We start from the raw sequence: 72,089 nt of genomic DNA, 5'->3' as shown, positions 1-72,089 counted from the left end.
GAGACAGAGTAGAGAGCAGGACAGATCTACTGAAATAGATCTACTGAGGAGAGCAATGGGCAAGACAAGAGAGGTCAGCTGTGCCATGTGGGTCATCTCCCTGGCTGGGGATCGAACTCATGCTGCAGTGGCTGCCCGATAGTTTCATAATGCTGAGACATATCCCCTTCACTCCCTCTCAGGGAGGCCCACATAGGTTATGCTTAAATGTCTTTAATCTTATTAGGATACCAAAATGCTTGTAAAATCATTGTACATGGGGCCTCCCCTGGTGGCACAGTGGTTGGGCGCTGGGCTGCGAAGCTGCCTGCAGCCTCTGCAGTGCCGGTTCGATCCCCGGCCGCCAGCGAGGGTCCCACATGGCGCGACAGACCTCTCCTGCCATGCCCGCTGCTCCCCTCAGCAGTGTATTTCGTCAGTCTGTCTGTTCTGTTCTGTTCCCTGCTTTGGCTCTGGTGGATTCTCTCACCCACCCCCACCCCCACGCTTCTGACTGTACCCAGTGCTTGTATAAATAAATAAATAAATCTTAAAAAAAAAATCATTGTACATGACTTCCAGAACTTAGACTAGTACTGGGAGATGATAGTATTGACTAAATGTCAACAAGGTGTATGGATGTGTAACAGTAGTGGTACAGTAGGAGCTGAGAGCTTGCCACAAAGCCACTAGTAAAAGTACAGATACTGGTCACATTGTAAAAAAAAAAAAAAGGACATCTGGTCTCTCAATTTTCTTCTAGAAGGAAGTAGTCTGAGAAAATTCAGATTCAAATATAGCCACTATTTTTAATGATAAGGGGAAATGTTTTCAACCAAGAACACGGAGGATACAATCACAAGTTATCAGCAGTACTGTTATTTCTGGGAAGATAAGAATATCCACCGGTTTCTCTTATCCAACAGGGTCATTATTTGGCCAATTTTAATTCTTTCTTATCCAGTATAACACTTTGATTCAGCAAGGCCACTGTCCCTTCCCTTTTGGTTATAATTGCATACCTCATGCAGTCACTTCTCAATTTGCTGAGGAGAGCAATGAGATTGTCTGTAGTTACCACTCTCATAGACCACAGACCAAACGAAGATGGTAAAGACAGGTGAAGAAAGAATTGACCCACCATTGGCTCCCTGGCACTCTAAGTGGATGACAGATAGCAAGCAGATCAATTAGAAGGCAGCTTCTTGTCTGGTGTGGACCAGCTGACCCTTAATACCCATAACAAAGTCTAGCAGATGATTAGTTTCTGAAGGAAAAAAGAAAGGGAAGGTGGGATTGTTCATGTGATTTGTGCTAAGTCCTGATCTTATCTTGGTTAACAGTCTCCTATCCTTTCCTTTAGAACAGAGATCTAACTGCAGTTTTTTCCATGCCTGTGGTATGCATGAAACAAAAAGACAAATAGCAAAACTCATCCAGTAATATCAAATGATATAATAGTTGTGTTACATCATAGCTTGGGTTACAATTTCTTAAACTTCACCAAATTTAGTCCCATTCCTTGGAAGTAAACAAGAACAAGAAATATGTCCCCATGTACTGATCTTTCCACACACGCCTCAATGGAAGCCAAAGGAGGTGTGGGGAGGGGAAGAGGTCAGGTCATCGCAGAGAAAACTCTAAGCTTGTGTCCAGTGATGCACATATTGGCCCCTGCTGGACTGGCTTCTGGCTTGGCTGGCACTGCTGGCTGGCTGGCTGTGCTGGCAGAGCAAGTCAGCAATTACTAGAGCTGACCACATGTTTTGGGTTTGTTTCTTTGTTTTGTTTTGGGAGAGAGAGAGAGAGAGAGGTAGAGAGAGAGAGAGATGGAGAGAGAGAGAGAGAGAGAGAAAGCTGGAGGGGAGAGAAATTTGCAGTGGTAAGTGTTTTCTGCTGTAAAAGTCAAGAGAAAACACAAGAGTTTGATTCTGGCAGAAGCAAACTGGCAAAGTGGCTAAAGAATTAACCCCCTGGAATGCCAAGAGAAATCCCCCAGGATGTGAAATTTGTTACACTTATCTCTGGAGACTTCCTTATTCCTATTCCTGAGGTTTTTCCTATTCCATTCTGACCCTAGGAGCTCTCCTTTGCCTTGTGACTCAATATGACACCACATTCTAAAGCAGAGATTCTTGAACAAATATTTCATTCTATTTTATTTTATCATACATGAAAAATTTGTAAGTAGTATCTTTACAAAGTTCTTTCATATAATAACATCTTAATTGATCATGGTATTTTCTGGCCAGAGATATTTGTATTGTCTCTTTTCCACAGTGGAAAATTGAGTTTCAGAGAGGTTCATATATGTGCTCAAAGTGATTTAACCAAAGTAGAATCCAGGTCTACCAAATACAAAACTATTTCCCTTTCCACTGAGCCAAGCAGCTTGTTCATTGAAGGAATTACTTTTGTATTTAGGTAAAATATAACTTATTTAAGACAAAAGTTGTAAATTAATTATTAAACAAGTCCTTCTATAGTTGTATCACTAACATGAACAAATAGAGCAATTACATTTTTAATATCATATTCACACTGTTTTCTTGAAATATTTAGTATTAAATGATATGGTAATATAGCCACCAAATAAATAAAATATGTTATGAAAAATATAGTGTGTGGTTTCCTTGTTTCTTTTTGAAAAAAAAGTTCTCTGTCCCATAAATATCCTAGCACTATAACATCTATACAAGATTATTGAATTATTGAATTATTCAAGATTATTGATTATTGAATTATTAAGCTGAACTTCCTAAAAAACCTATGAAATTATTTCAAAAACAATTTCATATTAATCAATTGCCCTTTTTTTAATATGTTTGCCTTTCAGTAATCATTTTCATTTGATATAATTTACAATCTTCATATATGACCATCTTCTGTTGTCTTACTAGGAAATAAAGTAGGTCAAATAGATTTCCAATTTTTTTAAGCATTTACCAGTCTATGTTTGATATCATGAATTTCTAAAATTAGGACTTTTAATTTTACAAGTTGAGGTTTTCTCCACACAAAAGCACACGAGAAAATTCTACCTACCTTTACTCAACAAATGGCTTCTGAGCTTCAATTATTTAACAAAAAGAGTCTGTATACAAAGATAATCAAACTTAGAACTTTTGTGAGATCATATTCTAGAGAATTCTAAAGGATATAGAAAAAGCTACTAAAATAATTAAATTTATCAAGTTAATATATCTATAGTGTAATAAAAATGAAAATCAAATTTTTAGATGTTATTTGCAATAACACGCAAAATAATGAAACACAAAGGGATACATTTTGCCAGAGATGTGCTACATCTGTACAATGAAAAGTACAAAACAAGGCTGAGAAAAATTAAAGATGTTTTAAATAAGTAGAGCAATAAATGGTGTTCATGGCTTGGAAGGCTTAATCTCTTATAACTTTAATCATTCTAAATTGATTTGTAGATACAATATAATCCCAGTCAAAAATCCCAGCAAGCTTGTGTGGAAATGAACAACTTGCTTTTAAGATATAAGACCAAAGATCTAGGATCACCCACATACTTTTGAAAAAGCACAAATAAAGATAGGAGACTTACCCTACATACTCTTACGACTTACTGTAAAGTAATCAAAAACAGTGGTGTTGGCATGAGGATACATGATTACAGGAACAATAGAGCAGAAAAAGTTCTCCACATATATATTGCTTGTTTATCTGATTTTAATTCACCAACATAATTCAATGGTGCTGTGGAACAATTACACACACATGTAGAAAAACTGAACTTCAATTTTTATCTTCATTCCCTGTCTCAGCCATGTTTGCATAAATCGACCTGGCTAAGTCATCTGAGTATTTTCTTTCACGCTTTTGCTGAAACATCTAAGGAATAATGTTCTCTATTTTGGGGGATACTAAACTGATAGACTGTGAGTCTCATGATATTTAAAGTCAAATTTCTACCAAATACAATGTACCCAAAAGATACAGCTATAGATAGAAATATGTCACCCTGGTTACATGGCTAAGCCTGCCATTCACCACCAACATAGTTGTGATCACAATTAGGGCAACAATTTTACTGTGAAATGATCACACACATGCTGGAATCCAGGGGATGATACAAAACACTTCACTTTTCTCATCAAAGCACCTGTCAGCCTGGTCTTTCTCCCTTTCCTTCTTCCTATAGTTGCCTACTCCCCCCAGTTGCCATAATTCTAACCCAGCCCAGAGGCTGATGTCAGGCTTTTCAGCACAGATCAGAGCTGAGTCGAGGGGCACTTCGATCTTTCCTCATAGTGAAACAGTAAAGTCTCCATTGTAAAACATCAATAAGAAAAACAACCTCATGTTGTCAATATTTACTTTGTTTCATAGCGTAATTTCAATGTGCCTTATGCTAACAGTGTGTCTTATTTTTCTCCCTCATATCAATTATCATTTCCCGCAGGGACAATAGTATAAAGGAAAAAGAAAGCATGGGTTGGCAAATGGAGTAAAATCCAAGCCTAACATTTCTCTTGCTTGTTTACTTTACCCCTTTCTTCCTAGAATGAATGCAAATGAGAAAAGGACCTTGAACAACCTCCAGTCCTAATGGGAAAGAGAGGAGAAAAACAGGAGGGTGCCACTTTCACCAGGAAATAGAACACTATTTTTTTTCCAGACATAGGATAGGTAGTACAATAAAGAAAAAATGAAAGAACGTTGTGTTGGTCTAAAGAGACATGAAAGTACAATAACAGGGCCTCCCCGGTGGCGCAGCGGTGGAGCGCTGGGTTGCAAGGCTGCCCGCGGCCTCCACGCCACCGGTTCGATCCCCGGCTGCTCCCCGGCCACTGGAGGAGGGTCCCACATGGCGCGCAGACCTCTCCTGCCGCCCGCTGCTCCCCTCAGCAGTGTCCTTCGGTCCTTCTGCCTGCTCTGCTCCCCGCTCTGGCTCTGGTGAATTCTCTCACCCTCCCGTGCTTCTGACTGTACCCAGTGCTTGTATAAATAAATAAATAAACAAATAAATAAATAAATCTTTAAAAAAAAAAAAAGGTACAATAACAGTGGTTAGGGTCACAGACTCTGAAACCAAAATGCCAGAATTTTAACATCAAGCACTCATGTAGAACATATAGTCAAAACTATGACCTGAGGCAAGTTACACAAATTCTAGGTGTCTCATTTTTCATGTCGATAAGTAAAGAAAATGATAATACCTCTCTTATAGGGTTTGGTAAATATTAAATGAGCTGATGTAAAGCAAGAAACATGCAGGACACACAGTAGATGCTCAGTAAACATTAACAAATTATTTCTGTTTGGTTATGGCAGAGGACCAGTGAAATAATTTGTGGTAGCCTCAGTCCTACAGCACAGAGTGCAAGCCTGACCAAGTCTGGCTTGATGAGAGGAAGGAGATGGGCCTCCCTGGTGGTGCAAGGGGTTGAGCACAGCATTGTGATGCTGTCCGCAGCCTCTGCAGTGCGAGTTCGATCCCTGGCCAGGGAGCTACCCACATGGCATGGCGCAGCAGACCTCTCCTGACTCACCCGCTGCTCCCTTCAGCAGTATATTTCAGTCAATCTGCCTGTTCTTCTCCCCACTCTGTCTCTGGTGAATTCTATCACCTCCCTCACCTCTGGCCTGTACCCCAGCTTTTGTAATCATAAATAAATATTAAAAAAAAAAAAGTGAGAAGGGCTTGAAACTATATACCAGAAATGGTGTTTCTACTAATGATGTACTGGTGATTCACTAGGACATTGGTCCTCAACACCAGGTCTGCACTAAAATTTCCTAAAAACCTTTTAAAATTACTGATACTGGGCCTCCCCGGTGGCGCAGCGGTTGAGCGCTGGGTTACGAAGCTGCCCGTGGCCTCTGCAGCACCGGTTCGATCCCCGGCTGCTCCCCGGCCACTGGAGGAGGGTCCCACGTGGCGCGCAGACCTCTCCTGCCGCCCGCTGCTCCCCTCAGCAGTGTACTTCGGTCCTTCTGCCTGCTCTGCTGCCCGCTCTGGCTCTGGTGAATTCTCTCACCCTCCCGCGCTTCTGACTGTACCCAGTGCTCGTATAAATAAGTAAATAAAATAAATCTTTTTAAAAAAATTAAAATAAAAAAATTTAAAAATTAAATTAAATTACTGATACTTAGGATCCAATCCAGAACAATTTAAACTGAATGCTTGGTTTGGAAACAACCCAAATGCCCAAAAATAGATGACTGGATCAAGAAGATGTGGTCCATATATACCATGGAATATTACTCAGCATTCAAAAAAGATAAACACATGCAATTTGCAGCAACATGGATGGCGCTGGAAGGGATCATGCTCAGCGAAATAAGCCAAAAAGAAAAAGAAAAATACCGGATGGTCTCACTCATAGCAGGAATCTAGAAAACTTAAATAAGGGACCAGGAAAATGAATAACTATAAGATAGTGAAAATCAAAATCAACAAAAAACTATGAACCAGAGACACTTTTAGGGTGGCGGGAGGGGAGGGATTGGGGTCAGAATGGGGGGGCTGCAATTGTATGGGGAATATAACAATAAAATTTATTTAAAAAAAAAAAAAAAAAAAGAAAAATGATGTAGATTTTTAAAAGTTTAATTGAATCGAGTATTATCATGTATTTGCCTACTTAATTCTCTTAAATGACTTCTCATAGGGTTTAAATTCAGGGGGTTGTAATTGTATGGGGAATATAAAAATAAAATTTAAATAAAATGTGACCATGTTTTTCATGCATGTTAAAAATAATAATAATAAATAAATAAATAAATTCAGATCCAACCCTAAAAAAAAAAAAAAAATAAAAAAAAAATAAACTGAATGCTTGGGAGTAGGACCAGGTTATGAATCTTCAATAAAGAATCTTCTGAAGTGATCTTTAAGGATAATCACAAGTGAGAATCTGCAACAATACAAAGAGAATAAACGAGAAGTCCTAAGAACTGAGAGAAGACATTTATGTTTATCTCACTCTGCTTGTTCCATTAATTTCTCTACCAATCCATTATCTTCTAAAAGTTAGTATAGAGAAATAAGTGAAAGAACCATACTCTCTTTGTTAGTTCACATTGGGTTTTTCAAAACACCAAAATGCCACAGACTAGGTGTTTCATATACACAGAAATTTATTTCTTACAGATCTGGAGGCTGGAAGTTCAAGACCAGGGTACCAGGATGTTTAAGTTCAGTGAGAATCCTCCCCAGATTGCAAACTGCGACTTCTTATATCTTCACACATAGTGAACAGGCAAACTATTTGCTCTCTGGGGTCACTTAAAAAAATTTTTTTTTTACTGAACTGATTGATGAGTTGAATTAGTTTTTCTGTGGAGTTTTTGGGGTTCTCTATGTATATTATCATATCATCTGCAAATAGTGATAGTTTGGCTTCTTCTTTTCCTATTTGGATGTCTTTCTCTTGTCTTATTGCTCTGGCTAGGACTTCCAGTATTATATTGAAAAGCAGTGGTGAGAGTGGACATCCTTGTCTTGTTCCAGATCTTAATGGAATTGCTTTCAGCTTTTCACCATTGAGAATGATACTGGCTGTTGGCTTGTCATAGATGGCCTTTATGATGTTGAGGTATGTTCCTTGTATCCCAAGAATTTCAAGGGCTTTTATCATGAATGGGTGTTGCACTTTGTCAAAAGCTTTCTCAGCATCTATTGATATTATCATATGGTTTTTATATTTCTTTTTGTTGATGTGTTGGATAACGTTGATTGATTTTCGGATGTTCAGCCATCCTTGTGTCCCTGGAATGAATCCTACTTGGTCGTGGTGAATTATCTTATGGATACATTGTTGGATTCAAAGCAGTGATAGTGAAGGCAAAGATAAACAGCTGGGACTACATCAAATTAAAGAGCTTCTGCACAGCAAAAGAGACAATAACAAAAACAAAGAAAAACCCCACCAACTGGGAGAACATTTTTGCACACAACACTAATGATAAAGGACTGATCACAAAAATCTGCAAAGAGCTGATGAGACTCAACAAAAACAAAGAAAATAATCCAGTCAAAAAATGGGCAGAAGAGCTAAAAAGAAACTTCTCTGAAGAAGAAATGCAAATGGCCAACAGGCATATGAAAAAATGTTCAACATCACTTGTCATCAGGGAAATGCAAATCAAAACCACCATGAGATACCATCTTACACCAGTGAGAATGGCACATATTAAAAAAACTAGCAACAACAAATGTTGGCGAGGGTGTGGAGAAAAAGGAACTCTTCTACACTGTTGGTGGGAGTGCAAACTGGTCCAACCACTATGGAGAGCTGTGTGGAGATTTCTGGACCTACTAAACATAGAGCTTCCATATGATCCAGCAATTCCACTCCTAGGTATTTACCCAAAGGACACAGAAACATCAATTCCAAAGAACACCTGCACCCCTATGTTTACAGCAGCACTGTTTACAATAGCTAAGCTTTGGAAACAACCCAAATGCCCAAAAATAGATGACTGGATCAAGAAGATGTGGTACATATACACCATGGAATATTACTCAGCATTCAAAAAAGATAAACACATGCAATTTGCAGCAACATGGATGGCGCTGGAAGGGATCATGCTCAGCGAAATAAGCCAAAAAGAAAAAGAAAAATACCGGATGGTCTCACTAATAGCAGGAATCTAGAGAACTTAAATAAGGGACCAGGAAAATGAATAACTATAAGAAAGTGAAAATCAGAATCAACAAAAAACTATGAAACAGAGACACTTTTGGGGGGGTGGGGGGTGGGAGGGGAGGGATTGGGATCAGAATGGGGGGGTTGCAATTGTATGGGGAATATAAAAATAAAATTTATTTTTAAAAAATTTTTTTAATTTATTTTATGAGAGCTGGGGTATAGGCCAGAGGCACGGGAGAGTGAGAGGATTCACCAGAGGCAGAACAGGGAGCAGAACAAGCAGACGACAGAAATACACTGCTGTGGGGAGTAGCGGGGGTGACAGGAAAGGTCTGCCACGCCAAGTGGGATTCTCGTCAGGCCAGGATAGAACCAGCACTGCAGACAGCTTCACAGCACGGTGCTGAACCCGCTGCGCCACTAGGGAGGCTCTCTGTGATATCTCTTATAAAACTATGACTCCCATTCATGAGGACCTGCCCTCTTCACCTAATCATCTCCCAATGACTCTTCCTCCTAATATCACATTACATACTTGATTTCAACATGCAGGTTTGGAGGAACACAAATAATAAGTTCATACTATATGCAGTCAAGTGTTAGTGAATGTGTTGCTGAGATTCAGGAGAATTCGGCACAGTTTTCTGGGTAAAAAAGCCAGACTCTGGGTTAGGTAGGTGATGGACTCTTAGAACAGGCCTAGACAGGCAGAGGAGTGGGAGTAATACACATGCATAGAGCTGTTGCTGCTGGGTTTGGAGGTGGGCGGATTAGAGAATAGTAGATAAACTTGAGATCTTGTTTATTTGAGGAAAGTGTGGGCGTCACAGGGCCCCAATCCAAAAGAGTAATGTCCTCTGCCCTCTAGGGAAAGCATTCACCAGAGTTCACTAGATGTAGGTGAGCCAGGCAAGGCTTTATTGGAGAGATTCATGCATGAGGGAGCACAGCAGGAGCTCCCAAAGAGAGTTAGGAGGAGATATTCAAAGGTAGTGTCAGGGTAGCATTTAATAAGGTTAAAAACTTACCCTCCACTCCTTGCCCAGCAGGCAGCTTTGGGGGCTTGAATAGATAAGGGAATCAAAGTTGCCCTGGGAACGTGGCCATAACGCTGACCACGATGGTCAGAAAGTCCAGTCCAGCAGAAGCAGGGCCAGGACACATTCTGTGTCAAAAGCCAATGCCCAAGACCAGATATCCCATCAGATAACTAGAGCAAATTGGCACTGCAAGTAAGAAAGCCTGCAAAAAACAGGACATAAAGCTTCAAATCCTTCCTGTACAGATAAATATCTCCCATCTCGCTCCCTGGTCCCCTGCAGGGTATTTCTGTTCTCAACTCCATCTCTGGTAAATTCTTTCACCCCCACACCTCTGGCCTCGCCCCAAAATTACACCACCACCCTTAGGTCTGCAAGGCCAGAGGAGGCGAACAGTGTCATATCCTGCTCTGGCTTGGGCTGTGCCAGGGGAACACACAAATGTGTCATATTCCAGCTGTGAGTGTGGACTCTCAACTTTCTTCCTCGAGGAAATTGTGAGATAATCATTAGTCAGGATCTAATGCTTTTTATTCATCATGGCATCTCATGGTCAGTGGGGGGGGGGCAAATTATTTGGCAGGAGGAGCCAGTCCATGATTTAGTCCACTTGTTCAAACAGGACTTGGGGCAACTCATCCTCCCTGATTGCAATTTCTCTTACCTAGGGTAGCTCATTAGTTCAATGAAAACTAGGTTTATCATGAACTCTGAAAACAAAGAGATGCAATAAATAAAGATGAAGGTTTTAGGAGGAGGAAAATAAATTGTAAAATTCTGAAAGCTGATAGTGTGGGATATATAGATGAAAAAATGGAAGTCATTGATGGTATAAAGGAAAGTTGAAGTCTACATGTGACATGAGTCAGCAGCATTGAACAGGAAGGTTACCTGAACACCTTCTTTATGCATTTGTTACAGGGCAGGGAGGGGGGCAGCCCAGACCCCGCAAACCTGCCTGTTCTAAATAGGTTCTGCCATCCGCCACATCATCACAGAGCATATGAGACTTTAATGGGAGGGAACTTTAATACAATTAGGAAACAATACAGGAAAGGCAAAGAATACAGTTTCTAAATCAAGTTACCCATCCTCTCGTGGGTTAAAGTCCACCCAGATGGGATTGGCCCAGAGCAAAGCCCCAAAACCTGCCACAAGTCTAAAGCATCTTCCAGTGGGGACCCACAGAAAAGGATCAGAAACAACCAGACAAGGCTGGAAGGAAAAGAGCAAAATCAAGACAAAAACCACCATTGTCACCTCCCCACGGGTCTCTCACCCACATCTGTGTTTCCCAGTCCACAACCAAAAGGCAAGCGCAGTTTTTCACGTGTCTCTCTGCTCCATGAGCCTCCTCCAGGTCTCCTTCTGGATCCATCCTGCTTTCTCCTTTCCTCAGTCTCCTCTGCAGCTTCTTCTCTCCCTGCTCAGCTCCACCCTCCCTTGGGTGGGACAGGAAACCTGGAACCTCCCCCTTTCCTGGGGACCACCCTGTTACACATTGACAAAATGTCGAAATACTTTGCAAATTGTGCATCATTTGCCAGTAATAAATGACCTACTGATTATGCACGTGATGTCATTTTTGGAGTCAGTGGGTTTGGAGAGCAGGTTTCTTGGGTTGACTCTGGGAAAGGTTTCACCAGAGCGCCCCTTTCAGCAGCTTAGGGTAAGGTTCTCCACAAGACAGAGACATTAGTTATATTTAAAAGAGCAGGTTTATTAGGGAAAGGGAACAGAAGAATAAAGGACACTTGTATAGACACAAGTGGGCAGGAAGAACTGCCCTGAAAGGGACAGGTTTGCTGAGAGAGGTGGGCATGGTCGCAGGCAGGTGGCCTTGAGGAGAGCTGCCTCCACTGAGGCATGGTACAGGTCACAGGCAGGCAGGGAGTTGCTGCCCTGAAGAGGGAGAGAGTTGGTGAAAAGAAGCACCTGCATAGTCACAGGTAAGCAAAAGGACTGCTGCCCCTTTGCAGGGGAGGGGAGGGGTGGGAGCATTAGGTTTTATCATCTTTGTGGGTGGATGATTTATTCCTTAATCTCCATGTCTTCACTTTTAGGCCTGTGCTCCTGACATTCCCTACAGCAGTTGATAGTTTCTATAGCTGCATTAATGGCTATGTTAATCACTTCTACCCCACCTCCTTGTGTGAGTTTTGTGATGCTTCCTTTCCAGTTTTTCTATTCTTATCCTCCATCATTCTCACTAAAATATAAACTATACAGATGGGAACAAAAGTTCTAATTATTTGAAGCTTAATATGTTTAGTGTTCAGGTTATAAAAAAGCATGGTTATCTTATTCAATGTGTCAAAATACAAACACATCCTCTTTCATCCTACCCAAGAACTGCAATAAAAGTTTCTAGCGTCATGAGCCTCCTTGGTGGTGCAAGGGGTTAAGACGCAACCTGTGAAGTTATCTGCAGCCATCTGCAGCATGAGTTTGATCCCCAGCCAGGGAGGTGACCCACATGGCACAGCAGACCTCTCCTGACTCGCCCGCTGCTCCCCTCAGCAGCGTATTTCAGTCATTCTGCCTGTTCTGTTCCCCACTCTGTCTCTGGTGAATCTTCTCACACACACCCCCACTCTGGCTTGTACCCTAGTTCTTGTATGTGTAAATAAATAAATCTTAAAAAAATAAGAAGTTTCTAGCATCAGAAAGGTTTTGCAGACATTATTAATATCAGAATTGGAAACAATAGCTTCTGAATGGTGACACCAGCACTTCACCCTTTTTTCTTAATCAATAAACATTATTTTCTTCTTTTCCCTTTCTTATCCTTCCTTTTGTTCCCAAGAATCAAACAAAAAAAAGTGAAAAACATTGTCTTCTCTTTCCACCAGCAGAGGGCGGAGGTGTCAAAGGCGTAGTAACCACTAAGCGCTGGCACACAGAGATTGTCCCTGATGAGAACCCGTAGTTGACTTGCTGTCGCTGAGCAACGGGGGGAGTGGGCGGGACTTGCCTTGCGCGATCCTGCGCGCGACGCTCCAGACGGAAGCGGAAATGTCGGTGGAGCGCGAGTAGGAAGTGGTGATCCCTGGAGTGGAGATGGCGGCGCTTGCTCCGCTACCCCCACTCCCCCCACAATTTAAGAGCATACAGCATCATCTGAGGACGGCTCAGGAGCATGACAAGCGGGACCCTGTGGTGGCCTATTACTGTGAGTCTTTTTGAGTGACCCCGCGTCTCCTTACCCTCCGGGCTCACGCATCACCCCTTGGTTTGGGGGGTAGGCCCCGCCCCCCGGCTTTAGATTTGAGCTCTGACCTCTGGCGGGGCCTGAGAACACCTCGGGACTCCGCGCTTCTCAAAAATCCCGACCTCCTGCTCCCGAAAGGCAGAACTCTAAAAGCATCATGGTGCCCACTGAGCCTCCTCTCTCGAGCGTAAATGTGCCTAAACTGAGTCCATGGGTCGATGAACTCTGGCACGGCTGCCCGGTGCCTTTCTGTGTCTACGCAAGAGCCTCCTGTCTCAGCCAGGGAATCCCCAAAACAACCTGGGTGCTTGAGTATGAGTTCGCGTTGAAACAAAGGTGATGAGAATCACAGAGACTGGAGGGATGTGGATAAAAGGAAGACTAGCTGTAAACAGTAATTTCAGCTTAATTGTAACACGCAGACTTACTCAGAAACTCATAAATGGTTAAAAGAAGTGTCTCCTACCATCACTTGCATTTGACCATTTTCCCTTTTGCATACAAACTGCTCTCCCACCGATGAACTTTTCCTAGGGTGAGACCTTTGGAAGTAATACGCTCACTAGGATTGATTGTGATACATATAATCTGCAGTTGATAGTAAACACGGATAAGCTTGGTCAAACATTTTCCTTTGTGGTGGAGAGAGGAGCTGCAGCAGTTTTATATATACTTTATTTTACGTCCCGTATTATAATTTCACTGCAAATAAAACAAGTGACCGAGCAACTGCAACTACTCTCAAGGGTTTTTAGAGTTGAGAAACTCATATAATGTATCTCCCGTTGTATACATTACAAGGTTAAGCTAAAATTGATGTCTTGTCATCCCTGCTACTCCAGATGTATCTCATTTGCATTTCTCACATGTTCAGGCCTTGCCAACTTCTGTTTTCTTAGAATGTCTACCTGTTCTCCACTTGGCCGGCTAACTCACATATCACCTGTGTAATCAGATGCAACTCATTGTTCATCTAACTCAGTGTCAGAAGTAGGTAGTGAATTAGTCTCTAGGCTTTCTCTTATTTTGCTCAAGTCTTATAATGTTAATTCTGTTACACTTGTTCTTCAGGTTCCTCAAGCAGGGATCATGAATCATCCATTCAGCATGTATTTATTGAACTTCTGTATGGATCAAATATTATGTGGTGGTTTGGCTACATTTCCTGTATTTACAGAGTTTACCAAACAATACAATGGGTATATTATATCAAATATTAGAAGGTTATGAAGTAAAATAAAAAGGAGAGAGAATGAGGACTAGCACTAATGGGGGGGGGGGAGTTCTGTAGGGGATTTCACTTTCAAAGTGATCAGGAAATGCTTCACTCAGTTCATTTCTGAGCAAAGACTTGAAAGAAGTAAAATGCAGGCCTTGCTTCATCTGGAAAAGTATATTCTCCAAAAAGGGAATTGTTAAGTACAAAAGTCCTGAGTCAGAGGTTTGCATTAAAGAGGATTGAAGAGACAATTGTAAATGGAGTGCATAGAGTTTTCTTATAACAATGAAATAGGAACCCTTGTTCCTGTGTCAAACTAATCCCTATTCATGGAATAAACTAATTCATGGATGCTCTGTTATACACCTTTGTGACTACCCAGGAGCCCTTTATATCCGGTGTCATTATCCTCTCTCTTGCTCTTTTTCTAAACATGCCTTGGTTTTCTTTATTTTAAAAAAATTTAAAAAATAAAAGAAGTTGTCACTATGACATCCCCCTAAGGGATGTCAGACTGTTAGTTACCGACCTGTCTGCACACACAGTTTTTTAATATGTTGTATAAATAAGTTTGAAATAATTGAGGTTGTCTATGCGTCCTTATCTTACTGAATCTTTTCAGCCCATTACAGTATGGTTTTTATGCCAGTAATTTCACTGAAATTCCTCTCGCCAGAGTCACGAACACTTTCATTGCTGAGTCCAAATAGCATTAAAAACACTTTTATATAACACAGACATTTTAAAGAACATATATACTGTATGTATAGAGTTTTGGGAATGGCAAAGTGAACACTACTGTAGACATCATATGTAACATTACTACAATGACTTTTTGCTAATGTGATGGGTGTGAATGGGTTTCTTACTGGATTAAAATTTGCAAACCCTTGAGTCAGGGAGTTTGAGCATCTCTTCATATGTTCACTAACCATTTGTGATTCACTTTTGAAATACTTATTTTCTTAATAACCTAGACACTAATAATCCTTTGTTACATGCATTGCAATTTCTTTTTCAAATTCATGATCTGATTTGTCACTGTGAAGTTCTTTAATGTTCTAAGTCCTTAACTTTAAAATAGTAATTTATCAATTTCTACTTTATGACTGACTTTCTGATTTTCTAGGCCTTGATTTATTTTTATGTACCTTGAGATTTTGACTTTCTGAACTTCTGGTTGGGTGTCTTAAAAATTCTGGGAATTTACTGCTAATCTGTTCAGGTATTGAGTCTCTACTACCTATTCTGTAGTGAAATTTTGATTAGCTATATGTTGAACTTTACTCCTTCAACTTGTTTGTGTCATTTTCACAGTTTTCCTCCCTTTGTCTCTCTGTGCCTTGTTCTATGTTCTCTTCATATGTCCTATTGTATAATACATTTATTCCTGCTTTCGTATTTTATTCCTAGATGTTCTTTTTTGATTTCAAATTATTGTAGTTAGTCTTTTGTTACCATATTCTTTTAACACTCCAGTTTCTGTAAATACTTTGAAAATACTTATTATTTGCTGTGTGATAACTCCCTTAGCTTCTTTATTTGTGGGTCTGATTCTGCTGTTTAATAGAATACTGCAGATAGATTACTTTTTTTCTTACAATTTTTGCGCTAATCACACTAAACAAGTGCTATATAAACTTTAGTATACAAGTAATTCTACAGGAATCAGTTTCCATATTCTCAACTTCCATGTTTCTTTCCTGACAAAGCTTCTTTGCAAAGCGGTGTGCTGCTTCTCTTCCCCACATCCTGTTCACAATTGCCTTTCTTCTGCCTTACAGAAGATGTGCTGTCATGTCTCATGAGTGCTTTTGTGGTGTATTGCCCTGGAGAGAAAGGTAGAAAATTCTCCAGGGAAAAGGGTTATTTCAATTACTGGTGTTAAGTGAAACATCCATTAATTAAAGCATTAAGTAGGGCTGCTTCTCTTTCCCTATCTTGTATGCAAGAAAATCAACCAGAGCAAAGAATAAGCCTTTATTACAAAATGCTGGGCATGAGAAAGGAAGTCAAAGGAACATTCTAATTGGGAGGGAAGGGGTGGGACTTTTTATTAGAGCAGGGAGGAGTTACCTGGGGTTTGTCTTTTTTAGGAATAATTGTTCTGGAAAGAATCTGAGAAGATGAATTATTCTTAGAATCCATTGTTTCATCATTTTGGGTTTTAGCTAGAGGTTTAGCCAGAGGGCATTGTGGGGCCAAGGTCATGTGGAAAAAGGGCATTGGGAGGGTTAGTTGGGGATAAGGTATGGAAGCACCATTCCCTTCTTTTAGACTATAAGTCTTACACTTATATGTGTAACTCTTAAGGGTAATGCTGCTTGTTAAAAATTGACCTGTGTTGGAGTATTCTGAATTACCAAAATGGTAAACATTTTCATTATATGATCTGGCCTATTTGTTCTCTGCTCATTATTAAGGAATAGCATTCCTGAGCTAAGAGCAGAAGAGAAATGCTGAAGGGGGCAGTGCCTGTTTCATCCAAATGACCAGCTCATGTAATGGTCTGTGGCTTATCACAGGTTTAGAATTAAAATGCAGAAATGAGTGGGGCATTTGGGTACTTGCTAACATTTATTAAAACTGGAAAATTAAAGTCATGACTTGCTGAAAAAATAAGCTTCCATTGGCCGATTGGTTTGGCACTGACAACTGATTTGCCATTTATGTAATATGGTGGACATTTACTTTCCTGTAACTAACTAGAGTAAATCTTGAGCTCTGAGCTTTTTTTTTTTTTTTCAAAAATATATTTAAAACATAACATAAAAATATTTACACATTTTTTTTTGAGAAGGAATTTTGAGATTAACAGCATTTTGGTTTGCCCAATCTCATTATCTTAGGATAAACAAGAAGCTTCTGATAGAGAGAAAATACTGACCTTTTATTGTAAACATCACAGAAATTGAGAAAATGAGTAACTTTAATGATGGATGATATCTTTTTTTTTTTTTAAGATTTATTTATTTATACAAGAACCAGGGTACATGCCAGATCCGCGGGAGGGTGAGAGGATTCACCAGAGACAAATCTGGGAACAGAACAGGCAGACTGGTGAAATACACTGCTGAGGGGAGCAGTGGGTGAAACAGGAGAGGTCTGCTGTGCCATATGGGACCCTCACTGGCCAGCCAGGATCAAACTGGTGCTGCAGAGGCTGTGGACAGCTTCACAGCGCTGCGCTCGACTGCCTGTACCACCAGGGGAGGCCCTCCTTTTCTTGTTTTTAAACAGAATTTGAGATAGACCTAATTGAAATTCAACTAAGATTATTAAAAATATTATTTGATAATAGGGGATACATAGTTTTAGGTCAGAAGAAATTGAAAAATTTCAGTTATTTTTATTATGATAAAATTTCTATTCTATCTTCGCTTTATAGGAATAAATTTTCATCTATGTTAAATTCATAAATATGAAAATACGAATAGAATTGATACTCTACTGGTTTATTATGACCATAAATCATATTGATTCATAGATCTGTGCTATGACTCATTTTAAGATGCATTTCCATTAAAAAAAAAATTTTAGGGCCTCCCTGTGGCACAAGGGGGTAAGCACCAGACTATGAAGCAATCCTCAGCCTCTGCAGCACAAGTTCCATCCCTAGCAGGCCAGGGAGCAACCCACATGGTGCAGCAGACCTCTCATGTCTTGCCCGCTGCTCCCCTCAGCAGTGTACTTTGGTCAGTCTGCCTGTTCTGTTTCCCACTCTGTCTCTGGTGAATCCTCTCACCCACCACATCTCTGGCCTGCACCCCAGCTCTTGTATGTATAAATAAATGAATCTTTAAATTTTTTTTTTTTTTTTACTTTTTGCGTTTAGGGATTAGAGAAGTTGTAGCTTGTATTAAATAGCAAAAAAAAACTTTAGTCACCTCTAGTATCCCCATATGTCAGAAGAATATATAAGTGCCTTTTATCATTTGAACTCTGAACCATCTTTTATAGTTTTTGTTTGTTTTTTAAAGATTTATTTATGCATACAAGAGCTGGGGTACAGGCCATATGTGGGAGGATGAGAAGATTCAGAGTGGGGAACAGAACAGGCTGACCGACTGAAACACACTGCTGAAGGGAGCAGTGGGCGAGGCAGGAGAGGTCTGCCGTGCCATGTGGGTATCTCCAAGGTCAGCCAGGTTCGAACCCGCACTGCAGAGGCTTCAGACAGCGCTGCGCTCAACCGCCTGTGCCACCAGGGAGGCGCCCATCTTTTATAGTTTTAATCAAACTGAATTTCATTTCAGTGAGCCTTTCTTCCTCTTATTCTCCAAGTCTTCCAGCATCCTGTTCCTCTGCCTTGACACCTCTTTCTCACCACCCTAATCTAATCTATTTTATCCTGGAGGTGCTAGATGAAATTTCACTTTCTCACTAGTTTTAAGGTGCTGCTCCTCTTTGTCTCCTTTGTGCCTTGTGTGACTTTACCTTAATAGTTTTTCATTTGCCTGTCGTCCCTTCTAGACTGTAAACTTAGAATGCTTGCACCCAGGGTACTCTTTATTTATTTACACTGCCAGACAGTGCTAGACCACGAAAGATAATTACATAATAAAGAATAGCTGCTCAAAAAATTGTTTAATTTGACCTTATTTTAAGGCCATAGTGGTCCCTGGAGGGCACTTTGGTCCTATAGTCAGCGAATAAAGAAGCTGGACAACTAACACATGTAGCTCTTGGCATTTGTAACAGCTTTCCTTCAGGATATCTGAATGCATCCCAACAGTTGTCCCTATCCTTCTATAATTTTAGTAAGTGATGAACAAGACCTGAATGACAGATGCCTCATGATCAATGGTTGTATGGAAGATTGTTGATAATTGGTAATAATTAGAAAACCAGTTACAGAGTGAGTGAGCAAAGGAACTAGTTTAAATTGTTGAAAGGGGGAGGAAGGGCCTGACAAAATGCCATTGCAATAATTTGAGAGATTCTGGTAAGTGGAGGGAGGAAACAAGACAGACTTGATGTCATTAACAATATAATTCTGAGCATTATATGTTTATTTTTTTTTTCTTTAAAGCGGCCAGAAAATATTTGAGTTTCTACTGAACACAGACACTATATGATTAATATGTTGATTCTATCAGGTTTGGCGCTGTAGAAAAGCTAAGCCCATAAAGACATATCCTTTCATATTTGCTGAACTAGACCTGTCAAATTTCAAGTTTAGTTTTCTGAAGTTTCCTCTAGGGGGTGATATTGTACAATTAGTAAACATTCCACGACCATGTATACATGTTCTTGAGAGTCATTGTTTATATGATAATAGAGAAAAACAGTTATCCAGCAAGTTGTAACTATATATGGTTGTTTCAGTTTGGCGATGTTACTAGACATAAAAGTGTAAAATTTTAATTTAGATTAATTAAAGACAAAATAATACTGGGTTTCTTCATTGGTGTTGGTAGGTCATATGCATATTAGCATGAATAATCAGTTGTTTTACTGTTGTTAGTCACACAGAAATCGGGCTTTCTTAAAGCCAGACAAGTTTAAGACAGTGGAGTGATTTTTTTTCCCCTTTTTTGTGGAATGCTGGCAGATCACTGGTGTCCCCTCATTTGTTCCCTTTCTCCATGGTTATGGTCTTCTGCTGTTTCCATTGTCAGAAAACTTGTTTCATATATTTGTCCACCTTCGTTTTTGTTGTTTATTAGCAAGATGGTAAATATAGTTACTCCATTATGGCCAGAATTGGAATCTATGGCCTCATTTTAATAATTAAGTAAGTCACCTAATGTTTGCTAGATACCAGAACAGTCTTAGTAGGAGTTCAGGAATAGCTCGTAGCTAAAGCTGCTATACTATAACAGAAATCCAAAAATATCAGCATGAAGCAAATACCCTTTTTTAGTAGACATGCACTCAAACTTTCTTTTCAATCTTTGATTCAGAAGTTTTTCACAAAAGGTAATACTAGCCATATGGCAGACAGATTATTGTTTGTTAATAAATTAATAGAGCGATACATTGCACTGTATTCATTGGGATAAGAATTGCTTTTTTTTTTTTTAAGATTTATTTATTTATACAAGCACTGGGTACAGTCAGAAGCGCGGGAGGGTGAGAGAATTCACCAGAGCCAGAGCAGGGAGCAGAATAGGCAGAAGGACCGAAGTGCACTGCTGAGGGGAGCAGCGGGCGGCAGGAGAGGTCTGCGCGCCATGTGGGACCCTCCTCTGGTGGCCGGGGAGCAGCCTGGGATCGAACCGGCACTGCAGAGGCTGCGGGCAGCTTCGCAACCCAGCGCTCAACCGCTGCGCCACCAGGGAGGCCCAAGAATTGCTTTTGAGCATCAGTACAAATCATAGTTATCCCTATTTTGCCGCATTTATTAACATATTAAAGCATAATTTTTCACTATAGCTTTTCTATCTTTTTTGCATATTTATATTTTGCATTTCATATTTTCGTATTTCTCAAGGATAAGCAAGGATTTGGTTGACTGTTAGTGTTTAGATTTTATGGAACTTTGAATTACACATATCTTCAGGATTAATAAATGTTTGTCTCCTAAATGCCTCACATTAAATTAAAGTTGGATCAGAAAGTATTTAATCCTTTTGCAAATATGCCTCATTACTCATCTTCAAATAATATTTATTCATAAAAATAAAAACATTTCCTTGATGAATAAGTCAAATATAATTTCTTATAGATGATTTTAGCTACACATTTATTTGTTCTGTTTTAGTAGGTAGTTTTCCATGTTAGACATTAATTTTTCATCATGTTGCCGCTGCTACAATGAATTACTTGTCTCGAACAGAGTTCTACTGAAAGTGATCCTTTTATCCAGCCTCATGGTAAAAGTAAAAGTATTTATTTTCATAAGTAGATTTAAGTCTTTTTACTTATATTAATATTAGAGAATATATCTTGTGGTACATTTTCTAAATTTAAAAATTATATGCCACATAAGATAATGTAAAATGTAAAAGCCAGAGTAATTTTTATTGTAAATCTTTCCAATTCTGAGATGAACTCATTCTTCAATTATAGGTATTATTATACTATAATACCCTTGTTTATAAGACTAAATATTCATGTTAACCAAGAAAAAAATGCACATATGCAGGACCAGTAAACTATATTGTCATTAGACTGTACTTTAAGTGTCGCTATATTGTGGCTTTAAGGGACATAAAGCCAATATTTTTGTTTATCTTGTGAGGAAGGATAATGATACTTGTGGGCATAGTGAAGTGGGAATAATTTGAATTTTGTTCAAAGTATGTATTCATTCTCCATTTTTATTGTAAGCAAAGAAATAGGAGTAAAATGTTAGAAACTGAGAACTACTTTTTACAAAGGAATAAATCATTTTTGCTTAATAACAAGAAAGCACTGAATTACTTTTCTACATGTCTGCATGGTGGTTGAGTGCTGAGACGGCCACCATAAAGTGTCCATAAGGTGAATCTAAGGGTTAGCTTTACTTTCTATGCTGGATAGCCATGTAAACCCCAAAATGGTTTACCAAGTAGCTGACATCCTACCTCTATGGATGGTAGGATTCACACAGCGTTCACCACCATGGTAAGAAAATATGGAGAAGGACCTCTTAAGAAAATGAAATTATCTGTTACTGTTTCCTCATATTATGATGCTGCCTAATCTTATGTGTGGATTGACTTCTGTTAAATTTTTTCCGTGTGTAACGTTGTTGTTTTTAAAAATATTAAATTATATTTGAAAATTATATTTGGGAGGTTGAGAGGGCAAGAATTAAGTTCATTTGAGGTTGATAATTAGATTTGTAGTGATGCTGAACTTCCACTGGTCTCTGCTGCTTGTGTGTAGGCATCGAGAAAGAAGGTAGTTGAGTTTATTATATGAGTATGCTTTTGCCAGAGGACTGTAATAAAAATATTCAGGGGAAGAAAGATATAGGGCAGTAAAGTTCTAGGAAAAAATATAGCAGGTTTTTGAATAATGTCGTTTTGTTCAACATAGGTTTATTATTATATTTATAAGGGAAAAAAATCAATTCCCAACTTGGAGCAGTGTAGATTTGGCACATTCCCCCTATGTCTGCAAGGATTTTCTCTGGGTATTCAGTTTCCTCCCACATTTAAAAGATGAGCGCACTACGTTCACTGCTCTGTCTAAATTTTCCCAGTCAGAGCGAGTGAGGGTTTGCTTGTGCCCCTCGATGAAAGAGTGTCCTGTCCAGGGTTGGTTCCACCCAGTGCCCTAGGAGACCAGGATAGGTTTTGGCCACCTGTGACCCTACATTGGAATAAGGGGTTGGAAAGTGAGTGAGGAATGAATGAATACAAATTAGTATTGAATCTTAGAAGTTTTTGTTTCTTTAGAAGTTTGGTGACGTTTTTGTGACCAGAAACATACTTCAGGAAGTTTGGTCTCGTTTATATCAAGTTGCCGCCGTAAATTGGCTTCACTACAGTCTCAGTTCCTAAGACCCTGTCAATAAGTAAGAGCTTACTGTATTGTAAAATCAAATTTGGTTGCAGAATCATTAAAGGAGAGAAGACGAATTATAGAGAAATGGGTAACAGGAAACCCATTGTGATAGGTATAATTGAATATTGGATGAAAAGGAAATTGGGTTTACAGTGGGATGCTTGATAGGCTGATTTTGGAGATGGGACACTTTGAGATGGTAATTAAACTACAGAGTGACTGGTGTATAAGGGAGAATATATGCAATTATTGGATGTCAGAGAGCAATAAGAATTGAGAACATGGTGCTGTGTATGCATGAGAATTAGATTTCCTTTCTTACGCAGAAAATCTGAAATAATAATGGCTAAGTAAAATAAGAATTTACTCTTGCTTAAAATCTGATGCAGTGCCCTGGGCAAGTGTGCCAATTCCATGAAGTCATTAGGTGTACCCAAGCTCTTTCCAATTTCATATATATAAACCAGCACAGGATTACAATGTCCAAAGTTGCCTTGTGGTCCAAGATATCTACTAGTGTTTCAGTCACCTTATTTTTAATGCAGGCAGCAGAAAGGAGAAAAGGAAAAGGGTCAGTAAGATCTTCCCTTGCTATCATTCCCCTTTTTAAGGTGATTCTCCAGGAATCTCTCCTAACAATTTCTGGTATTAGTCTGGTATTAGTCAATTTCACATATTAGTCTTAGTTAGATGACTGTTGCTTTGAGGAATAGTGGGAAATGTGCTACTTGGGTTCATAGTTTATAACCCCCTAGTGATGGAGGGGTCTTGTTAGTAAAGATGGAAAGAATGAATATGGATAGACAGCTAGCAGTATTGATTACCCATGTGAAAATTTCAAGGTGATGGATAGAGCCTAAGATTAATGGCAATTTAAGACTTAACCAGATCAAGTGAAAGAAAGTAGCATGAAATTTATTTCGAATACATTGAGGAAAACCTTAAGACAGAGGGCAGAGGAATCTGAGGAGATATATGGAGAGGAGTTTGTTCTAAAACATTAGTTAAGGAAATATCCATAGAAGGAATGAGGTGTAGGGAAAAGGCATGGGCTGATGGGGGTAAGAAAGTAGTTATTATTAAAAAGAGTGAGAAATAGTGATCCTTAATCTTTTGATCATCTATACGTAAGAGAATTAAAGTCTCTTATGTATATTTTATATTACATGTATGTATTGATGTGGTAATGCTATATGTATAACAAAATATTATAAAAAATAGAAACTTTAAAAAATGAAATAAAAATGTCAATAAAAATTCTAATATAGTCTTCTACATACACCAGCCAATTTTCTTACCAGTCCCTGTCATCATGGTTGGTCTCAAAGGCCTCAGCCTCAATATGGCATAGGGTGGTGACTCTATTAGGGGAAATATGAGTAACCCAGCATAGAAATGATCTGTTACATTAAACAAGGAGGTCATTAAAGGCTCTAACCCTGGACTGCCTCCATATGCAAACTGAAATCTAAGCTGCAAATGCCTTAAAAATACCGATCAAAATACTGAGGATGGCCAATCACAACAGCTTAGCCTTTAAACCTGTCAAATAATATCTTTTCTTCACTTTCACACTTTCTCTATGTAAGTCTTTCCTCTGGCTTCTGTAGGTAGATTTTGTAGGTAGATTTTGGTGTTGTACAGTTCAAATCAGTTTTTCTCAAGTTAACTCTTAAAAAAATATTTAATGCCTCACTTCATCTTTACCAGTCTCTAATCTCAACTAAAAGTCTCCTCTTAAAATAAGAATAAGAATGTTTAAAATTCTTCAGAAATTTTGGGTAATACAGTAAGAAATACTGAAATTAAGGGAAGAAAAGGTGTGAGTTACAAGAATCACATAAAGAGATGACATTTGACCTAAGATAACAATGAGATCAAATAGGTAGGAAATGTTAAAAAATATATTAAAAAAGAAATCTCAAATCATTAGAAAAAGGAAGGATTATTTATTAAGGATTTTGATACGGGTGTCAGGATCTTGAAGTTAGATTACACAGGTAATGACTGGTGAATCCTCTCATCCCCCTGTACCTCTGGCCTATACCCCAGTTCTTGTATGCATAAATAAATCTTTTTAAAAAACTGAAAATGCATACAGATGGTATAAATATGTATTATGAATTTGAACTGTAATACATTTGAATTGTGCATTTGAATTGTAAATCCTGAGAGTAGCTCTCATATACCAAGCCATGTTATAAAACTGGAGTAGATAAAGCAGAAGATAGCCAGTATTCAGAAATGAGGGCTCTGTCTCATGAAAACTTAACATATGTTAATGAATGATAAAAGTGACATTTAAATCATTAGGATAGAATGAGCTGTTCTTTTATTTTTCTATCCAGAAAATGTTTACTGAAGGCCAAGCACTATTCTACATGCCAGGGATACATTGGCCATCATCATGGTACTTAAATTCAAATTTAAGGATGAATACATAGGAAGAGGATAGAGTTCACAAGATTCATAGGGGTGGGGGCAACATTATATCCCTGCTTACTACTCTACAAAGAACCTGCCACAGGCAATGTGTTATAAAGCAAAAAACCCAATAGAAAATTCAAGTGAAGATTTTTGTTTTCATAGCTATTCATGAAGGAGGTTATAGAGCTATCCAGTAAATATCTAATACCTTTTCTGTAGTGAAAATGGAAATCAAACTGAGATAACACTTGCAGTTCTGAGAGTGACAGGAAGTTTTAATGATACCATTTCTTTTCCATGAGTCTGGGGGAAGTGAGTGCTTGTCTGTGTTGCAGATATAACTGTATGTTGGTAATCTGTTTGGGAGGAGAGTTTAAGAGTAGTTCTCAAAGAACAAGATACACATGCTATGACCCAGCAGTTCCACATCTTGTTAGCTGCCTCAGGGTAGTCTTGAATGTAGGCACAAGAAGGTATGGTATTGGCAACATGATTTGTATTAATAAACATCCAACTGCTGCCTGAATGTGCTTCAGTTAGAATGTGTGTCCATACTGGGGAGCACTGTAGTGCTCACAGAAATCCCCAGAACATGTTGATCAGTGTAAGTTACAGACAATATATGTATGTACCAATAATAACAGCAGTTACCCCCAAACTGTTTAGCATTGGCCTGTTAGCATCATAGGTGTTATTTAGAATGCTTTCAAAGAGCATATGTATTTTTTTCACTTGTGTACTTAAATCATTATAGCAGTTCTCCTTATTAGCCTTAGTTAATAGCTTGCATTCCCCACTTTCTTAGCCCTTATTGTATGTTTTATCATTATCACTTATCTGGCACTTGGCAAGTGCTTTTGTACATTTGGTAGCCTTTCAAGTTGCAAGTCTTCTAAGAGTGTAGGCTCTAGTCCTATTTTTTAATATAAAAATATCAAAAGAAAACATTTAGTGAAAATTTGTAATCATGAATTGCTTGTATCTTTGGAAAACACTTTTATGTTCTTTTTATTTGTAAGTGGGTAAATAAAAGTTTGACTTCTAAATTTATTTAAAATTTAAATGATTTATTAGACAAAACCCATTTTAAAATTTGTTCGTAAAAAAGATGTTAGCAAATGAAATTGCTCAAATCACATTTTCCTTTTTTTTTTTAATTTTTATGGGGGTTTTGAAAATTTACTAAAAATGAAAAATTAGAAAACTTTTATGACTTTTTTTTAAGATTTATTTATTTATTTGTTTGTTTGTTTATTTATTTATACAAGAACTGGGTATGGTCAGAAGCGTGGGAGGATGAGAGAATTCACCAGAGACAGAGCAGGGAACAGAACAGGCAGACTGATGAAATACACTACTGAGGGGAGCAGCGGGCGGTAGGAGAGGTCTGCGCGCCATGTGGGACCCTCCTCCGGTGGCCCGGGAGCAGCCAGGGATCAAACCGGTTCTGCAGAGGCTGCGGGCAGCTTCACAACCCAGCGCTCAACCGCTGCGCCACCAGGGAGGCCCAGGAAACTTTTATACAAACATATGTCAATTTTAGCTTCCACATTGTTGTCCACACACACAAAATAGTGAAACATGAACTCCTTTTATTAAACCTGTAGCCCATGATCATAGTGGCAGCCAGCCCAATTCAACACTTTTTCTTTTTTCATAGGTCGTTTATATTCGATGCAAACTGGAATGAAGATTGATAGTAAAACTCCTGAATGTCGTAAATTTTTATCAAAGCTAATGGATCAGTTAGAAGCTGTAAGTTCATCCTGATAATTTATTTTGTGATTAATGCTTAAAATGCCGTTTTATTTCATTTATGCATGTGCATATTGCTATTCTGGTTGTTTCCCTTGGCAGCAGTCAGCGACATTTTTATAGCTGAGGAAAAATTAGACGCAAATTTTTATTTGCATCATACTGCTAAGGGAGTTGTAAGCATAAATTAGATCCAGTGTCATTGCATATATTATTATATCTTGTTCCATGTTATCATAAATGGCCTTTGAGTCATCCTTTCATGAGTAACAGACCCTGGAAATCTACATAATTGTAAATTGTATTAATTTGAGAGATACATATCTGTAAATTTAAGCTTCCATAACTGAATTCTAAGTTTGTCATTATATACCTTACTTAGAATTATATCTTTTTTATTGTGCTCTATTAGCTAGTGATACTATTTTAAGATGTAATGATCCTTCTAGTTTTTTTTATATATATTTGATAGAGGAAATTGAGATGGAAATGAAAGTTAAATTTTTTCATTATAAGTGGTTAGGATAAAATTTCCTAATTCCAATTAATACATTATTTGGAAATATTTTTTGGATGCTTTACGTGTGTGTACCTGAAATGTGTTATCTTTTTATTCTTGGTTATTTTTATTTTTAGAGCTAAATTATACTTTTAAAATATCAGTGTATTTCATTAAAATTTTGTAAGCGTTGAATTTTATTTTAAATACCTTGGACTGCAACAGCAATTGTCTTTTACAAGATTTAATTGAGAACATATTTATAGAAATGAATGTAAATAATTTGCTTATAATGATTATTAGGATTATTTGTACTTAAGCATATAGTTTTGTGAGTTAAAAGCTGTAAACTTTCTATCTGGTTTTATTTTAGCTTAAGAAACAGTTGGGTGATAATGAAGCTGTCACTCAAGAAATAGTTGGTTGTGCCCATTTGGAGAATTATGCACTGAAAATGTTTTTGTACGCAGATAATGAAGATCGAGCTGGGCGATTTCATAAGTAAGTAAATAAAGAGGAAAATTAAAATTGCATGTTTAATTATAATACTTTTATATATCACATGTAATTTAATTATAATAATGACCAGAATTACTTAATTTGTATTGAATACTTTCTAACTTCCCAATTAATGATTTATATTTTTTTCTTAAATTACTTGTAGAATCTTAGAATGATTTTGGCTATAAATGTAATTTTGTTTTTAGAGAAAATAACTGAAAATTACCCAGCCCAGACTCATTTTTCAGTAAGTATTCCTTAAGTAGCCATTCTTGCATATAAGAGTGGATTTTATCCAAAACCAGCCTTGTTCAGTTATGATGATTTAAAAAATTCCCAACCCTGCTAATTCAAATGGGATATCATTTTTGTAATAATACATATATATTCATGGATTGATGTGGATTCAGGTAACACTATAATTATATTTTCTAAAATTAGAAGTATACCATAAAACTTTGTTGTTAACATTTACTTATATATGTGTTGTTACTTCTAAGGAGATTACAAAAGAAGCTCCATTGTGTTCTTGAAGCGCCATTGTGTTCTGATTTTATTTAAAACATTAATTTCAGAGTACTTTATAAACATTGGAATTTTTGCTTATAACCAGTGAGTAGTACTATATGGTTTTCATTTAAACTAGACCAGCACTCTTTTCTCTTCCAGAAACATGATTAAGTCCTTCTATACTGCAAGTCTTTTAATAGATGTCATAACAGTGTTTGGAGAGCTCACGGATGAAGTAAGTTCACATTCTTTATTGTTTTATATCTCCAGATCAATATTGCTACTGTTTAATCAGTTTTGTTACTGCTTTGCTTAAAGCCTCATGTCACATTTTAAAATGTAAAAACACTCCCTGTTGGCGCAAGGGGTTAAGATGCAACCTATGAAGCAGTCCTCAGCCACTGCAGCAGGAGTTTGATTCCCGGCCAGCCAGGGAGCCACCCACATGGCGCAGCAGACCTCTCCTATCTTGCCTGCTGCTCCCCTCAGCAGTGTATGTCATTCAAATCTGCCTGTTCTATTCCCCACTCTGTCTCTAGTGAATCCTCTCACCCCACCCCCCACACCTCTGGCCTGACCCCAGCTCTTGTATGCATAAATAAATAAATCCTTAAAAAAAAAAAGTAAAAACAAAAGATGAAATTATTTTTCATAATATACCTTATTTTTTGTAGTAAGTTCTTAACTACACTTTAGCAAATGCATGACTACTGAATTGAACAACTCAAGTTTGGAGTTTAATTTTATTAAGTGTTTAAGTATTCCTGATCCTGTATGCTGTTAAATTTCTACACTGTTATTTGGTAAACATACTGGAGGCAGACTCTTTTTTTTTTTTTTTAAAGATTTATTTTATTTATACATACAACAAATGGGGTGTAGGTCAGAGGTGCAGGGGTTGAGAGGATTCACCAGAGACAGAATGGGGAGTAGAATAGCAGATCTACTGAAATATACTGCTGAGGGTAACAGCAGCAACACAGAAGTGGTCTGCTGCGCCATGTGGGTTAGCTCCCTAGCAGAGGATCGAACTTATGTTGCAGTGCCTGGTGATAGCTTGATTGTGCTGTGTTTTTAACCCCTGCACCACCAGGGAGGCCCTGGAGGCAGACTTTTTAGGATTTTTTTTTCCTATTTCAATTGTACTCAGAAATATTGCTTCTAATTTGTTTCTATTGTAAAATATATTAGAATTTGATATTTTATGAGATACTTCATAGGTGTTTTATCAGTTTTTTTTTTCCCTCATAACCCTATAAGATAACCAGAGTATATACTCACTTATACATGAGAAAATTGAGGCTAGATGACAAAGTCATTGCTGCGAATTTGGTGGGGTTTTTTTTCACTGTCCTATTTCTTACCATCACTGTGGAAGATTTATTTTCTGAGAGGGGAGATAGTAATGTAAAAAGAAAGAGGAAATAAAGAGCTACAAATAAAACTGATAGAGGCATGGTGATTTGAATATATGAAGAACATTGCTTTCTGTGATGATTTTTTCAAAGTGATGAGCAACTCATACTAACTTTTCAGTCAAATCAAAGGACAGTATATCTATGAGATGTTTATGATTTTATAAAACAATGTCTCAAAACTGCAAAATGTTTATGTATAAAATGAAGGTGAGCTTTAGGCTTTATGATTATAAATTGGGTTTTTGCATTAGCAGAGTTGTGCAGAACATTTTAAAACTATGCCAAGTGTGACCATCCCTTTTATTGCAAAATAATCAGGCATCCCTAGCCCTTGCCCGTACGGCATTCCCATTCCCCAGTTATTCAGATAACCAGAAACCACCCCTAGATATTTCTAAAACACTCTCTAGTATATGGAGTATTAAGAGCCACTGCTGTCAAGTTTTCTTGAAACTGAGTAGTGTCAGAAAAAACAGACCTGGAATGTGAAAACCTGAAATCCTCAGTGAGTATCACCTCATTGTATTCTTAAGCCCTATGGATCTTCTATTTGGTTCTCTTTCTACTCCCATCTCCAGTTTGTTGTTAATGATCCGGATTTTCTTTCCTCTCTGTATTACTAGTATAAGACATTGTGCTAGACGCTTGAGGAATCAAAGGTGATTTAAATATGACATTATGGAAGCTTTATATAATTCAGTAGGGTTTTAGAGAGTACCAGGTTGGCAAAGGAAAATATTGAGACTTCTCATTGGAAAAGTAAATTGTAAACCAGATTAGACTGATAAGAGAGCGCCTGGAATCTTCTGTTGGTGACATTTAAATAAAGAACCATGCCATGGTAAAAATCTATACACTAAACTGGTATAAAGTAGAACTTCAGTGATTTGGCAAAATAACTAGCAAACGATTCCTGTGGAACTTTATACGAGGTGAGTTGGTTTTAATTTCAGGAAAAATAATATGTTTAGACTTAGATTTTAAAATTTAATGTTAAAGTATGGCATTCAAAAAGAAATTTCCAAGATCTTAGAAATAAATAGTTGAGACATTCACAAAATAGAGATGACAGTTCAAGTTAGGTGATTAGACAAACCCTCAGGTAAGAGGATAATTTTGAAGGAGAGAGAGGATGGTCAAATAAACATCTTGCATTTACAGTGTAAGAAGTGACTGAAGGAATACATTAGAGAAGTAGATAGAAATTCAAGATATCATAGAAGATTCTGTTAAGACAAAGCAACAGATCAGTTTGCCAAATACTTTCTAGAGAACTCTCCTTTCTCTCCTACTTGTCCTTACTTTGAGAAGTTGCTTTGCCCACGTATCTCACAAGTAAGCACACACAGACCTTTGAAGTTATAACTTCCAGTAATGGAAAGTCCAGATAACAGGTAAAGTAATAGACATAGGAAAAAGAACAAAACGTCCAGAAGTCTTAAGTGAGTAAAGTAGGTTTTGTCTTTGTTTTTACTGAAGGAACACATAAATATCTCCACACATAATTAGTACATGATTCATCTGCATTTCATAAGAAAAATCTAGGGTTATATTTAAGTGTCTTAACAAAGAACAATTTCCTTAGTTATTTGAACATTGTAGAGCAGGGACTTTGAATGGGGCAAATAAGAGGACTAATACAGGAGTTGGGAGGGTAGTTTAGAGACCACAGATACTAAAATATATCTGTAGAAGAGTGGAGGAGAATTTTCCCAAAATGTCAGCACTCTCTTATTTCCCTCTTTCACCATCCAACTTGTTACCTATGCCCATCTGCCTGCACTGTTACCAAAATAAAGTAGGAAATTGCATCTGTGTTGATGGTTAAAGGATCCAGATAGCTGAAAGGATCTGAAATGGTACAGAGAATAGGAATAAGACATTCTAATGCCAGCAAGGAAAAGGAAGTCCCCGTAATTACTTGAAGAAGCTGAGACTTATTCTTAGGGACTTCATATAAATCGTGCATATTTAAATTAGAAAATATGTCCCAAAGTACACAATATATAAATGCTTTTCACTAACTTACATATTAGTTAAAAATATGCAAAGTTCGTACATCTAACAAGTTGTATGTGTGCCCATCCATCAAAATTTATCATGTTTCACAGTATTAATATTTCTCATATCCATTATTATATGGCTAGTGAAGTGACTTTTGACCATTAACTATATAAAATCAACCAGCAAGGATTAAATACAATACTGGTCAGATTAGCCAAAATTGTCAAGTCAACCAGTTTGATCAGTCTTGTTTTAGATTTATTTTCCTCTGCTTTCAATGTTTTTTGTTACATGATTTTCCATTTCTAGAAATGGCATCTTCGTTGTTACTACTGAGATCTAGGTTTTTTAGAATAATGGTTTAAAATGTTTTATAATTGTAAATAATGTTCCACTTGAGAGGAAAGAGACGAATACACTCTTCACTATGACTTTACCAGCTCTTATCGATACAGATAAGCAAAGTAGTAAGCAATTTCAGTCCTCTCTCATTGGTTCTCACTGATGTCTAAGATAATCTAAGACTTGTATTTATTAATGATTTAAGCACTATTTGCCTGAAAATAAAACACAGTTGTTCTAACATTTCTTTTTCCAAAGTAACTATTTAAAAGATGAAATAGTTTTAAAACTATGAGTGTAAACTGATTATTCAAAGCTCCTAGCGGTTTTAAATCATGCCCTCCTTTCCACTTTGACTTTAGTTCATCCTGTACTTTGAAAACATAGCAGAGGCGAAGACAGGAGACAGAAAGGTGGGAAAAGAATGAGTTTAAGGATTAAGGATTTCAAGTAGGCAGAGTTTTTTTCTTTTGATATATACTCCTGTAGGTATATTTCAGGAATTGCTATAGCTTACATATTCATTTATAAGGGAAATGAGTGATATTATTCTGTAGCTTTTTAAATTAAGCTGAAACTTTCTTTACTAACAGTTGTTTCCCTTTCTTCTCAAAGAATGCTGTTTAAGATACACTAAAATCTGTAACAACAAAAAATGGGGAGGAGAAAGGCATTCTGTTTGTTCTCTAAATTTATTTATGTATTTTTATTTTTTATTTATTTTTTTAAAACAGTAACCCTTTCATTATTTTTTTTTAAGATTTATTTATTTATTTATACAAGCACTGGGTATAGTCAGCGCAGGAGGGTGAGAGAATCCACCAGAGCCAGAGCAGGGAGCAGAACAGGCAGAAGGACCGAAGTACACTGCTGAGGGGAGCAGCGGGCGCGGCAAGAGAGGTCTACGTGCCATATGGGACCCTCGCTGGCAGCCGGGGATCGAACAGGCACTGCAGAGGCTGTGGGCAGCTTCACAGCCCAGCACTCAACCACTGCGCCACCAGGGAGGCCCTATTTATGTATCTTTAAATTACCTTTTAATTTTATCACCTTTATAATCAATATAGCAGTGGCTTTTAATTTATTTTTTGTTTTTAAAATGTTAGCAGTATTCTACCAACTCTGAAAATTTATTGTAACAGTGAAAGGGAGAGAGTAGGGGTCTCCCTGGTGGCCCATGGGCTAAACGTCAGCATTATGAAGCCATCCGCAACTACTGCAACAGGAGTTCGATCCCAAGGCAGGGAGGTGATCCATATATGGTGCAGCAGACCTCTCCTGTCTCTCCCACTGCTCCCCTCAGGACTGTATTTCAGTAGATCTGCCTGTTCTGTTCCCCACTCTGTCTCTGATGAATCCTCTCACCCCCCTGCACCTCTGGCCTGTACCCCAGTTCTTGTATACATAAGTAAATAAATCGTGAAGAAGGGGGGAGTGGTTAGAGCCAAGTCCCTCTGAATTCCAAACCAAGAAGTCATTTCACCTACTTCTCTGAATTTATTTTTTTCTATAAAGTGGGTAGCCTGGACCAGAGGGTCTGTGAGAAGTGATGGGAAAAGGAGAATAAAGGCCAAAGATGAAAAAGCATTGAAATAAAGAGAACAGGAGAAAAGTAGCTTTAGATTAGAAGCTGTAACTACATCTGGGGGTGTGATCCTATACCTCTAAACATACACATTATTGTAAACCAATGTTACTGCAATAAAAAAAAATATATTTTAAAAGAAGAGATGAAAAACTAAGTTATACAAATGATAATATAAAGTAGAACCACTAAAAACTATGATAGTAAAGAGCAAATTTCCAGTAGGAAAAAATAGAATAGCAGTATAGACATTGTCAGTGCAGAAGTTAGTAACTTGCAGACCTGAGTACCTAACAGCCATCCTTTCGTAAAGATTTAGAGTCTTCTAATTAAATTCATTTTATTTCATTTCCCAATTTTTTTTTAATGCCACTAGTTCACAAGCTAGCTCACTGCAATATACCTTATTAATTTATTTTTCTTTGGGGGCCCTTTTCCTCTTACGCCTGTTCTCTGTTACTGTTATTTGAAGAACCTACAAGGTCTTTGCATTTCTTGGCATAGCAAGTTTAGGCTCCTACTTAGGCTACATCTTATCAATCCAATTTCATGTTTGTCTTGAAGCATGCTTACCGCCCTCTTAAGTTGCACCTATGGGAAGTTTGTGTTTTTAGCCTGCTTTGCCTAAATCTTACCTTCTCTTCAAGTCTTAGCTACATTATTCTATTCTTTAAATATATTGCTCCTTTATTTTAACTCTGCCACATTTAAAGTATTAACTGTATGAGTATTACATTGCAAATGTATCGACTTGAGTTTTACACAAGTCAAGTTTACACACATGATTCATTGGGGATGAATTATACAGCAAGTCCTTGAAAGACAAGGAGGGGGGCAGATTTTGTCTCATTCTACTCACATCTTTGGAATTAAATTTCCATACTGAGTAAAATTTCAGAGTGAAAATAGTGGCTATTTAGTTCATATGTCAAAAGTTGCTATAGCTTAACTTTCCTATTTGCAGATGGAAATAATGTTCAAACTTGTTTGTATAGAACTTTTCTCAGAACTCTTCTAAAACGTGATATCAGGTACAGCATTTTTCTTGGCCTATTCCCTGGTATTTTTTAATTTCATGTCATTACTCAGAGTTGCACAAAACCAAAATATTGCATATTTTTCTTAGTCTTCAGGTTTTGTTTTTTGTTTTGTTTTTGTATTTCTGCCACTCATCTGTTACTCAGCTCTTCCTTCTCTGTGTTAGGTAAACATTTAACTTTCAACTGTGCCTTATATAATTCCATCTCAGTATTTAATTAAAGTTGTTATTATGTAAGCTTCTAGATGTCTTGGAGTCATGATCCCACTTTTAGGTATACAGTCACTATATTAAAATTTTTAATATTGTGTCTTAAAGTAAGGGATGTTTAAAACAAATATTTTGTTTTTCTACTGTAGCATCTGTGTAATCTATTTATGGCCAGTATTATTGCTTTAATTATATTTTAAATTGATTTCACTTCTAGCAATGTCTTAAGTACAGAAAAATATGATTCCAAATATTACCCCCAGAAATAAAGATTATATCCCAGTCTGAGACTGCAGAGTTATTGGAGCACTAACTACAAAGAGGATAATCTGTTTAAGCTTATTCATTTGCACTGGAAGGTTCTGAATTAAGCACCATCTTAATGCTTGCCTTGAAAAACCATGGCAGAGATGGAGAAGTCCATCTAATAGGAAAAGCATGTGTTCCATATGTATACCATTCCTTAGGTTTGCGTGCTCTCATTGTTCACTGGAGGTTTGTATCTTAAGTTAACAGTAGTAAATAGGAAATAACGAGGGTAGTAGTCTCTCTCTTATTTGAGTAATAATTCCAGGTATCTTATATTCACTTCTGTATAATAATTGCTAAGAACAGTACCTTGCACCTAATATTCAATTATTTCTGAACAAATGGAATATTTTTGCAGGCAGGGTTAGTATAATGTGGTATTGATGAAGAGTACTATGGGCATTAGACTCAGAGTTCTGTACCACTTTATAACTGTATGACTCTAAGAAGGTTATTTGCTTGTTCCCATATCTCTGAGGTGAAAAAATTTCTAACACTTACTTGTCAAGTTGTAAGTTGTCCTGGATTTCAAATGAGAAAATGGATGTGAAGTTTTTAGCACAGTACTAGCTTGTAGTAGATGTTTAAAAGAATTACTTCTTGTTTTTATTTGTTGATAATGTTGTAGTATAAATTTAGAGAGGACATCAGCAAATACATGAAATTTGTAATGGAAACTATCCTAAACTTCCTAAACTTAAGTTGAATTGAATAATTAAGTTGAATTTTATTCAGAAATAGATAGGTGTTATATATTACCACTGCTATATTTGGAGCTCCAACATGTGCAATTAGATTCCCAAAAAGAGAATAGAAAGAAAATGTAGGGCCTCCCCAGTGGCGCAGCGGTTGAGCGCTGGGTTGCGAAGCTGCCCGTGGCCTCTGTGGCGCCGGTTTGATTCCCGGCTGCTCCCCGGCCACCGGAGGAGGGTCCCACATGGCGTGCAGACCTCTCCTGCCGCCCGCTGCTCCCCTCAGCAGTGTACTTCGGTCCTTCTGCAGGCTCTGCTCCCCGCTCTGGCTCTGGTGAATTCTCTCACCCTCCCGCGCTTCTGACTGTACCCAGTGCATGTATAAACAAACAAATAAATAAAACATGCCTCTATAAAAAAAAATAATAAAAATAAAATTAATGCACATGGCCAAAAATTAAAAAAAAAAAAAAGAAAGAAAGAAAATGTAGAAGTAAATATATTTGAAGAAATTAAGGACCATAGATTTTCCAAAATGGGTGAATAAGCAGTAATAGATCTGAAACACTCAGAGAACTCCAAGTAAATAAACACAAAGAAAATCATACCTGAGAACTCATAATCAAACTAGTGAAGTTCAGTGATAGAAGAGAAAATCCTGACTGAGCAGTGTTGGGAACCATTGCATTTTGCACAAGGTAACAAATGCTTTGACGGATGTTTGACTTCTCATTTTATTAAATGTGTCAGCTGAAAGATAATGAAACTGACATATTTAAAGACTGAAGGAAAAAAACAAGCAAAAGACTCTGTTGAGTGAGAATTCTATATATAGCAGAGCTACCCTTAAGAAGTAAGGTAAAAGGAAAGTCATTTTCAGGCAGATTTATTCATTGCTAAAAAGGACATTTTTCAGGCCAAAGGAAAAAGATGCATGATGGAAACTTGAATTTACAGGAAGGAATGAAGAGCAGAACTATATTTTTCATTTCTTTAAAAGACTTATGCCTGTTGGGCCTCCCTGGTGGCGCAAGGGGTTAAGATAGAACATATGAAGCTGTCCATAGCCTCTGCAGCACAGGTTTGATACCCCTGCCAGCCGGGGAGCAATCCACATGGTGCAGCAGACCTCTCCTGGCTCGCCCGCTGCTCCTCTTAGCAGTGTACTTCGGTTGATCTGCTTGTTCTGTTCCCCACTCTGTCTCTGGTGAATCCTCTGACCCCCCACACCTCTGGCCTGTACCCCAGCTCTTCTATGCATAAATAAATTAATCTTTTAGGGAAAAAAAGACTTAGGCCTATTTAAATAAAAGTTATAACTATATATTGGTAAAGTAAAAAAATGGTAGGAAAAGGAAGAGAGGAAACAAACACAGATGGGACTAATAAAAATCAAATAGTAAATTTTAGGCCTAACTACAGCTTATCGGTACCTATGATAAAAATAGATTAACACTCCTATTTAAAAGTAGAGATTTACAGAATAAGTTTAAAAAAAAAAGCAAGAACTACTGTCTGTTCTTTATGAGAGACCTTTAAGTACAAAGGCAGATATATTTGAAAAATGAAAAAATAGAAAAAAATATTGTATGCAAATACTAAATAATAACTAAAATTCTAAGTAATCCTATTAATAGTAAACAAAGTAGACTTTAAGATAATGTGTTATTAGAAGTAAAATGGGGGGCCTCCCTGGTGCGCTGCAGTTGAGCGCTGGGCTGCGAAGTTGCCTGCAGCCTCTGCAGCACCGGTTTGATCCCCGGCCACTGGCAAGGGTCCCACAGGGCGCACAGACCTCTCCTGCCATGCCCACTGCTCCCCTCAGCGTTGTACTTCGTCTGTCTGTCCTGCTCTGCTCCCCGCTCTGGCTCGTGAATTCTCTCACCCTCCTGCGCTTCTGACTATACCCAGTGCTTGTATAAATAAATAAATAAATAAATAAATAAATAAATCTTTTTTTTTTTTTTTTTAAGTAAAATGGGACATTTTGTAGTGGTAAATGGGTCACTAACATATCTGAGGTTATCATTGCAATCTAATAATAGTGCTCCTAACTATTTGAAACAAAAATTGATAGAAATAAAAGTATAGAAAAACTCTTAATCATACTTGAAAATAAGTTCAGCAGTTTAAAAAACAAAACTATAAAGTGACTAGATCGATCTCTTCAAATAATTGGCTAAGATGTAGAAAAAACAAGAGCTTTCATACATTGCTTAGTGGAAATGTTAGATGTTAAAACCACTTTGGGAAAAGATTTGGCAGATTTTTATGAAGTTAAACATGCACCTACCCTTTTACCCAGCAATTTCTCCTTGGTGTTTATCCAAGGGAAATGAAAACATATGTCCAGAAAAAGACTTGTTCAAGAGTGCTTAGAGGAACTTTATTCATAATATGCCCAAAGCTGGAAACAACCCAGATGTCCAAAGAGGAATTGATAGATAAATTGGGTTGTTACTCAGACTGCTGACACACACACCCTACAACATACATAGGGCTTAGAGAAAGACGTTGTGCTGAGCAAAAGAAGACTCAAAAGACAAGTTTTATGATCCCCTTCACTTAAAGTACTACAGTAGGCAAGCTTATTCAAGTGAAAAAAATAGAAAAAAATTTTTGTGTAATAGGGAAGTTGATACAGAAAGGGACTTTGTGGAGAACTTGAGAGGTTATATTTTGTAGGAGTATGATTTACACAGATATATCTTTTTGTCAAAACTCATCAGATTATACTCTGAATATTTACGCATCTCAAGATACATCAATTTTACTACCAAAAAAGGTTAAATATTGAATATTGTTTTATAGGGTTTGTTTTTTCTTGATAGTATTGGCAAGTTTAAAACTGCTTTCTCTTTTCTAGGATTCAGGAAATGGAGTGAATGTATTGAGAGAACTAGGTTTCTTACTTTGGGGGAAAGAAGCGAAAATATAGAATGGGAGAAGAGAGGTTGTGTTATGTTGTTGGATTGAATTGGAGATGTCCCTATTGATACCTTTAAATATATTAGATAAATAGAGCAAAATACATATATTATAGTCAGCACTTAACATAGATTTCTACTGAACACGTCCACACACATGCAGATTTTTTTCAGTATATTTAAAATAATAATATGTGTAACATCTACATCTGTCAGTATAATCGTTGCACTGATAATACACCTTATAAACAAACTATAAATTTATAGTATTGATACTACGATACAGTATTATAAATGTATTTTTTCTTCCTTAGATTTTAACTTTATTTTCTCTAGCTTACTTTATTTTAAGAATACAGTATATAATACACATAACATACAAAATGTGTTAACTGACTGTGTTGGTAATGCTTCTAGTTAATAGTAGGCTATTAGTAGTTAAGTTTTGGTGGAATCAGAAGTTATACACTTTTTTGAACATTTCTCATGTTGTTGAAGCATCAGTTGTATATGTAAAGTATATATTATGTATGCAATTGATATATGTTTATGTATAATACATACTTATACTTATGTACATACCACATGTATACATAGTTGTATGTACATAAACATAAAAAATTTATTTCTGTATATATGCTATGCCATTGTAAATAATCACTTGCCTTTAAAACGAAAGGGTACTGATAGAAAAGGCTGAATGTAGGACTGGATCAGGCAAGGTATTAGATGAAGCAGCACCTTGTTCTTATGTCTGAATAAAATGGTCACATAATCTTGGGAATATCCAGAAACCAACGTGAAAGTGTTGCCACTTAGTGTTGTCTAAGTCATGGGCAATATTAGCATCAAAATAGAAATAATATCAGAAGTTGATAGCCCATTGGATAAAATAAGAACCCATGGGTCCTTATTGATACAGAAATGAAATGAATGAATGAGTAATAGAAGAACGGAGAAGGCACTTTACAGTAGAATTTCTATAGTAGAAAACTAATGAGTAGAAAGTTTGATGACAAACCAAGGTAGTTCTATTAGTCTCTAAACACCACCCCTCAAATATATGACAAAGTGAGTGCTAATTCTGCCATAAATGCATACTCTGAACTGACTCATGAGAAAACATCAGACAAATCCAAATTGGTAAACCCTTTGCAACTAGGCTGGTATTTTCTGTAAATATCAAGAAACACAGACTGTTCCAGATTAAAGACTAAAATGAGGGGGCCTCCCTGGTGGCACAAGGGGTTAAGTTGCAGCACTATGAAGCTATCCGCAGCCACTGTAGCATGAGTTCAATACACAGGCATCTGTGTATTGTTTGCATATACTTTGGAAGGTTTCATGGGCTTCCTCAGTCCTACAAGCCTAAGTCAAAATGTGTACTCAAGTTTAGTACTCACATTTATTCATTAGCAAAAAATGTTTTATTCCAGCTTAGTCAGTGCTTTTCATAGTGTGGTTTCAGAATCATTATAATCATTTGAGGTACTTGATTAAAGAACAAAAAACAAAACAAAAACATGAATTCCACGATATATTGTTTGTTCACTCATTTGCCAAACATCTGTTAAGCTCTACTATGTATGAAGCACAGTTATAGGCACTGCTCATATAGCAATAGATAAAATCCCTTTTCTTTGGAGAATCACATTCCTTTAATGGAGACAGACAATAAATTAACAAGCAAGTTGTATTTCATCTAGCAAATTGTAAATATCTAGTTGTATATTAGATCATTATTCTGGAGAAATTCTGGAAGAGATAAGTGCGTTGATTTGGCCTTACTAAGAAGGCCTTACTAAGAAGGCAACTTTAGCAAAACTTGAAGGGAATGAATCATACAGATATTTGAGGAAGGAGCAAAAGAAAGTGCAAAAGTTTTGAGACAATGGTACCTATTCATAAGCTTTAGAAATAGCAAGGGAGACAGTGTGGCTGAATCCAATGTAACTGAGAAAGGGGATTCTGACAGAATTGATAGGCTTTGACTGGTGTTTGAAAAGTATTTACCCTTTCATTGTAATGGGTGAAGTTGGGACTTGGACACCCAGCAAGTCCAGGTCATGCCGACTTAGCCGAATTTGCAGTACAGGGCTTGGTGAGATGGTGGGAGTCTCGATATGTTTTGAATGTAAAGCTGACAGATTTTGCAAGATTTGTTGGTAGAGTGAAAGAGAGGACTCAAAACACTTCAGAGGTTTGGACTCAAACAACTAGAGGAATGTTGTTTCCTGACATGTGGAAGAAGAAATTTAGTGGGATAAGATCAGGAGTTGGTTTGGAGTTTTGTAGGTTTTAAACTATCTAACATACAAATGAATTGTTGAGTAGGATATTTAAGTCCAGAAGTACATAAAAGAAGTTCATAAAAGAGCAGAACATAAGAATTTGAAAGTTGGCAGCGTGAGGTGGTTTTTAAAGCCATTAGATTAGATGAGCTCATCAAGGTAAAGTATTGAAAGAGAAAATGAAAACTTCAAGCCAAGACTGAAGTCTGCAGTGCTCACCACTCTGGAGATAGGAACAAATTGATGAAAGGACAGAAAAAAGAGTACCTGATGAGGCCAGGAAAATCAGAAGACCCTGATAGCCAGGAAACCAGGTGAAAGGGGGTCAAAGAAGAAGAAGTAATCAGCTTTTCATTCTGATAGGGTCAAGTAAGAAAATGTCTAAGCCTTGGGTTTAAAGAGAAGTCGCCTATACCCAGTTGCAGGTATAAAGCAGTTGCAGTGCATGTTGGGAATAAAACTTGAGTAGGATGGGATCAAGATAAAATCCCCAAGGAGAAGAATTAATGGCAGCTACTATAAAGCATTCTTTTTCAGGGTGGCGGGTGGCTATTTGCTATGCTAATAAGACAGTGATGTGTATAGGATTTTCCATAATTTGGGCCAGGAATTATTTTTGTATGACACCCTCTTGTAAATCTTTTATGTACTGGGTTTGAGAACCTCTGCTCTAGCTTATGTTAACCATTCTTCATTGTAGCAAATAAAAATGACTTACAAATTAAATATAAATTCTTATTTACTACTGCTGACTGTAGTAGCCAGAATTTGCAGTAGTCAGTGATTCTCAGCAGTCCAGTTTCAAAACAGGAACTTAGAGGCCAGGGACAAAAGTAAAAGTTCTTTTTTGTAATTCCTGTTTCCCAGAAAGGATGTCTGTCTAATCAGCCAAAAGAAGTTAAAAGATTTCAAAAATATTGACATCTTGAAATTTTCCTTTTAAAATATTATTTAATCTAGCATTCTTATTTTAATGAAAATAATTAAAAAGCAAAATTCATTTTCATTAGCAACTGTTAATGCATTGTTACTAAATATCAATGTTTATTAAATATTATAAGCACCCGTTTGCTGGGGTATCATGGAAATAGTATGAATAAAAATCAAATTGTTGCTTTGAAGAAAATATTTTTATTTTGCTAAAATGAACCCATTTCGGGTTCACATAATGTTTTTTTAAACTTCACATACTAATGAAACAACCCAAAATGGTTTTAATGTCTCTATACTATCCATACTATTAAATTAGGAATGAGGAAACTTTCAAAGTCCTTACCTTACAACTTTTCCAGGCAAGTCTTTATATAGTGTTGGATTATTGCAGACCAAAGAAAATCTTGTCCTCTTTTCAAATTTTCCAGAGAAGACAAGTTAAACTTTCAAAAGCAGATTATTCATTTACTTTCAAAATGGTCCTCAGTTTATCTAGCAGAATATATCCTGTATTATCATATATTAAATAGCTGACCTTTCAAAGACTGTTTTCTCTTATTTCATATATTCCGATGTAAATTGTAAATTACATATATTAATTATACCTTGCCAAGAAAACCTAAATTGAGTAGCCAGCATCACAGGTAAATAATATGACCATGGGTTAGTTATTTTACTTTTGTATTACTATTTCCTGATCTCTGCATTGATGATATTACAGAGAAAGAAGAAGATAATACGTGTGTCACATTTAGTGATGGAAGTTAGTGCCTGGTTTTCACACTGGACACTCAAGGTCATACCTACCTTGTTCATCTCTTTTTCCCCAGCACTTAGCTTGGTCCCTGACTTGAAAAAAAAAAATGTTAAACAACTTAAATAATTGTTAGGTTGCTGGAAATCAGGAGCTTCATAAGAATGACAATTTTTGAACTAAGCTTAGGAGATGACGACACTTGGCTGGAGAAGAAACCTGGGCAGGTAGAGAGAGAGCATGAGAAGAGACTGCAAGTGAGATACCACCCTATCTGGACTGATGGAAATAATACTGAAGCAGTGTCCACTTCCAGTGTGAAAGGTCTTAAATGTCAGTTTAAATTCTGTTTACATTAAACCAATCTTTCAATATCTCAGAGTCTTGGTGTGGGTACAACATGATTTGCCTAAATTTCAAAGCTATTGAGAGGACCAGGCAAGAGAAAAACATGATAAAGTGTTTTATGACTTGTTCAGTACTATAAAGATAGTCTGAGACTTAAAGCCTATCTTGATTTACTTACCCAGCTAGTCCCTAATATGTATCATCTACCCGTGGCAAATTGATTTCTTTACCTTCATTAACACTTTGTTTATTTTTGCTTTTCTGACTTTGCTTGTACCTTTCCTCCTCAGGAGAGTTTTACCACTACTTTTTACATTTTCACAACATATACATCCTATAAATCCAAACTAAAATAATATTTACTTTGCCAGTTATTTATTCTGAACTATTCCATGTACTTACTGTAAGAATTGAGTTTAATACTATTTTATCTATTAACATTTTATTAGTTTCAGTTGCTCAACATAATGATTTGGTATTAGTATATATTGTGAAATCATCACCACAATAAGTTTAATGGCATCTGTTACCACATACAGTTACAATTCTTTTTCTTATGATGAACTTTTGAGCTCTAATTTCATAGCAACTTTCAAATATGCAGTACAGGATCATTAATTATAACTACCATGATGTGTTTTACACCCCCAAGACATTTATTTTCTGTCTGGAAGTTTGTCCCATTTAGCATTATAATAGGGTGGTTTTTTGGGTTGGGTTTTTTTTTTTTTTTTTTGGTTGGTTTGTTTGGTTGATTGGTTTTTTGTTGTTTTTTTTTTTTTGCATTTCTATACCCATAGCAGGATAATCAGTTTCCTAAGGACTGACATCATGTGTATATGGACTTGTATCTCCTGTATTGTCTGACTGAAGTTCTTAATTAATGCAAGTGTTTATTGAGCCTAAAAACATGCTGAGGTTAATTGTATCTTAGGTTTCCCCCCAAAGAGGGGCACTATAAATGAGTGAAATGTGAAGTAATAGCCTTCATTCAGTTACATTGTTGGCATATACGCTATAATAAACATTTTTAAATACCATATTGCAGATGTGGAGTTCAAGTATACCCACAAACCTAAGTCTGACAATAATCCAGCCTTTGTAGACCTTCAATTCCAGTTGTCCAGGATTTTTGAAAAGTCAAGCTAATCTGGAAAACCCAGTGTTTTTGCATGGGTTTTGTTGTTCTCAGTGAATGAAGGGGGAGGAAGAAAAAGTTATTTTGCTGGTTTTGTAGCTGTCAATACTAGAAATTTCAAATCATTATAATTATCAATATATAATAAACTTAATTGATTTGCCAGTGTCAAGTAGGTTGTTGATGACATTTGCAAGAGCTATTTACCCATGTGAACTGCTGACTTAAGTGAAATAGAGTCTGGCACTGAATAGAGTCTGTCATTGAAAGTCATGAGCGTGTTCAGTTGCTCTCTTTTTTTCTCCCTTTTGTATGTTGAGAATACAAACTAAACTGAAAAGAAACTTTTTTCATCCCTGGAATGAATTGAATGGAAAAGAAGTTAAGTGTGGATGCTTCCTTTGAAAAATTTCTTTGTGCAATTGAGTAAAATATAATCATATCTGAAAGAAAATGAGAATCACCATTTAAAAAATTTTTAATGTCATATATTACAGATAGTTTGAGAAGGAGAGAAATTAATTATGGTATAAATTCAGTAATTTGTGGGTTACTTTTTTAGGTTTTTGTGTGCTACTCATCTGTAATAATATCTGCCGAATAGTACATGAAATACTCAACTTTGTCTTACTGGATTGTATGCTGTATAAGTACTTAGTTGATCTTTACCAAAGACAAATTACAGTTGTTTTCAACATAATAAAACTGTATATTCTCTCAAACTTTGTTGGACATAAGAATCACTTGTGGGTCTTACTATAATGCAGAATCTTATTCAATAGATTTGGAATGGGTTTGAAGATTCTGCATTTCAGTAAGCACACAGTTAATACCAATGGCCCTGATCAATGAATATGATTAAGATGAAAATATAAACTAAAAATACTATCCCATTAAGAATTCTAACAGGATTTACTGCTATATTTTTTAAAGTGAATTTTTATCATTTATAGAATGCAGCATAAAATTTCCAGATAGAAAAGTGGTAGGAGCAGCTCAGTTCTCCTAAAGACAACCCAGCCAATATTACTTTCCCTTTTGTGGAAAGAGGTAACTGAGATCCAGAACTTTTCAATAGCATACCAAAGATTGCAATGTCAGATTTGTCTAGCTATTAGTCTAATATTGCCTGCTTTAACCACTACAAGTCTTAAGTTTTCTATGGTTTTCATAAATGTGAATAATCAAGTTTTCCTCCTTAATAAAAATAGATCAATAAATTGTTATTTTATGTTTAATTTTTTTAATTTCCTTTAGCCTAGTTCTGTCCTGTGCTTAGGAGTTGCAAGTTTGCTAGAAGGACGCTCCTATGTTTCTATTGCAGACCTTTTCTGAAATACAAAAGCACTGAAGAGAACTGGGCCTATGTTTTGAGGAGGGTGGTTTTTCATAAATCTGTTGAGCCCTACATGGTTGGTGGAAATCAGTGATAGGATTGGAAGGTTGCCAGACTCTTTCAGAGCTGTACCGTGCAAAAAATACATTTTCCTTCAGAAGTATGATATAGACTATCACAAATGTCTTCTTTTATTTGACCACTGCAGTTTAAAATTGATATAAAATATCTCTTTTAGAATGTGAAACACAGAAAGTATGCAAGGTGGAAGGCAACATATATCCATAATTGTTTAAAGAATGGAGAGACTCCTCAAGCAGGTCCTGTTGGAATTGAAGAAGATAATGGTATGTATCTATTTACCAAAATAAAACAATTTAGTAGAATTATAATAGTTCATAGTTTATTATTCAAAGTTTTAGGAAGGGGGGCCTCCCTGGTGGCACAAGGGGTTAAGCATCAGCACTGTGAAGCTATCCACAGCTACTGCAGCATGAGTTCGATCCCCTGGCCAGGTAGGTGACCCACATGGCACAGCAGACCTCTCCTGACTCACCAGCTGCTCCGTTAGGCAGTGTTTTCGGTCAGTCCACCTGTTCTGCTCCCCACTGTTTCTCTGGTGAATCCTCTCACCCCCAGCACCTCTGGCCTGTACCACAGCTCTTGAATGCATAAATAAATAAATCTTTTTCTAAAAAACAAACTTTTAGGAAGAAACAGTGTAATTTTATTTCTCTTACAACTCCAAAATCCATGAAAATTAGGTGTAAAATCATAAACTTAGCATGGTGAAAGGTGATTGTCTAACACTCCTGCTATCTAGCCTATATATTAAAAAAAAAAAAAAAGATTTATTTACATATTTTGCCAGAGGTGCAGGGAGTGAGGGGATTCACCAGAGTGGGGAGCAGAACAGGTGTATTTACTGAAATACACTGCTATGGGAGCAGCAGGTGAGACAGGTTAGCTCTTATGTGGGTTAGCTTCCTGGCCGGGGATCCTCAACTGATAGTGCTGAGACTTAACCCCTAAGCCACCAGGGAGGCTCCATATCTGACCTATATTAACAAAATAGCTTGGTTACTCCTACCGCTGGTCAAATTTCATTGTTTCATGGAACAGGCAATCTATAAACTATATCCAAACCACAATAAATACTATATTTTACTTACCTGTTTGAGGTTTCTTTTTTGGGGGGGGTTGATTGCTGGTGTTACATTTAGATAATTCAAAATTTATTAAGTATATAAAAAGTGAAATGAGGAATGGGTTTAAAGAAAGATGTTTTAAAAAAATTACTATATGCAGAGATAGTATAGAGTATTAATTTAAAAGGAGTGATAATTGTCCGTCACAATTAAATGTTGTGAGAAAAAAATTAAACTTAATTTTGAGAGATAGTGCTGGATATCAGTCAACTGCAATAAGTAGAATTGCATTTGAAAGTTTGTCATGTCTTCATAAAAAAGTATTTGTCATTATTTCAAAATACCTGGAATAACATCGTATATATGTATTATATGTCTTTTAATATATAATAGATGTTGAAGAAAATGAAGATGCTGGAGCAGCCTCTCTGCCCACTCAGCCACCTCAGCCATCAGCTTCCTCATATGACCCAGGCAACATGGCCACAAGCAGCTTTACTGGAATACAGATTCCTCCTGGAGCACATGCACCAGCTAATACACCAGCAGAAGTGCCTCACAGCACAGGTAGGGTAAAGGTTAGTGATTTGAACTCTTTTTTTTTTTGTTAAGTAAGAGCTGCACTTTATCATATCTGTGACTTTTTATGGGGTTGTATGGTGATCATTAAACATTATTTTATTTTTTTTTAAAGATTTATTTATTTTTATTTATACAAGCACTGGGTACAGTCAGAAGCGCGGGAGGGTGAGAGAATTCACCAGAGCCAGAGCGGGGAGCAGATCAGGCAGAAGGACCGAAGTACACTGCTGAGGGGAGCAGCGGGCGGCAGGAGAGGTCTGCGCGCCATGTGGGACCCTCCTCCGGTGGCCAGGGAGCAGCCAGGGATCGAACCAGCACTGCAGAGGCTGCAGGCAGCTTCGCAACCCAGCGCTTAACCACTGCACCACCAGGAAGGCCCCCATTAAACATAATTTTAAATTTCGTTTGAACACACACCAAAAAAAGGACTCCTTTTCAGTAGAGTTTTAATATTAGTTGTATTTTAGTTTTTTAAATGGAACAAAGTGATTATATATATTGATGACTAGTAACGTTATATTGTATTAATACTTTTTCTGTGCTTTTTCTATGTGATGCCTTTTTTTTTTTCTTCCCCTCCCTTGCTTTTCCCTTCACTGTTGTTCAGGAATAGCACTGAGGTGAGACTTATTGAACGTTATCAGTCTGTATCCCACTGTGAATCAGGGTCCCACTATGATAGTAAAACTCAATTTTTCTTTCCTCACTTCTGTGTAGCTTTGCCTCTGCCAAAAAAAGGATGTCATTGGCTAAAGTAGGCTTTGAGTCAAGAATCTCCGTAGCAGTGAAGTCACACACAAGTGAAAGAACAAGGTTTTGGACCTTTTCTTTTTTTATACAAGTGTGACCAAAAAAAAAAAAAAAAAGTGATACTATTGTGTAAATACATCAATATTGTATGATTATTTTCATGGACCAGATCTGACAGAACTAGTATCCAGTCATAAGTCAATTTCAGTATATGTTTTTTAGCTTTGGAGGTAGACGCTTTCATATATTTGTATTATTCACAAAGTCTCACCCTTACTTCCAAATAAAAGGGCATTTAAAAACATATTTTTCTTGCCAAAAATCGTTCTTCTATTTTTACATTCATCCAAGCATAAGGATAATCAGTGGTAGCGAGCTCATACATTTAAAAACATTTGCTTAATAGAATGAAAGTTGTCTTTGGAGCCCTGATTTTTCTACCCTATCTGTTAATAACATCACTAATACTTTGACTTTCAGTTGTCTGTGTCAGTCTACACAAACTATTTAGGTTATTTTGCATGAGTTGAATATCATTTGATAGTTTTCTGTTCTCACCATTGTAATAGCCATTATTAGTCTCTTCCCTCCTTTTTTAAACTTTCAAATTTTATAGTTTCTACAAGTATTACTAATATTTCAGTAATATTAATGAAACTGGTTATTTTAACACTGATCTGCTACACCGTCATTCTGTGTATTTTACCCTGACTTTTAGTGTTTTATGGTCTAAGTCATGACATTAATAGGCAGGCTGATGTGGGGCCTCCCTGGTGGTGCAGGGGTTAAAGACACAGCCTTGTCACTCTATCACCAGCCACTGCAGCAAGAGTTCCATCTCCAGCCGGCCAAGGAGCTGACCCACATGGCACAGCAGACCTCTCCTGTCTCGCTGGCTGCTCCCCTCAGCAGTGTATTTCAGTCAGTCCACCTGTATGCATAAATAAATATATCTTTAAAAAAAAATAAGCAGACTGATGTGAATTAAGTTTGTAAATAAGATTTTATGGAACACTTGTAAATATTTTATTATCTTACAGAAATATTCCATTTTTCCAGTATATAATAATATAAGCAAAACCAGTTACTTAAGTGTATTTGCCTTAAATGACTACTGTTTAAATTATACTAGTAAGTTTGATTTGGTTTTTTTTTTTGTTTTTTTGTGTTTTTTTTTTTTTAGTTTTATTTTATTCATGCATACAAGAACTGGGACGTAGCCAGAGGTGTGGGGCCCGGGGGTGAAAGGATTCACCAGAGACAGAGTGGGGAGCAGAACAGGATATACTGAAATACACTGCTGAGGGGAACAGCAGGCAAGACAGGAGAGGTCTGCTGCACCATGTAGATTAGCTCTCTGACTGGGGATCTAACTTATGCTACAGTGGCTGCTGATAGCTTCATAATGCTGAGATTTAACCCCTTGCGCCACTAGGGAGGCCCTATACTAGTAAGCTTGAATACTGATCAAGAGCTTTTAAAGGCTGATCAAGTAAACAAAAGGGCAAAGTTAGGGTACATTTTGTTGTCAAATAGTACTGGCTATTAGTTTCTATCCCTTGTTAAACCACTAACTCAGCTGTTAATCTACTTTTCTCAGCCTCCTTTTTTCCTCTCTCTAAAATGAGTTTAATCAGCCTTACACCTCATGGTTGTTTTAATTATTGAGGAAAAGTATGAAAATTACTACTATACCCAACACAAAATCAATGTTTAGCAAATTAGCTTCCTTTCTTTTTTTCTCTTCCTACTTGTTTCTTTGACAAATAAAGACAAGGTATATAATAGCAAGTTAATGAACTTTTAAAAATCATTTTGTGATTCAAGCACATATCACATTTTGGGGTCGGTTACAGCTTTACAAAACGGTTGTGGAGAATGAGTATTGCTTTATACAATGTATCTTAAGGCAGAGTTCTGTATATGTGTCTATATTTTTTAAATATAGACACAATGTATGTGTATAGGAAAGGGAAAGTATACTTCTAGTAGGAAAACTGTAAGTCTGAACCATATGTAATTTTTATTGTACAACAAAAATGATAAAATATTGGTAATTTTGTACGTTCAAACAGACAGTAACTCCTGCTTGTAGACTGTCCATGACATAGGGTAATTAGGAGGTAAGCATCTATTAAGAAATTTTCTGGCATTAATAGTCCTTTCGATCCAGTTAATTCTTGTGTGAGCCTTTTTTCTCTCTTTTGTGCTTCAGAGTGAGGGCATGAAATGAAAAGTTTTGGAATGTTTTTTGAATGAAGTTCTATCTTTTTACTTTGTATACTTTTATAGACCTACCATTTGAATAGTTATAGCTATTCTATCATTGATTTCTTACAGCAACTATATTATATATTGCTATTTCCAGTTTATAAACTCAAAAGAAATTAACCAGTTATCCCAAGAAAATAAACTTTTAACTTGCTTATTTCATACTTTTGGCACCTCCCTTCCATGTTCCTTTCTCCAAGGAACTAATATTCTATCAAATCAAAATCTACTTTTCTCATGACATTTTCCCCTTTAAGATTGGTTAAGATGTTAGAATCTCCTCCTCTTAACTGGCTTTTTTTTTTTTCCTATTTAAAACAGTTTTTAAAAAAAGTTCATATTTGCTTAATAGAAAATGAAATAACATTTTTAGTTTATAAACATAGCAGATGTTTCCCCTCTTTCTCACTTTAAGAATGATTTACTTTCTCTCATATAAAGGTTCAGGATACACTTTTATCAAAGGGAAATCCTTAAGATAGCTGAAAAGAATAGTGTGTTCTAATATACAGTTTTTAGTTCTTTCACAAAAAAGCAAAGAGGGTACAAAGAGTAGGGATAGCAGTTGTTTATGTTTGCCTCTTGTTCAACCACTCATATTAACCACCATGTAATATCAGATGTGCTTATTTATTCTCTCTTGAAATACACGCTTTCTTACAGTCTAAGATCTCAGTAAGTCTAAATATTAAATAATTGGATTTTTTATATAATTAATCTTAGCCTTTTAGTTAAATGTGCAGCTCACCTAATACATAGATTAAAAATTTACCTGTTTTACCACTTCCATACAGCTTTCAAAGTTATTTATATTCTTGCCTAACCATTCCTGTCAGTGCTATTGTCCATGGTTGTACTGAAGTTTTTATTCAACTCTTCTTTTCTTTTTCTTTTTCTTTTTTTTTAAGATTGATTTATTTATGCATACAAGAACTGGGGTGCAGGGGGTAAGAAGATTCACCAGAAACAGAATGGGGAACGGAACAGGCAGACTGACCAAAATATTCTGCTGAGGGGACCAGTGGGCAAGACAGGAGAGGTGTGCTTCTCCATATGGCTAGCTACCTGGCTGGGGATCAATATCAGGCAGTAGTGGTGATGGCACTGAGACTTAATACCTACGCCACCAGGGAGGCCCTATTTACTAAAATTTAACTGAGAGGTAAGCTAAAGCATTAGATATTACAAATACAAGGTAGGAACCATATAACCAAAACATATATGTTGGCACTCAAAATGTATTTTCCTGTATAATTCTGTACCAGCCTGCAACATCAAGTAAGTATATCAAATTAAAATTTCTTAAAGGTTTCAAGAAAAGAATTAAAGTAATGAAATTCCTCTTTGATTTTTTTTAAGTGCTTTCCTGGTATTACTTAAGAGGTACAACATTTCTATACCCATTTGTGGCTTTCTGATTTACAGGTGTAGCAAGTAATACTATCCAACCTACTCCACAGACTCTTCCAGCAATTGATCCCGCACTTTTCAATATAGTTGCCCAGGGTAAGTCAACTGACTGTTTTGTGAGTTATAGGTTATCTCCTATTTCAAGGTGGTGTTTTATAATTTTATGTAGGGAGTTTCATATATTTGATTGTCTGTGTAATTTGAAACATTTCTTTATATTTTTTGAAATTTATTTATGCACACAAGAATGGGGGTGTAGGCCAGAGGTACAGGGGGTGAGAGGCTTCACCAGAGACAGAGGGGGGAACAGAACAGGTGGATTGACTGAAATGCACTGCTGAGGGGAGCAGCAGTTGAAGATAGGAGAGGTCTGCAGCACCAGTGGGCTAGCTCCCAGGCCATCGAGCGAATTCCTGCTGCAGGGGCTGCTGATTGCTTGATAGTGCTGAGATTTAACCCTTTGCACCACCAGGAAGGCCTGAAACACCTTTCTTTAAATGTCTGTGTTCATTATCCTCTCCAGTGAACCAAGGTTGTTCCATATTACCAGAAATAACCTAAATCCGGGTCTCCCTGGTGGCGCAAGGGGTTAAGCACTGCACTATGAAGCAATACGCAGCCTCTGCAGCATGAGTTGGAGCCCCTGCCAGCCAGGCAGCTACCTACATGGTGCAGCAGACCTTTCCTGTCTCGCCCGCTGCTCCCCTCAGCAGTATTTTTCAGTCAGTCTGCCTGTTCTGTTCCCCACTCTGTCTTTGGTGAGTCCTCTCACCCCCCGCACCTCTGGCCTGTACCCCAGCTCTTGTATGCATAAATAAATAAATCTTTAAAAAAAAAAACCTAAATCCAAGGAATTCCTTTTTTTTATTTTACATTTTCTTTTAGTTTAAGATATTTAAAACAAAAATTTCTGAGAATATTTATTATGATCATTGGTTTATAGGTAGGTGATTTGTTGATACTCATCTTTCCAAAGTCTCTGTGTCTAAATGCCCCTCCCGCCCCCTAGTCAGTTGTTTATTTTGGTCTTATTCATGTATCTAGTGAGATTTAGAGTAAAGGACTTGATTGGTTATTTTTTTCATCTGTTATTGGGTTTTCTGTAGTAACTGTGTCTTCAGGTTTGTTTCCCACTTGAGCGTTTATTCTCCCTGTGAGTAGAAACTGCCGATTAAGCGCACCTGCCTCTCAATCGTGGAATAAGGAAAGTTTTTCTTGAAGGGGGGTAGAAGCAGGGGTACCACACATGTAAAGATCAGTTAAATACATATTTTTAAACATGTAAAGGTGAGAATACATACTCAAAGATGATGTTAGAACAAATGATTATCAGAAAATTATTAGATACTATCTCACAATTTCTGTGTCTCATTTATGTCTTAACAGGTTTGACTAATGAAAAATAATAAATTCCAGGGCCTTCCCTGGTGGCACAGTGGTTGAGCGCTGGGCTGGGAGACTGCCCGCAGCCTCTGCAGTGCCAGTTCATTCCCCAGCCGCCAGCGAGGGTCCCACCAAAAAAAAATTTAAAAATAAAAAATAGTAATAAAAATAACAATAAATTCCATATTGCAAAATGTTACTAAAACGTAACTGATAGACCAGGAAGAAATTGACACTTAAATAATAGAGAATATCCAGAACTAATTTTTAAACTAATGTAAAAGAATATTAATTGAGGACACAGATTTTATTTCTATTTAATTTAAAATTTTACCATTATATTTAAAATGAAGAAAAGCCTGACATGTTGCAAAATAGCAAAAGCAGCTCTTTGACATAATTTTTAGAAGTTCTTTATATTTTCAATTAAAAATTAACCTAACACCTATATAAATCTATAAATTACATCTTGTATCTAAATTTAGAAGTAGCTTATTTTTTAGTTATATTTCATGTTAAATAATTTGTCATACATGTCTATAAGCTCTATATATTACATATCTGGAATTATATTTTTCTGGTAAAATATTTTCATTCACATTTAGCAATTATTGAAATCATGAAAAAAGTAAAATATTTGTGTTTTAACATAGTCATCCTAGTGGATAAATTTAGTTTTTGTAAAAGCTAAAATAGTAACATTTCTTGCCACTGTACACATTGTATCTTATTAATAAGTGATATGTCAGCAAAACAGTGCTATAACTAATGCTGTAAAAATAAGATTAGTCCAGAGCATTGGGCTTTTTTCCAGCAAGTCTGATAAATTTTGCATAGATGCCTTATATATTTAAAAATCTCCCTTGAATAGATCATTAAAGGACAGTAAACAGTGTTAAGGTAAACTTAGTTTTCCTGTCTTACTCACCTGCATAGTATTTATAACTAGGTAACAAGATTCTCTTGAGTATTCTAAAAAACCATTAAAGAATCTGGTACATATTTTTCAAGGAAAAAAAAAGTACTAGCAGAAGTATGCCCAACTAACTTGTTGACTGAACTGCAGTGTAGTGGTTTTAGTTTAACTAATGAAATACTAAAATGCTGGGCTTCCCTGTTGGCCTAGGAGCTAAGTCTCAGCACTGTCACTACTAAAGCCTGAGTTTGATCCCTGGCCAGGGAGCTAATGCACATATGGTGCAGCAGACCTCTCCTATCTTACCCATTGCTCCCCTTAGCAGTGTATTTCATTAAATCCGCCTGTTCTCTCCACTCTGTCTCTGGTAAATCCTCTCACCCCTGTACCGCTGGCCTATACCCCAGTCCTTCTATGCAAAATTAAAAATTTTTAAAAGAAAAGAAATACTAAGAGTAAAGTTGAGCAGAAACTATAATACATAATTATATTTCACTGATTTATTAAATATCTGTTAGAATGTGTCATGTCTTATTCACAACAGAAAGAAAATAATTTAAAGTATAGCCAGCTTTTTAATATTCATTCATTGAAGTATTGAACACTTACAGTTATCTGACACTGGGCTAGAAACTCGAAGATGCATTGTTTCAGTACTCTTGACAATTTCAGAAAATAATAATTGGGATCATAATTTAGAATCAGAGTACCTGGGATTGCTACTTACTTTAATATCCTTACCTAAGTAATATCAGAGTTTTCATTTCATGCTATACATCTGTGACAGATTAAAAGTAACTAAACAATAGAAGTATATTATTTCTGTTTGGTTTTTTTTTTTTTAAAGATTTATTTATTTATACAAGCACTGGGTACAGTCAGAAGTCGAAAGGGTGAGAGAATTCACCAGAGCGGAGAGCAGAACAGGCAGACAGACAAAGTACACTGCTGAGGGGAGCAGCGGGCGGCAGGAGAGGTCTGCGCGCCATGTGGGACCCTCGCCCAGCAACCAGGGATCGAACCTGGGCTGCAGAGGCTGCAGGCAGCTTCGCAACCCAGCACTCAACCCAGCGCTCAACCGCTGCGCCACTGGGGAGGCCCTATTATTTTTGTTTTGTTCTGTGTACCTAGTCTTCTCATTAGTTCTCAAGAGTCCTCATAAAAATTTCTACAGAAAATGGTATTGCTTTTAAAAGACAAGATACAAAATCAGTTTTTATTTTCTTCTTACAAAATATATGTATTCAAATATAGTCACATCTTAGATGAAATGTTTTTAATATTTTTTTTACCCAGCTTTTTTATTTGGGCTCTACAAATATTAATTACATATATAAAAATACTTGCTGAGAATAAATTTTACAGAAATGCAAGGGTTGTTTACATGTTTAAATTTGTACTTTAACAATAATAAAATCAGTTTTTATATGGATGACACAAAAATGCAAAATATTCCCATGCTTAAAAGCTAAACAACTTATGTAATACTTTTATATAAAGTTTGTTACTCATTTTTTATTGAAGACTATGTTTATATTCTAGTTCAAATGAGGGTTGAGAGATTTAGTCTGTGTGTATTGTTCCATGAAAAGAGAAGCTGAGAAACTGTGGCCGTAAACACCAAAGCTACTGTGTGTCTGCTTTGCACAACATATAATATTTTTGCAATTAATTTGCCAAATTATAAAACCTCCAACTTTGTTACTTTATTAAGGAAAATCCTGTTCATGTAAGTTGTTGTGGATCTGCGTATGTATGATTTACATTACTAAGGAGAAATTGATAACATGAAGAAAATTTATTTAAATATAACCAGGATTGTTGTTCAGAACCTTAAATATTGGCTATAGTTTTGAGGGTAAGCATTTATGACCTAAACAGCTCATTTCTTATATTCATACAGATAATTATTTTTTCTTATAGGAGATATCCGTCTAACACCAGAGGACTTTGCTAGAGCCCAGAAATACTGCAAATATGCTGGCAGTGCTTTGCAGTATGAAGATGTAAGCACTGCTGTGCAGAATCTACAGAAGGCCCTCAAGTTACTGACTACAGGCAGAGAATGAAGCCTTTGTGCAATAGATTCATGCATTTTTGGCTTAAAGAACTAACAGTCCATAACTCTATTTCAGCCAGTCAGGAGCACAGTTTTAAGGAAGACTTCAGTTCCATTGAACATAACAATGAAATCTGTGTCTGTGTGTCAGATTCCTATGCTTTCAGCAGCAGCCTCAACCAGTTTTCATTGTCCATTTAGTGGATCCAATAATCTCTCGGTACATAAGGCTGATGTTAGCAATATACAAAAATGCAAATTGAACCTCCTTCAAAAAAGGGAAAATACACTTCTAGAAAATGTGTTGAGAATAAGCTTTGTAACGTAATACATAGATATTAAGGAACTTTGTAATCTGTAATTTGGACAAACACACTATATTATATTACTTCAGTATAAAATTCTAAATTTAGCTTTTAATAAAGAATGTTTAGAGATCATGTTATTTTTATCAGGATTTATAAAACCAGTTTGAACCTCCTGTACTGTTAAATCAATCTGAAAGTAATGTTTGAATTCAATTTCTATTCATATTAAATGCATCTACATTGAATGTTTAAATTTTCATGGCAGGAAACATGAGGCTAAGAGGCAGACTCACTGTTAAGCTTAAGAAGAATGATTTATAACTACTTTCTGTAATGCACTGGAACTTGAGGTGAATTGGTATTTGCTTCATTAGCAGTTTGACTGCATGTATTAGAGAATTTAAAAAAAAAGACATTCAGAGTAATGCCTGAAACTTGGTGCTTTGAGTTAAGCATTTCCTCTGCCACTGTGGAATAGATTCCATAGGGTCTGTAGATATGAATAATGCAGAAGATTATAAGAATTTAGGTTCTCAGTTGTTAAGTTTATTGTGGGGAATTATGTCTCCTGCATTTGTGCTGTGTAAAAAGTAAATGCAAAGATTCTTTTCGGTTCAGCTTACCAGAGATCCAAATGTGTGTTTTGGTTTGCATATTATAATTGCCATTTTTTTAACTAATTATTTTTAGTTATAGGAATGAATGTTTCTAGAGTAAAAGAGACATGCACTTTTTTTTTAAGAGAAAGAAATTTGGTAAATATGTCTGAAATTTATAGTTACTTGCATTCATTCCACTAAGATTGGAATTGTTTTGACATAGGGGCAACAAACTCTGGTCCATAGGATGACCACGTGTTGTGTAAATAAATTTTTAAGACAAAACCATACCCATCCATTTACAGTTTTCATTCCTGTGGTTGCCTTCCACAACTATAGAAATAGATGACCTGCAAGTCTAAGATAAGTACGACTTGGTCCTCTAAGAAAGTTTGCTGATCCCTGTTATAACATCCTGTTTGAAAGAAAATGAATCAAGTCATAATCATTTGTGACTTCCAGTTTTTCTTTAAGTGTAATGCTATTGTATAGGGTTTGATAAAATTAATATTCCGACAGAACAAACTTCTAAATTATTGCATGGAAAACCCCAAAAAACACACCTCTTGAAAAACATTTTCATACCTTTACAACTTTTTCCTTCATTTGTGGGGTTCAGCATTTGCATATAGAAATCCAGTGTTACAATAAAGTACTTTAGAATTCTCTACAATTGTGTTGTAATAGAAAAGTGACTATGATGATCTTCAGTGTTATCAGAGATAGAGTTCAGCAAATTTTTAACTGAACAGTAGAAAGATAATGTCATCTTTCATCTCACAAGCTGCCTGTTGCTCCCAAATGGGAGTTGGAAGGAAGATAATGTGGAAACCATCAAGTCCAGTGGTAAGTGTAGTAGCCCATAGCTGTAAAAGGAAGTAAGACCACTAGCACTAGCTACCTCAGAATTTGTTGTTAGAACCAAATGAGGTACTGTAGACAAACCAGACACTGTAGTATTTAATAAGTGTTTACTAACATTAGTGTTGTAAAAATAATATAAATTAGTATTTACCAAATAGCAGGAAATTCTAGTTGGCCCAGGGCCCATTGCTTAAAAATGCATTCTTGCATGAGGACACTGAACCACATAATGATTTTTCTTTTCTTTGTATTTCTACTCATCAAATGTGACATACATTTAGAAATTATCTGTTGTATAACACTAGGATAAGCAATTTTAATTTAGTCATTCAACATGTATTTTGAGCAGCTCCTCTGTGCCTGGTAATGTCCTTTGCATGAGAAACAAACAAGAAAGAGGAGGGAAAAAACCTGCCTCAGAGTTTATATTCTAATGGAGGGAAAACAGGCAAACTTAATAAAAGATATGTTATAAATTGTATTTCTCCAGTGATTTTCAAGGGGTAAATTATTAGGGCCTATTCTAGCACTAGCCAATCAGAAATGCTAAGGTTGGGACATAGCATTCTGAGTTTTAAGAAATATTTCAGGTAGTCTGGCAGGCTCTAAAATTTTAGTGAAATTTTAGCCCAACCAAAATTGCAAAGATTGAGCCTATGTGAGGGGAGCAGTAGTGTTCATCATGGACCCTGGACTCCCGACCTCAGCATCAGCTGGAAATAGAGCTAAAAATTCCGGGGACCGCACATCAGGAATTTTTGTATTAGAAAGTGGTAAATGCTATGGAGAAAGAGTACAGAATAGAAAATGTTTAGGTGTGTGTAGATGTGCATATTTAAGTAGGATAGGTCTCACTGAGGTGACTGAACAAGGAAAGTGGGAAGAAGAGAATTCCTGGCAGAACAAGATAAGCAGAAGTGAGAAGGTCTAGGTGAGGAAGGCTGTGAATGAGCCACAAGGCTTAGGATCCAGTAGACTTCCTATAAGACTTAATTTTTACTCTAAGCAAGATGGGGAGCTACTGAAAAGGTTTTGAACTGAAGAGTATCCTGATCTGACTTAACTTTATCACAATGTTTAGAAACCAGGCGAGAATGGAAACTGGAAGACCAATTAAAAGAGTTGTAATAAGGTGAGATATTATGGTGACTTAAGTCAGAGTTAACAGGTAATAAGATATAATTGGTTTCTGGCTGTTTAGAGCCACAGTATTTCTCAAAAATTGAATATGAAGTACGAGTGTAAGAGGAGTGATGATTGACTTCCAAATTACCACATCAAGGTCGTTGGCCATTTCCTATTTGGGGAGCTGGAGGCAGTGGTGAGGTGATACAGAATCTAGATTTTTCAGTTACCAGGGGCAGCAGGATAATGTTCTGATTAAGTGGGTTCTAAGCATAGACTACAAGACTGGAACACTCATGCAGGATCCTGTTAGCAAATGAGCTGTGAATCCAGGAGAAAAGCAGAATTTGAATAACTGGTACAACAGAGTAATAAGTCATCCCACATCTCTAGGGAGTCCTGGGTTTCCCAGACAGACCTATTTTCATTCCATTCAATTTTAAATAGCATACAGTTTTCTTTTGGGAAATCAAATTGAGATATGGACAAGTAGGTATTTTCTCTAACAAATTTTTATCTGAAAAATCTGAGGCAAAAGCACCTTATTTCAGACACTCCCTGAAGTTTGGAGGTAAAGCAATGACTGCATAATGATAGACTGAATATAACATCTGGGAAACTAAGTCAATGATACTGGGATATCTTTTAGGAATGTCAGCATCATTCACTAGTTAAAAAATGTTAATATGTATTGGCCTCAGAAGAGGTGGAGCTGAAGATTTACCAGGCAGAGAAGCAGGGAGAAGTTAGCAAGAAATAATATGAACAACAGCATGGAGAAAAAGGAAATCGAGTGATTCTCTGATGCTATAGCAGTCCTATAGAGACCAGGAGTTGTAAATGTGAGATTGCAATAGTAGGGAGATGTTATGGACTAAATTGTGCCCTTCCCCAAACTTCATAGGACTATATTTGGAGATTGTATCTCTGGGGAAAGAATTAAGGTTAAATGAGGTATAAGAGTGAGCCCTAATTCCATAGGAAAGGTGTCCTTACAAGAAGAGAAAGTGATACCAGAGAGAAACTCTAAGCACTCGAAGAAAAGGTGGCCATCTACAAGCCAGGAAAGGAGGCCTCACCAGAAACCAGCACTGACCACACCTTGGTCTTGGAGTGCCAGCCTCTGAAGAAATAAGTTTCTGTTGTTATAGCCCCCCAATTTGTGATATTTTGTTATGGCAGCCCAAGCAGACGAAAGACAGGAGGCAAGGGGGTGAAGTATTGTTAGTCCTGCCAAAGAATTGACATTTTCATTTGGAAAGTAATGGAACGTATGAAATAATTTCTATTCTTGATTTCCTCTAAAGTCTAGTAAGGCTTTGATCCCCTGAAATATACACTTAACTACACTGGTTGCTTGTTTTATTAGTAAACCCATCTAATTGTTTTTGTCTTTTTGACCCGTTGGGTATGTCATTTCTGTTCTTACAGAGATCTGTCCAGAACATTCTTATAATGTACACTGATAACATCTTAGTAAAATGTACATGATCTTTGCTGCCATGCCGGGTAGTTGCTTATCTTTGATAGGGACTGAAAAGATGAGAATATTTCTCTTGAATCATCTTTGTTTGAGCTGATAAATACAGACAATAGACCTCAAATGAATTTTGGTGTGACAAGCTTTGGTTAATAAATTGTGAAGGGCCTCCCTGGTGGCGCAAGGGATTAACACACAGCACTATGAAGCAATCCACAGCCACTGCAGCACGAGTTCAATCCCCACGCAGGGAGGTGACCCACGTCAGACCTCTCCTGTCTCCTGTCTCGCCCGCTGCTCCCCTCAGCAGTGTGTTTCAGTCAGTCTGCCTATTCTGTGCCCTGCTCTGTCTGGTGGAGCCTCTCAACCCTACACACACACACACACACACACACCATCTCTGGCCTACACCCCATTTCTTGTATGCATAAATAAATCTTAGAAAAAGAAATAAATTGGTTTTTTTTAAAGGTTTATTTATTTTACACAAGAACCGGGGTATAGGCCAGAGGCATGGGAGGGTGAGCGGATTCACCAGAGACAGAGCGGGGAACAGAACAGGCAGACTGACGAAATACACTGCTGAGGGGAGCAGCGCGCAAGACAGGAGAGGTCTGCAGCGCCACGTGGGACCCTCTCCGGCCAGCTGGGATCAAACTGGCGCTGCAGAGGCTGCAGACAGCTTCACGGCACGGCGCTCAACTGCCTGCACCACCAGGAGAGGCCCAGAAAACGAAAGAAGTTGTGAAGTACAAAGTGCTGTGTTGTGTAACCTAAAAGCCCAAGGCTTTATTACAAGTCTGTACTGAGTTGCTCAAAATATACTTAAGGATACAGGTATGTACAAATAAACATAACTGAAGGCATAATTTTAAGTGTCAAACAGAGAACATTTATTAATACTAAGCTTAATATTTTTTCCTCCAAACTAGGAGAACTGGAGTAAGACTTTGTATTGAGGTAGTGACATTTGTATTGTCTTTATTCCAATAAAGTCAGGCGCATATTTAAGATAAAAGGGAAGCATAAGAGGAAATACATAATTATGGGAAACCACATAACCTTTTCAATTACAGCAAATAAGTCTTGTTTATTCTAAGAAAAACTAGCAGGATGAATATTCCTATTGTCCAGTGAAATCAGCAGCCATCTCTTAAAGATGGAATAGATTTGAGTTTAAATCCTTGCTTATATTTTTAGAGACTGATTGTACCTACTTGTATATTCTAACTTCGTATACATTTCAGATATCTTAATGATCTTCACACACCCATCCATAACCCAAACCCTCTGCCCTACATCTATCTCTTAGATTCCAAAAGATCCAAGTGAGAGATGGGGGTCACCATAGAATAAGACCATGCTGTGGAGTGGGCAGGGCTGAGTGAATACAAGAGGGGAATTAGAAGCAGGTTAAGGCTTGGGATATTCTCCCCAGAGCTTTAAAAGGCAAAAGTAAGGGTGGAACCCTTGTAAGTCTCAACAATTTACAGGAAACATCACTAACGTCCTGTGGGGAGAATTGCTGGTGACAGTGGTTCCCATACCTTCTGTTCAGTAAGTCATCAGCATGCTATGCATTTTTGCAAGAAAGTTGTTTAAAAGTTCACAACATGCTTTCATTAAAACATTTGCAAGCTGGGGGGCCTCCCCTGTGGCGCAGCAGTTGAGCGCTGGGTTGCAAAGCTGCCCACAGCCTCTGCAGCACAGGTTCGATCCCCGGCTTCTCCCCGGCCACCAAAGGAGGGTCCCACATGGTGCGCAGACCTCTCCTGCCGCCCGCTGCTCCCCTCAGCAGTGTGCTTCGGTCCTTCAGCCTGCTCTGCTCCCCGCTGTGGCTCTGGTGAATTCTCTCACCCTCCCGCGCTTCTGACTGTACCCAGTGCTTGTATAAATAAAATTAAATAAATACATAAATAAATAAATAAATCTTTTTTTTAAAAAAAAAAAAAAGGTTTGCAAGCTGGGCCTCCCTGGTGGCACAAGGGGTTAACACACAATCTATGAAGCTATTTGCAGCCACTGCAGCATGAGTTCAATCCCTAGCCACAGAGCTACCCACATGGCACAGCAGACTTCTCCTTACTAGCCAGCTATTCCCCTCAGCAGTGTATTTCAGTAAATCTGCCTGTTCTGTTCCCCACTCTGACTCTGGTGAATCCTCAACCCTCTTTCTTTCTCTCTAACACACACACACCCCCCTCTGGCCTACACTCTAGCTCTGGCCTACACTCTATGCATAAATTTTTTAAAAAGATTTATTTATGATTACAGGAACTGGGGTACAGGCCAGAAGTGTCAGGGGGTGAGAGGATTCACCAGAGACAGAGTGGGAAACAGAACAGGCAGACCGAAGTGCACTGCTGAGGGGAGCAGCAGGCAAGCCAGGAGAGATCTGCTTCCCATGTGGATAGCTCCCTGGCCGGGGATTGAACTCATGCTGCAGAGGCTGCGGACAGATTCACAGTGCTGCGCTCAACCCTTTACACCACCAGGGAGGCCCAACAAATAAATCTTTAAAATAAATCGACTAGGATTGGAGATAGCATATCACCCCAAATGTCTTTTGACAAAAAGTAATGGATCTTATTAAGAGTGTGTTTGATAGAGTCTCACTTTACCTTCTCAAGAAAGTCTCCAGGTTTAAACATTTAAATTTTTAAACTACTTGGGGAAGATGAATAATCCTGGAAACTTGAATTCAGTCCTAATGAAGTGTCAAAAGACTTTAGTAATGCTGATGAAGATGACATAAACTCTTTGATTCCCTAACTCTTAAAGAAGGAAGGGCCCCTAGAGATGATCTAATCCAATCCTTCCATTTTACAAAGGATGAAATTAAGGCCCAGGAGAGATGCAGCTTTTTGATCAAGATCACAAATCTGGCTAGTGGAAGAGAAAAAAGAAAGAAAAACTAATTTCCACCCAAGCATCTTTTTGTATAATACATCTTATTCTGAGGTTTAGCTCAAAAAGACTCAGATAATGAAGTACATTTTTTAAATTTTCCATTTTCAGCAAAACATATATGTAAATCCAGTATGAATCACTGATTCGTTAGTGGTCAATCCCATCATAAACATTTACTCACTATGTAAAGTCTTCAAACTTCCATTAAAGAACAAAGAGATGTTAAAACATTAAGATTTCAGTTAACGTTAACTGCAAATAAAGTCTTAAGGATACTTAGATTAAAAAATTTATTAAATAATCAAAATGAGTATTCAATTGAGGAAGCAGGGCCTCCCTGGTGGCCTAGGGATTAAGTCTCAGCACTAGCTCCTTGGAGGCCCACCATAATGCTTGAGTTCAATCTCGGCCTGAGAGTTAACCCACATGGTTGCAGCAGACCTCTCTTGTTTTGCCCACTGCTCCCCTCAGCAGTATATTTCAGTAGATCTCCCTGTTCTGCTCCCCACTCTGTCTCTGGTGAATCCTCTCACCCCCCTCATCCCACCATCGTGTCCTCCACCCCCCAGCCCTGCACCTTTGGCCTGCACCTCAGTTCTTCTATGCAAAAAAATCTTTTTAAAAAATTGAAGCAGTCTGACAGATTTTACTCTGTGAGAGCTGTTCCAACAAACACAAATTTGAAATATATAGGTATATAATGAAATTATTCATGATGGGAAAGCTTCTAGCACTAAGTTATCCAGACCTAAAGATATTTTGATGCTATAGGAAAACAACGCAAAATTTTCATTTCCTTGTTAAAGAATGCACTGCAGGGATGCAAAGGCTGATTTAACCCATTGTTAAATCTTTTTAATTTGGCTCCTTGGTCATCACTGTGCATGAGAAGACTGACTTTAACTTCAAGCAGCAGATTCCTACATACAGATTGGAAGCTGTGAAGATGGCTTTGCTCCTTTAAAAAAAAAAAAAAAGATTTATTCATTCATGCACGAAAGAGCTGGGGTATAGGCCAGAGGTGCAGAGGAGTGAGAGGATTCACCAGAGACAGAGAGGAGAACAGAACAGGTGGGCTGAGTGAAGTACACTGCTGAGGGGATCAGCGGGCAAGACAGGAGAGGTCTGCTACACAATGGCTATGTGGGTCAGCTCCCTAGCCAGGGATCAAACTCTGGCTGCAGATAGCTTCTTAGTACTGAGACTTAACTCCTTGTGCCACCAGGGAGGCCAGATTTCCTCTTCTGTTTGAATGACCAGGAGTGGAAGCCCCAATTCTGCAATTTTTTTACATCACAGAGATTCTGTTTCATTGGGTGGTAAGAGACACACATGAAAAGATATCTGACCTTCCAGGGCAATGTGTGATAAAATGTCAAATTAATGAGAGAGAAATGGGTTTATAATCTTGGATGAGAAAAATAATTCGCTCTTTTAATCTGTAGATGAAATTTATCATTTCCAACAATTTTAGTTGTAAACAACAAACCACAGTAGTAGTAGCAATTCCTGAGACTCTGTCGCTAATAAAAATTAGATATATTCATATCTCATTTCAGTCATTGCTGTTCTTACCGATGTACTGAAAAATCATTCCTGCTCATTACTATTTTGAATTTATTGACATTATTAGACTTCCTCTAGCTCTTGTTATTAATGTATTAATCAAGATAAATATATATTAGTCTATCACCATTTTGGTTTTTTTTAATACATTTTATTACTAATTGCAACAGAATTCTTTCATCCATGACCTTAATTAGGTAGAATAATGATGCAGAATTTGTAGGCAAAAAACTCAGGTATGGGATTATTCTAATTTAGTAGAGTGGACTCAATCACATGTATTCACAAAAACAGAGAAGATTCCAGTGTGGTTAGAGAGAGGGATATGAACAGGGCTTGATCTGCCTTGCAGAATTTGAAGATGGAAAAAGGGAACCATGAGCCAAGGAATGTGGGTGGCCTCTAGAAAATGGAAAAGACAAGGAAACAAAACCTCCCTTTAGATGCTCTAAAAAAGGAATGCAGCCCTGTCAACATCATAATTTTGGTTAGTGAAACCTCTATCAGACTTCTCACCTTCAGAACTGTGAGATAATACAATGACACTATTTAAGTCTCTGCATTTGTGGTAACTTATGATGGCAGCAACAGAAAACTGGTTACACTATTTGCGTTATACATTTGAAAAATATTTTTCTTGGAAACTTCACCAAAGATGTTCATGCACAAACATAGTTTTAAAATCTTATTTAATAATGTCTATTGGTACTGTTAAAAGGAAAACCTTAGGTAGTTTGACATTGACATTATCTATGTCAACTGGAGCCTCAAAAGCAAATCTGTCTATTGGTCTATTTCTCTCTACCATCTATCTCTAAACATACATATATTAAGTTTTATATGAGTATATTTCAAAATATGTATTAAGATATGTGTGTATGTATCTATATATAATATATCCATCTTTTTTAGATATAAATATATATCTTTATATAAATATATATATTTATATGTATTTTAATATATTAAATGGTTCAGCAAAAGTTTTGTAGGAAAATCCTAAATATAGTTCTCATTTAAGTTTGGGTTTTTTCCTTCCTACTTTCTTTCTCAGGGGTTTTCTTATTTTTTCTGGCTTCCATTTCTGAATCTGGATTACAGTCATATAGAAAACTCATTCATGATGGAATGAGAGCCAGGGAGAGAGTGATTTTAATCCTTTAGTCAACATTATTACTTTATAAGCTTCCAAATGAACCCAACAGCTACTAAATTATCATACTAGGGAATTGTAGGAAAATGAAAACCCTGTAAAGTGACATGTGCCAAACGAGACGTGTTTCTCACTCACAGTGGTGAAAGGGTCTCTGATGATTTCTTTCCTGGAATTCTTGGGATGAATTCCAGATCTTGTTATAACATGGTAATGAAAAAACAACTCTTAAGAGTTTCCATTTTCCCACCTGTTAAATGTAAATAGCACCTTTTGAAATGTTTAGTTAATTAAAATTAGTAATGAGATGTGGCTTCTGTAAAGTACTAGGGGAATAACTGGTAAATATTACCAGTACATTTTTATCTGTTATTTTGGAGTCCATTAAAAAAAAAAATCCTTCTTTGTAATTCCAACAGAGACATTTCTTGCCTTATGGAAAACCACAATCACCAAGTAACCAGTGTGTCAACGGCCTTTGTCAACAGCAGCAGGGTCTGCTGGTAGGTAGCACTTGTAAGGCACTTATCCACACATAACCACATGCTCTTTTAAGTCTTAATTACATATGTATGAATAAAAAAATAAAACTGCCAATGCAAATATCATAAAATTCTAAATTATTGATCAATTTGCTTTTGAAAATAATCCAGTCATTCTTTTCCCAGGACTTATTCCTTTGAGTAACAGAAGACAGACATGCCAGCTTTCCCAAGGTCAAGAACATAATGTATATAATAAAGTATGATAGCTGGAGCTTGGACAAAACAGAATGGCAAAACCAGAATGCTGCCAGCTTTCTACTCTGCAGGGTCTAATTTAGTCGATACATCTGCTTTCCATACCTCATGAAGCTCAGAGCATTTTCAGGAATTCAAAACTAATATTTTCATTAGTAAAAATTGATAGTTACTCTGGCCTGAAGTACAAAATGTTGTGTTAAGTGACATTTAATATTACATGGGAAATTTTCAGAATGTCTTGCAAAGAATTTTCTAAAATTCAGCTGAAAAATGCATAAAAAATTTGATTGCACTTCATAGAGTTTTCAATTACTTTTTACTAAAGCCGTTGCAAACTCCCACATCTGAAAAATATCTCATATCTCTAATAGCAACTCTCCACAGAGACCAGCACTTTATTGGTATTTTTTTATAACAAAACACTTGCTAACTGTTTGAGAATATATAACAAATGGTGACAAATGGCAGAAAGTATGTACTGATGATGCAAATAGTTTGCACTTAACAGTTCCAATTTTTTATATTAATTTTAATCTGTTAAAAAGTAACACAATATGATGTCATTCAATAAAATCTGTGTGGATCTATACTAACTAGCATGGGTCAGACTACTATAACATATGTTACTCCAAAGTGCATAGAAGCTCCAACACAATATTAATTTGTTTCTTGCTCATATGAAGTTCCGAAGTGAGCATTTCTGTTCAGAAGGTATTGCTCCTGCAGGTGATTAATGATGGACCCAGGCTGCTTTTGTCTTGTGGCCCCACCATTCCCAGAGTTTTTATCATCTATATACAGCTAGAGTAACAGAGAAAACTATTTGGCAGCGGTATTCTATCTTCATTAAGTCTTTCCCCAGAAGTTACATGTATCATTTCCACTCAAATTCCATCAGAAGAAGTAGTCACTTGGCTATACTTAGCTGCACAGGATGTTGAAAAAGGTAGCAAAGCTGGTACCCTATAGTAACAGGAATCAAATTTTGAGACAAAGGTCTAGTATTCACAAATAATTTTAGGTTGATTTTCCATATAGATTCTTCTCTTGGAGAAGATTAACTTATTCTCAGTGGCCAAAAAAAAAAAAAAAAAATCCAACAGTGTAGGACAGACACAAATAAGTAAGTGAAAAATCACCTCCAACCCAAAGATAATCACTTTAAGTATTTTATTAAACATACTCCCTGTCTACATATTTATATATTTGTAGTAAAGTTTTAAATTATATAAAACTACTCATGGAATTCTATATCCTGATTCTTCTAATTTGGCAATATCTATTACACCTTTTTTATATCAACATTATTAACCTATATTAATTTTAATGTGACATATTTCATTTTATGTTTTTATCATAATTTAGTCTTCTCTTTTCACTATTGCTGACAATTATTCAATAAACATAAATGTGGATATGGTCTTTGGTTTTGGGGAGTTAATTTTGGGGGCAAAAGTTTATGTAAGTGGGTTTGCTGCATGAAAGAATTTTCACACTTTACATTTTTTAATATATTCTCCATCTGCTTTCCAAAGGCTATAACAAGTCATATTTCCAACATGCACGTGATTATGCAGTCCATTTCCCAAAGCCCTTTCCACATAAACACCTGGTATTAACCATGTTTTCACTTTTGCAATAAGACAGGTGAAATAAGTTTCATTTAATTGGTTTTTCTTTTATTAGTGAAACTGACTATTTTTAGTTTTTGGGGAGTCATTTGTTTTTCTTCTCTTATAATTTCCTGCTACTGTTTATAGTCTGTCATTCTTTTAGAGATCAATTTTTATTATATTAATTTGCACAAGCTCTTTGCATTGGGTTATCAATTATTTTTCCAGCTTGGACTGTATCCTTATCTAAGTTTTTATATGATCATGGTAAGAAAAAATTTTAATTTCAAAAGAGTCAAATGTTGGGCCTCCCCTGGTGGGCAAGCGGTTGAGCGCTGGGTTTCAAGGCTGCCCGCAGCCGCTGCAGCGCCAGTTCGATCCCCGGCCACCGGCGAGAGGCCCACCAAAAAAAAAAAGAGTCAAATGTTATTTGCATTTATTGTTTCTCTGTCTGTGACATGCTTAGAAAAACCTTCCTTAACTGACATTTTTAAAATATTCACTACAACAGATTTTTAAATTAGATTTTTTTTTCAGTATTAAAACTTAGTTGAATCCCAGCAACAGAATAAAGTAATATTTGTCATATAGCAAAGAACCTCTGTGAAAGGACAGACAAAGGGTAATAACTTGTTAATTAAATAAGCCTTGGCGTAACATTGTCCAGGTCTAGGAAATTTTCATTTAATTTGCTGTTTGTTTACATAAAGTCAAACATACAGTTCAACTCATTATCTTTTTTGAATTGATCAAGAATTTGTTTATGAAATAAATACAGCTTTTGTGTTATTCTTATGCCATTCATTTAATAAGGATAATGGTAAAAGTTCAGTGTCCATATTGTATTATGTATATAAAACACAAGTCTTTTAAATATATTAAAAAGGTCAAATTATATATACCCATTAATTTATATTTATTTTCTCAGATTTATCAATTCCTCTGAAATTTATGTTATAATGCAATGTTACAGCAATTAAAAAAATAAAATAAAAGCTTAAATATGATTCAACTATGCCACTGTTTAAATCCCATCAGTGTGATTTCATTGCCCTCTGATAAAGACCAAAATACTTCAGTGCCTCCCTGGTGACACAGGGGTTAAAGACAGTGCTGGTGGCACACAGGGTTAAGATGCAACCTATGAAGCTATCCACGGGTAAGGCTGGATAAGTCAACCTATGAAGCTATCCACAGCCAACGCAGGATGAGTTCGATCCCCAGCCAGGGCAGACCTCTTTTGACTCGCCTGCTGCTCCCCTCAGCAATGCATCTCAGTGGATCTGCCTGTTCTGTTCCCGACTCTGTCTCTGGTGAATCCTCTCACCCCCACTTCTGGTCTGTACCACAGTTCTTGGCAATATATCTTAAAAATAAATAAATCTTTAAAAAAAAAAGGCGCTATCAAGCTATCACCAGCCACTGCAGCACGAGTTCAATTCCCCAGGCCAGCCAAGAAGCAACCCGCATAGCGCAGCAGACCTCTCCTGCCTTGCCCGCTGCTCCGCTCTGCAGTGTATTTCAGTAGAAATGCCTGTTCAGCTCTCCCACTCTCTCTGATGAATCCTTTCACCCCCCTGCACCTCTGGCTTACACCCTAGTTCTTGTATGCATAAAGAAATAAATCTTTAAAAAAAAAGACCAAATACTTCATGTTGCCTCCAAGGTGCCCTTTCTGTTGATTTATCCTCCACCTCTCCAGTTAATCTGTTATCACTCTCTTCACTGCTTGCTGGGCTTAAGTCACTTTCAGTTTCTTAATGTTCCCCAAGAGTCACTGCTTTCTCTGCCCCAGGACTTTTGCATACACTGAAGGTTTGTTTGGAAACAGATTATTCTTCAGCCTTATTCTAGACATTTATCTAGCTCAGTCTTATTTACTTTTGATCTTCAGATGTAGGGCAAACTGAAACATGTTAGTGGTATTCACACTTTTGCAAAAAGGAATATTCCATTTTAGAATATATAGTCATTTGAAAAATCATTACAGAGTATGTATTTTATTAGTAAGTTTAGTGTTTCTGATCTATTACCTTCTCTTCAAGTTGACATTTCATTCAGCACAATTGCTAGAGAAAATATGACAAACTATACCCAGGATCAAATCTGGCCTACCATCCATTTTTGTCCATAAAGTTTTATTGGAACACAGTCACACTCATTGATTTATGTGTTGCCTGGGTCCACTATCATACTGCACTGAGTTGCTGAGTGACCAAAACTATATGGTCCAAAAAGCTTAAAATATTTACATTCTGACCCTTTACATACACAGTTTCCTGACTTATAGTATAAAAAGAAAAATGTAGTAGGAAAACTACAAAGATTATCAATGAATTATCATGCTCTTCTAAAATATAGATAGATACATAAATAGATAAATAAATAAATAATGTAATGTAATGTAATGTAATGGGCAAGGATTTAAACTAGAACATTCAAGGCCAGGTAGTGCCAGTAATTCTGAAAGAGGTTCTGTGGGTTTTTTTTTTTTTTAGAATAGTTGATATAAATCATGCTCTATTTTGATGGCCCTGCCAGAAGGAGTTACAAAGCAAGAGAACCAATTGATTTGTCTGAAACATAACTTGAAATTGCACATTCAAACATTATAAAATGTCTTCCGAATGTGTGTGTGTGTTTGTGTGTATTTACAGATGTTAAAATTGATATAACAGGGAAACTAGTTATCAGGTCCTATTCTTAAGGAAATACTTGTTGATAATAGTAAAAAGACATCATCATCAAAGAAGAGAACTTTTTTTTTCATTTGCTGACAGTCTGGCATGTGTCCAATTAAGTAAACATCAAATCACTTACAAATGTTAATAAGAAGTCATGGTTTGCTCTGACCTCTTTTTCTGCTTCTAAGCATTGAATTTTCATCTGTCAAGAGGCTTTTTCTTTCATCTCCAACAGCTGTAACATTTCAAAACTTCTGGGAAACATAGTTGCTAAAATATGTCTTCTTCTAATATTTCAATCTAAATACAGTCAGCAAGTGCATGCTTATATACCTAATTCTCTAACTCTGTACCTTGGATGTTAATAATGGTCCATGGGGGGCCTCCCTGGTGGCACAAAGGGTTAAGATGCAGCACAATGACGCTATCCTCAGCCACTGCAGCATGAATTCCATGCCCTGCCATATGGGTCAGCTCCCTGACCAGGGATCAAACTTGAGCTACAGAGGCTGTGGATAGCTTCATAGTGCTGACACAAACCCCTTGTGCCACCAGGGAAGCCCTACTTCCCTGTTAGTGAAGACTTTGTGTGGATGGTCTGACACTGTTGGTCACTAACATTCTGGAGCCACTACCTACACCAGGTGGCAAAGCTAGTCTATCTTGTTTTCTCAGGTTCTGTCCCTCTCCCACGCAGATTTCTCTGTTGTGGCTTCACTTTTCAGCCTCTGCTGCCTGACCTCTGACCTCTACCAGTTCCCTTAACCACTTCCACATTCCTTTCTAGGACACACAGAAAGTTCTGGGTCCCTTCACTACACATATAGACCCTGGGAACAAGGAATGTATATAGGGTCCATTCATCCACACCTCCTTCATCATCATTCGAAATTGTTTGGTTCACTGCTATATTCCAGTGATGTCATGCTGCCGGGGCATTAAACTGAATGCAAGCTTAACAAAGGCTTAATAAAGCTTAATGGAGCCTTCTT

General features: G+C 37.0%; 1 protein-coding gene across 3 annotated transcripts; it reads left to right on the top strand.

Annotated features, from left to right (window-relative positions):
• Positions 1 to 12,706: 12,706 nt before the first annotated feature.
• On the top strand, positions 12,707 to 56,062 carry VTA1 (vesicle trafficking 1; the record flags this gene model as incomplete). Of its 3 annotated transcripts, XM_084227869.1 has the most annotated exons (8): positions 12,707 to 12,818; positions 26,603 to 26,697; positions 27,570 to 27,697; positions 28,367 to 28,442; positions 45,772 to 45,880; positions 47,075 to 47,248; positions 51,710 to 51,790; positions 55,917 to 56,062. In XM_084227869.1, 8 exons carry the CDS (start codon positions 12,707 to 12,709, stop codon positions 56,060 to 56,062), a joined length of 921 nt encoding a protein of 306 aa, XP_084083995.1. The 3 variants fall into 3 exon arrangements, with proteins under 3 accessions (XP_084083995.1, XP_084083996.1, XP_084083997.1); XM_084227870.1 differs by lacking the exon at positions 51,710 to 51,790; XM_084227871.1 differs by lacking the exons at positions 26,603 to 26,697; positions 51,710 to 51,790 and having other exon boundaries at positions 12,786 to 12,818.
• Positions 56,063 to 72,089: the final 16,027 nt, after the last annotated feature.

The sequence above is a fragment of the Talpa europaea genome, assembly GCF_964194135.1.
Source record: "Talpa europaea genome assembly, chromosome: 2".
Taxonomy (NCBI): Eukaryota; Metazoa; Chordata; class Mammalia; order Eulipotyphla; family Talpidae; genus Talpa; species Talpa europaea.
Note: the sequence above shows the minus strand (reverse complement) of the source record. Positions and strands in the feature narration are given on the sequence as shown.